The sequence below is a fragment of the Malus domestica genome, chromosome 04, assembly GCF_042453785.1.
Source record: "Malus domestica chromosome 04, GDT2T_hap1".
Classification (NCBI taxonomy): Eukaryota; Viridiplantae; Streptophyta; class Magnoliopsida; order Rosales; family Rosaceae; genus Malus; species Malus domestica.
The window spans coordinates 25,546,724-25,618,812 of record NC_091664.1 but is presented as its reverse complement, the minus strand read 5'-3'; the positions used below and the strand labels follow the sequence as shown (position 1 = coordinate 25,618,812).

General features: G+C 36.7%; 2 protein-coding genes and 1 long non-coding RNA gene across 4 annotated transcripts; 1 reads left to right on the top strand and 2 right to left on the bottom strand.

Annotated features, from left to right (window-relative positions):
• Positions 1 to 16,843: 16,843 nt before the first annotated feature.
• LOC103433738 (cationic peroxidase 1-like) lies at positions 16,844 to 19,638 on the bottom strand. The gene is made up of 4 exons (XM_008372018.4): positions 19,059 to 19,638; positions 17,810 to 18,001; positions 17,439 to 17,604; positions 16,844 to 17,343 (listed from the first exon to the last, which is right to left on the bottom strand). The coding sequence occupies exons 1-4, from the start codon at positions 19,287 to 19,289 to the stop codon at positions 16,958 to 16,960; spliced, it is 975 nt and encodes a 324-aa protein (XP_008370240.3). The 5' UTR covers positions 19,290 to 19,638; the 3' UTR covers positions 16,844 to 16,957.
• Positions 19,639 to 33,617: 13,979 nt separating this feature from the next.
• Positions 33,618 to 45,656, top strand: LOC103433737 (endoglucanase 25-like). Of its 2 annotated transcripts, XM_070820712.1 has the most exons (4): positions 33,618 to 34,227; positions 34,655 to 35,125; positions 42,561 to 43,286; positions 45,326 to 45,656. In XM_070820712.1, the coding sequence occupies exons 1-3, from the start codon at positions 33,736 to 33,738 to the stop codon at positions 43,278 to 43,280; spliced, it is 1,683 nt and encodes a 560-aa protein (XP_070676813.1). In that variant the 5' UTR covers positions 33,618 to 33,735; the 3' UTR covers positions 43,281 to 43,286; positions 45,326 to 45,656. The 2 variants fall into 2 exon arrangements, with proteins under 2 accessions (XP_070676813.1, XP_008370239.3); XM_008372017.4 differs by lacking the exon at positions 45,326 to 45,656 and having other exon boundaries at positions 42,561 to 43,334.
• LOC139195337 (uncharacterized) lies at positions 35,278 to 38,706 on the bottom strand. The gene is made up of 2 exons (XR_011580168.1): positions 37,347 to 38,706; positions 35,278 to 35,894 (listed from the first exon to the last, which is right to left on the bottom strand). It is a non-coding gene; the product is annotated as an uncharacterized lncRNA (long non-coding RNA).
• Positions 45,657 to 72,089: the final 26,433 nt, after the last annotated feature.

Below are 72,089 nucleotides of genomic sequence, written 5' to 3'. Positions count from 1 at the left end.
ATTTCAAACCCCAAATTCCAAATTTATAATCTCAATTTCAAACCCCAAATTCCAAGCTTTATGAAAACCCCAATTTCTAATCTCAATTTCACCTAAATATCAAAACCCTAAAATTTGTTCAACTGTAGAATCAAATAAAGCTCAAACCCAAAACAAATCCGCCCAAATCGACGAAAAAAATCGAACAATCGAAGCTTACCAGACAACTGGAGGCAGATGAGGGCGAGTAGATCTGTTACGTGAAGACGAGGGAGCGGACGACGAGAGGAACAGATGAGGAGCAGGATGCAGATGAGGGCGACCAGGATGCAGCTGACGGCGAGCAGGACGCAGAGATGAGGATGAGGAGGACAACGTGAGGGAGGAGGACGTCGACGACACTCTCTCCTAGGATGACCGAGGTTCTTTCTCGCAAGAGCGCAATCGGATGAGGAGGACGACGTGAGGGAGGAGGTCTTACAAATCCGGACGTTTTTGGGGTGGTTCGCTAAGAACTCCTAGCGAGGGGTTTAATCCGTGCGAGTCGGATCTAATCCCATTAAACCTAATCCTTGCCCCTACCAAACATCAGACTACAATACCAATTAGTGTAGTCCAGTCCAGTCCCCCCTAAGAAGGTCAAACAAACACGCCCTAAATGTAAACTAAACATTCTTAATCACTTAATAAGTGCCTTTACTAATCACAAAAAAAGTGCGATTACTGTACCTTGGTCTCAAAGTTGGAAACTTAAGTACAAAGTTATTAAATGCTCCTAATCACTTAAGCTATATCTCTTTTGCAGCCCCCTTATTATATATTTCTTACATTAATCAGCATCAATCAAACAGGCCTATGGATCATGATGCCAATCTGCGGAAGCTGCCTGTATGGTAACAATTTCCTCGACATACTTAGATTTTAAAGTCAACAGTTGAGTTTCACGAGTTCACTAAATTATTTTTTTTTGGTATAAGGACTTAATTGAACTATATACAAACGTATCTTATTTGTTTGACTTCATTGTGTTGTGGATTTATTTACTCCCAAAAAGCAGAACAAAGGCCAAAGCGCGCTCCTCTACTTTCACATTCTCTTCCAAATTAACCCCCACTTCAAGTTCAAGCACTTTCAACTCATACAAAAGCAAGCCAAACAACACCATCATCGATCAAACCAAAATCATGTTCAGTGGCAACGCAGACCCTCCCCAAAAGTCCCTCACAACTAAACAAGCTGATGAGAACAAGTTCTTCTCTAACTCTAAGCATTTGTCCAAGGAAAGCTCCATAGCAAATCCATCTTTGAGAGTCTATTATGGAGGATTGCCTGCTAATGTCCCATTCATGTGGGAATCTCAGCCAGGTACCCCAAAATACACATTCAGTGAGGACACAGTACTTCCTCCTCTCACTCCTCCTCCTTCATACTTTTCCAATTCCTACAAAAAACCAACCAAAAAGCATTCAAGATCCAATCTTTTGCACACCCTTTTCCTGAAAATAAGTCTCAAGAAAACCCATGTGCCATCTTCACCATCTTCGCCTTCATCGCCGTCATCTTCGTTGTTCTCGTCATCATCAGATTCATCAGTGAACACAAGGAAGTACCATGGAAGGAGCCGGTTTTCGAGCACAAGCTCCTCGTTTGATTCTATGGGAGATTATGAACAAGAGGATGTTGGCTCGCCTACTTCAATATTGTGTTTTCGATTTAGCACGGTGAGCACTGGAGGCAACCGAGGCTGCCATGGATTTTAATTTGATGAAGAAGGCATGATGGTCTTGTTGTGTTAATATATGGCCATGGATCTGGCCAATGCAAGGTTACTCTTAGTTAGTAATGCTTTGTAATTTATCTTAAGTTTTATTTGTTTAATGCTAAAAATGTATTGTGGTAGTAACCTCAACTACTGCCTAAAAGTGTACATCTTGTGGTTGTGCTTCTTAGATGCATCTAAACCATGTTCTAATTCAGTCATGAATACTCCTTTTGCTTCTCTTTCGTTTTCTTATTTATACAGGTTTAAAGAACATCAACTACATAATTATAGCTCAAGTAGTTAAAAGTGTTTATTCTTGTATTTGAGGTTCTGTGTTTGAATTCCTCTCCCTAATACCCATTCTAAAAGGGGAAACAAACATAAATCTAAGTAAAATGTGGCTGTTACTGTCAATATCCAAAATGTATGCTTTATATATTGAATGTGCACCAAAGATAGAGATTGATTAACTTAAGGTAGTACCATATTACAATATATGTCAAGTACAAATCTTTTATTGATAATACTGATAACCATAAGGAAAAGAAAAAAAACACTTGAAGAGTTTAATTGGAAAACAAAAATTAACCCTCAACTAGCAACTTTTCATGTTCTAGCTTATTTTCAGTAGGTCTTCTTGATCCTGTTGAACTCATCATCATTGTTTTCTTTGTAACGTATGGAGCTTGAAGTGTTTTATCTCGAAGAGTAATGTTATTCAGGAGAAAAGCCTTATGTTTTTTTCTAGGTGCAATATCAAGGGATGGTTTTGTTGTTGAGGGGAGGGTGGAAGGAGGAATCCATATTAATTGGAGTTATTGATTGAGCAGCTCTTGTTTGTTCTTAATACATCTACCATAGGCAGCATTTTATTTTGATTTGGGTTTTGGGAGATGGATTGCATCTGGTGGTTGGTTGTTGGGAACATTGTGTTTGATATTTTCCCCCTCTAGTTCTGGAAGCTAAATATTTAAAGCAATGGGGAAAGATCGGTACAGGTTCCTGTCCATGTATTCAATATAGCAGCAGCGTGATTTGTTGTGTATCTTTTGGCTCTGCCTTGTCCTCATCACATGTTAACGACATTTTCGAACAGTAAAGGCTCTGTGTTTGCACATATAGTCCCTTCTTCTCCATTCGATCTTGCTACACCATTAGTGAGTGCTTGAATAAATTATTATTGCCACAAGGACCAATATTTCGTGAAGTTAATGTACTAAAAATATGTCACATAAAGCTATCCATAAAGTTGTTTGCCTTTCTGTGATCCATTTAGAGACTTTAGCACATAAAAATAAAAGAAGTTTGTCACGCAGATTATTAACTCTTTAACTGTCGGTGCATCGAGTTTCGCTTTTAAAAAGAGAACTGCTTGGTTCTTTATTTTTAAAGAGAAATATTTTTTTAGTACTTGTGGATCGATTACAATTGACACATATATTGAAAAGGCTTGTTAAAACCCTAAATAAAAGTTTGAAGAGGAGCCAGAAAGAATCATCTAATCATATCCGTTCATCGTATATCGTACACTCAGTTTTCGTCAGTTACTGTTTATATTTCATTTTAAATAAAAAGATTTACAATAATTTCTGATCGTACGATATACGATGAACATATGTGATTGGAGGATCCCCGAGATCCTTACAAAGAGGATCCGAAAGGATCCTCATTCTTTTTCATGTGAAGATGTGATCAAGGACAAATGACTGAACTGAAAGAATAACTCGATAGAGTAATGTTATACGTACCATCTATTTGTACAATCATTTATATCATCTCTTTAATAGAGGTAAGGTCTACCATCGCATGTGGGTCCCATCTCTATTAAAGATAATACAAATATATGGTAAGATTAACATTTTTGAACTAGATAAGGTTGTCATCTTATTATTATTCATTCAATAAATTGTGAAATTATTATCAGTTCTTGGTGGGTTCCAAATTACTAAAGGATACTGATTAGGGCTGGTTCGGGTCGGGATCCCGAACCGAAACCCTCAATCCGAATTCCAAACCGAAACATTTCGGGATGGGATTTTATATCCCAACATCGAACCGAAAATATGCAATTCCCAAAATTCGGGATACCCGAAACTGTTTCGGGATTTCGGGTCGGGATTGGGTGGGAGCTACCACAGAGTTCTCAATCTCTTATGCAAACCAAAACCATGGAAAAACCTGCAGGTGGAGACTGAGGCAGCAGTGTTAAAGTTCAAGAGAGTTCTCTCTCTCCTCAGCCATGGAAGAGGAAAAGTGAGAAAGTTGAATAAAAACCTAAATTATATACATATACATACACTTACAGCACGCATGCAATAATCAAATATGAAACAAAAGGAATCCTTGCTACTCATGATGCAGCTGCCATGCCCATGATGTGCATCCACCACGCAGAATCGGAAACCCAGTTCGGGATGCTAATCTCAAGCTTCCCCTCTAAATTCCCAAAACAAAAACTTTGCGGCAGCACTAGGAAGAGAGAGAAAAGTTGCAGTTTCACAGTGACTCAGATGGAGGAGCAGCGTGACTCGATGGAGGAGCGGCATGACTTGAATCAATGGAGGAGCGGCGAAAGCAGCATTTGGGAGAGTGGGAGTGAGCGACTGAGAGTCTGAGGAAGTGAGGAATACAACAAAAGACCTAACTCCCAATGTCTTAACAAAGAAGATCAGAACCACAGAAGAAAGAAGCAAGAAGGAATATAGAGAATGTAGAAGAAGACTTGGAAATAAAACTAGAAAGAATATGAAAAGTTTTGTATTGATAGAATGGTTATTTCTTACAAACATTAGACTGCAATCGGCCTTTTATATCCCTCTAGTAGTCTAACTACCTTGCTTACTGTGTAAGCTACACATAACCCTCCTAACTAACTTTTAACAGAAATATTGATGACATGGCGGATTATGTGGCATTCACTTGAGTCAATATCAGTCAACATCCCCCCTCAATCTCAACTAGGGAAACCAAGTTTAAGATTGAAACAATGACGAGTGAACGGCGGACTATGTAATCCTTTAGTAAGAATATCAGCGGTCTGTTCATCAGTGGGTAGATATTCAACCAACAAATCACCATGATGCACCCTTTCACGGACAAAATGATAATCCGTATCAAGGTGTTTGATTCTCGAATGATACACTGGATTAGCACTGAGTGCTATTGCAGATTTATTATCACAGAATATAGTTGGTTGAAAAGGTAATGCAACGCCCAAATCTTTCAAAATGAGCCGAATCCAAGCCACATCTGCTGCAGTATGAGCAAGTGCCTTGTACTCCGCCTCGGTAGAACTTCGAGAGACGGAGGATTGCTTCTTTGACTGCCACGAGATTGGATTCCCACCAAGATAAACCACATAACCAGTCACAGATCGTCTTGTGTTCAAATCAGCAGCCCAATCAACATCAGAAAATGCTGTCAAATGTATGTCAGTATCAGCTGCATATGTAATGCCACACTTTGCCGTGCCTTGAAGATATCGAAGAATTCATTTGACAGAAATGAGATGTAAATCTGTCGGAGCAGTCATAAATTGACACACTGAATTCACAGCATACGCTATATCAGGACGTGTAAATGTGAGATATTGCAGGGAACCAACCAAACTTCTGTACAATGTAAAGTCCTGCAATGGTATTCCCTCATGCAAGAGCATTTAATTGTGAGGTTTGCATGGTGTATTGGAAGGTTTACAAGATTCCATTCCAGCTTTATGAATAAGATCTTTAACATACTTTGATTGATTGACAAATATGTCTCCATTCTCCTTGTAGTGAATCTGAAGTCCCAGGAAGTAAGTAAGTCTGCCCATATCCTTTAAGTCAAAAACACCTGCCAAATCATCAATAACTTGCTGAACTTTGCTAGGATTGGATCCTGTCAAAATGATGTCATCTACATATAGTAAAAGAATCACCACATCCTTGTCATCATTCTTCACAAATAAACTGGTGTCCGATGAAGATGGTACAAATCCCAAAGCTGGTAAATAGGTCGTGAACTTTGAATTCCATGCCCGAGGGGCTTGCTTCAACCCATACAACGATTTAATCAACTTACAGACATAATGGGGTTTAGTTTGATCAACAAACCCTTGAGGCTATTTCATATACACCTCTTCTTGCAAGTCACCATGCAGAAATGCATTTTTGATATCTAACTGCCTCAATTCCCATTTATTGATAGCTGCTAAGGACAAAATGAGTCTTACAGTAGTGTGTCGGACTACGGGACTAAAAGTTTCTGAGTAGTCAATGCCTGATTCTTAGGAAAAACCTTGAGCCACGAGTCTGGCTTTATACCTCGATACACTTCCATCAGGATTCTTCTTAACCTTATATACCCACTTACTGCCAATAATGGTTCTATTTGGTGGAGAAGGAACCAATTGCCAAGTTCCTTGAGCTTTGAGTGCATTAAACTCTTCTTGCATTGCACTTTGCCAATGTGGACATGTAGAAGCTTTTCGGAATGTTGATGGGTCCTCCAAATCCTGTATTGCAGCAATAAATGAAAACCCCCCAGTAAAGTCACACTCATTATCCATCTGGAGAGTTTGTAATTCTGGAAATGAACCAATATAACCTGTGTAAGATCTTCGGGAAATGGCACCTGACTTCAACCTGGTGACCATATTGTGAGCTGATTCTTCATTAGTTTCAACCACATGAGAAGAGATTGGTAGTATTACCTCTAACTGGGAAGGACTATGGACAGGCAACAATGATATTGTACTTGGAGTTGATGTTGAGAGAGTATGAGAGCTATGAGTATGAGCATTGAGATCCTGAGAAACTTGACTTGATGAGCTTGGAACCTGTAAGCTATCCATTGGTTGATCTTCCATAATATCTGGATTGGCAGATGACCCGGCAAGGGTTGGGGAAGATATGGGATCAGGAGCAAAACATGGTATTTGAACCATGATTGGAAACATTGTTGTACTCTGGACCTTATTGAACTTCCCAGAAGACAACTGCAGTCTTGGTTTAAATGGAAATGTAGTCTCATCATGCACCACATGTCTTGACAATACTAGTTTAGTACTACTCAAATCATAACAGACTACACTTTTATATCCAGCCACAAAACCAAGAAAAACACATTGCTTCGACCTAGGTTGCAATTTATGTTTAGTATACGGTCTTAAGAAAAGATAAACTGCAGATCCAAATATCTTCAATGTATGCAACACAAGGTCTTGTTTAAACAGGAGCTGATATGGAAACTTCATCCCCAAAACCTTACACGGCATTCTGTTGATCAGAAATGCAGCATGAGTACAAGCATAATTCCAGAACTGTAATGGAACTTCAGCCTCGGTTAAAAGTGTGATGGCAGTCTCTACGATGTGCCTATGTTTCCTCTCAGCAAGACCATTCTGCTGAGGTGTGTAAGGACATGATATGGAATGTGCAGTTCCTTTGAGTGCCAAAAAAGACTGAAATCTGTTACTCATATATTCAGAACCACCATCTGTCTGTAAGCACTTAATAACAAAATTGAACTGAGTTGTAACAAATGCAAAAAACTTAACAAATACTTGGAAAACCTCAGATTTATTGATAATAGGGAAGATCCATACAAATCTTGAGAACTCATCCACAAAACTTACATAGTATCTAAACCCTTCTAGAGACTTAACTGGAGCAGGCCCCCAAATATCAGAATGTACTTTTTCAAACATAGAACTAGCCCTAGTTTCTTTGACAGGAAAGGGTTGTCTACACATTTTTCCAGAAAGACATGAAGAACAAACAGAAGGTGATGAATCTACACTAACAGGTTGTCCAACATTTCGAAGCATAACATCAAGCACTTCGGCAGAAGGATGCCCAAGCCTCTTATGCCAAACAGAAGTCTTTACAGCTTTCCCAAGTAATGCAACAGCTTTATTTTGACCAGCAACCAATCTTCTTGAAAACACAGTCACAGGGATCTCATATAGCTCTCCCCTACTCTTGCCGTGGTACAACATCATTCATGTTGCCTTGTCCTGTATAAAAAAGACACTCTCATCACATATAAACCAGCAATGATTATCTTCACATAATTTCTTAACAGATAAGAGATTAACAGTAATGGTTGGAACATGTAAGACATTCTTGAGAAACAGTAAATGTTGTGGAGTTGAAAGGATTGTAGAACCAATATGATTAACAGCCAAACCTTCCCCATTACCAATAATGATTTTCTCATCACCATTATACTGCACAGGTTGATTGAGATTCCCAAGATTAGATGTCATATGGTGTGAAGCACCAGTGTCCAACACCCATGTATCAGCTGCAGAGAAATGTTGAACATTCTGACCATATTCTGCAGCAGTCATGTGAGATGGAGCTTGAGCAGAAAATGCAGTAAGAGAAGGAGGTGGAGGTGCCCCCTGATAGGAATAGTTATTCCTATGTCTACAATCCAGAGCATGATGACCTTTCTTTCCACAAATTTGGCAGATTAGAACCTGATAACCATCACTCCTATTCGAACAAGTTGCAGCAGTATGACCTCTGCGAGAACAAATCTGACATTCAACTATCGGACCTGTTTTGAAGGTAGTATTACCAATCCAAGAAGACCTATTCCCAGTAGAAGAATTATTATAGTTGTTTCCCCATCTCTGTCTATTCCCATTGTAATAAGGCCTTGAATTATTGAAAGACCCATAACCACTTCTGTTATAGTTCTGAGAAGTATTAGACCCCTGAGAATTATTAAACCCATTTATGTTTTGAAACCTGTTGTTCCCTTGATAGCCTTGAGTATCACCAGTTCGTGAACCAGCATTTGAACTCTCTCCTTGTGAATACCCGGAATTCTAATGACCACCTGTAACTCTATCTCCTTGAACATACATTGCAGCCATGCCACTGGCCAGAGTAGTGACTCTTGCTTCCATAGCAGATTCAACACCAATCAACTGCGCCCTGAAATCTTTCAGTGGAATAGAAGTCTCCCTTGCTAAAACTACAGTCTTTACAATATCAAACTCCGATGGTAATCCAGATAAAGCAGTAATAACAACATCATTATCAGTAATCCTCTCCCCTGCAGACACAAGCTGATCACGAATGGCTTTCAACCGAAACAAATACTTGTCAATAGAATCACTGCCTTTTTGAATTGTATGAAACTCAATTTTGAGTTGATTAATCCTAGCCCTTGACACGGACGCATATCGGTCTTGTAAGTTTACCCAAGCTTCATGAGACGTTTTACACCCTATGACATATTCCATAGCATCATCCGACAAAGTAGCAATTAACAGACTCAATAGTGCCATATCCTTCTGAACCCAAGATTTATAAGCTGCTGTGATTTCTGTAGTCACTCCACTCTCAGTGTTAATCACAAACTTTGGTGGACAAGGACACTCACCAGTAAAAAATTCAAAGAAATCATACCCTCGTAAAACAGACTGAAACTGATAATTCCACTTAACAAAATTGTCATCTTGCAACTTCACAGTTAACATACCAAGCAAACTTTCAATGCGTACTGATTTATCAGACATCTTTATCACGTATTACTGACAAGCAAACAATCTCAATCACAAATTTGTTTAACTCCAAACTGCAACAATGATCACCACTTCAAGATATTTGCACTACTTCTTGGCATCGGCCTTCTATATGTATATACTTCAAAAGCTAAAATTTCAGCAATGTCACAAATGAACAACTTCAACCATATCACACCACAAATATAAATCTGCTATTGTCTGGCATCAGCCTTAATCGAATCCAACAAAGAACCCATATATGAAAAACCACAAGAAACAGCCCAAATCGCCATATATCTTCACTGAAGCAAAAACGCAAACACTTGATGTGCAAAGAATAAAGAAAGAAACCAACAACCTGATTGAAAGACCCTCGACCCAAAATTCAGCAAGCCAGCACCAATCCTCCAAGAACTCCAACAACGCCTTCAACGATCAATCTCCAAGACTTACTCAGCGGAAGAAAATCCCAAAAAAAAATCAACCTTGGCTCGATACCATCTTAACAAAGAAGATCAGAACCACAGAAGAAAGAAGCAAGAAGGAATATAGAGAATGTAGAAGAAGACTTGGAAATAAAACTAGAAAGAATATGAAAAGTTTTGTATTGATAGAATGGTTATTTCTTACAAACATTAGACTGCAATCGGCCTTTTATATCCCTCTAGTAGTCTAACTACCTTGCTTACTGTGTAAGCTACACATAACCCTCCTAACTAACTTTTAACAGAAATATTGATGACATGGCGGATTATGTGGCATTCACTTGAGTCAATATCAGTCAACACAATGGACGGTTGGATTAGATCTTAACCAATCAAACGGTCCAAGTGATTTCTAATTATAAATTAAAAAAAATTATATATATAATATTCGGTTCGGTTCGGGATTACCGAACACTTTCAAAGATGTGGCCGAATCCCAAACCGAAACTTTCGGGATCGGTTCGGTTTCGGGTACCGAATTTTTCGGGAAATTCGGTTCGGGCATTTTTCGGGCAAATTTCGGGACGGGTTTGGGACGGTTCGAGATTTTCGGGAAAAAATTCCACCCCTAATATTGACGTAGGATTTTTATTCAATTTCTCCATTTACCATACGATTATACGGAAAAACACACATTTTTTTTAAACCATGAGATAAATATCATAAGACGTGACACTGTGTCACAATTCTAGAATTTTGACCGTTTCAAATTATAAAATTTGTACGATCAAATGATGCTAGGTTAGTGAAGGTTGATGACTTTCCTCTTACTAGAAGTATGGGAGGTATATTATACCTTATTTATACCCTAAAAACAAAAGTTTCAAGTACCCTGCATTTTCTTGTGAAAATGCATTCTTTAAATTAAGGCATGAAATAATCATTCATCAGCACACGATGTGGGACTCTGACACAGTTCCAAGCATGGGCTATAAATATAAGAGTATGATTCTCTTTCTTTCTAATCTCTTTCCTTTCATCTCTTCTTATTTAAACAGTTGTGATTATACCACGTCTACATCTTGTTTTGAAAATTTTATATAGAGAATAAGACAAAAAAAAGAGTGTGAGATGAAGGAATGGAAGAAGATGATAATAGGAGGGGAGAAAATCCTACTCCATAAATACAAGCGTCCTTTCCTTTTTATTATATACCAGAAGATCAAACAACAAAGAAATAGTGAGTGCTGGGTACACCTACTAATTGTGTACACACAGATTTTATTCTTGGCATATTATTCAATGAAGAGGATGGTACTGAAAGAACCTAAACAGAAAGCAAAAGGTTAAGAATTTGAAACCACCAACCAGACGTATCGACTACAACTTGATCAATATATTAATATCGTTCTTTGTTTTTCTAATTTGTCGGCAGCTCTTGTGCTGAAGAAATTGGCGACTAACTGCAGGTCCACTGGTGCTCCATGTGCGCACGGGCCATTCGTTGCATGGAATATTTTGGACACAAATGACTCCATCTGCATCCCGACGTACGACACATGCACAAAGCCTCACCAATCTTCCCGAAACTTTTGACAAACAATATATATCCAATTAAGGGCAGAAACATGAATTTATAGTCTTTTACAATATGAACATCGAAGTAAAATTACTTCATTTCTTCTTAAGAAGCAGGGAACTCCAATGTGTTTAACTAAGAGAGTTGTTTTTCATTAATAAGAAGAAAAAAAATGCTATGACTGGGTTCCATTTTAAGAGCCACTAGAGCTGGGTGAGCTAATTTTGGTTTGGTAGGCTTGGCTTATATGAAAAATGGGGTGGGGGGTCTAAAAATGATTAGATCTTTATCTTTCCCAAATTGATTTAGCAGCACCACAAATTTGGCGGATAACTCTGCTTGGCATTGGCCTCCTTTGTATTTAAGCTGTTCGGAAAAATTGTAGTTAATATTGGTGTCCAACTGATTTGTTTTATTTTACATATGTCAACATATGAAATTTGGTGTGAATTGTAATATTTCATTAATGATTTACAGAATGGTACAAATGGTCCTTATAAGGTGGACTCACTGATGAGTAATATACAACATCACGATCCTAGAAATCTACTATTAACCAAATGATGCCACTGCTCAACAACATCATTCTTAACTCTAACTGTAAACGGGTCGGGTTTATTGGGTTTGGGTCAGGTTCAACCCAATCCGTTAAGTTAACGGGTCATCCGAATTCAATCCGTTAAGCTAACGGGTCACCTGTTTCACCCGTTAACAATTATTATTATTATTTTTTTTTGTATAGAGTTTATTTTTTGTTGTTAAGACTTTATTGAAATTACTACAGCATCCTCAACTAACGGGTCTAACAGGTTGACCCAAAGTGATCCGTTATTTAACGGGTTGTTAACGGATTCATCCGTTAACGACCTGACCCGTTAAGTATCCATCAAAATACTAATATTAACTGGTCGGATTAACGAATTGGGTCCAAAATACCAGGTCTACCCCCAAGCCCATAAATGCTTGGCTTTTCTCTCAAGGAAACCTCCATACTAATTTTTGATTCTGGTGTACCTTTTAACTGTATCCTCCAAAACCTCATCGTCGAGAAAATCGTTTTTTGTCGAGACACGAATAGCAGCATCGCTGTTTTTCACGATTGTTTCGTGGAAGAAAAGTATACAAGCCTGGTTTTTCTCTTAGTAATTAATGTATTTTGTATTGTCCGGTCCTCCTTTTCTATTCCTTGGGGAGCGGAGAGGCGACTTATCTACGCTTTTGACTGATAGAAAGCATTCCGAGGCGGTATCTACTCATCTACATTTGACTGATAGAAAGCTTTCCTCTTTCCAAAAATAACAATTGAAACCTGAGGGGGAGGTTTCGTGGTCCGGCTCCTCATAAATGATGTTAGGATGGGTCGGTTCATTTTCGGAATCTGAAAATATAATAGAGACAGAACGAATTTTCATGAATGCTAATGTACCGCTTTGTGTATTGTAGGATTGCGACGCCTCTGTTTTACTTCAAAAATGAAAGGAAAGAAGAGGGCTTCGCCAAACTTGCTCTATGTCGTGCATAGACATCCTTGCGATAACCGTTAGAAATTTTATGGTTGCGGTAAGAAGTGCTTAGTATTTTTTATAAATAGTTATTAATATATACAAGAGTTTTCTTAATAATAGTACAGATAACTATGTGTATTAAGACAAAACAATGGTTGAAGATGTGAAATGTGACATATGACAAGTGTAAAAGTACAAGTTAAATATTTATGCGTCGAGGCAAGTTAAATATTACACACACATATTAGGTCAACAAGGCATGAGCTAAACGGATTAAAAGTCCTTACAGAAGGAAAAGCATCTGCCGTGATTTCAATCGTTTATCGTATATCATGCGATCAGTTTTCGTTAAATACTATTCATATTTAATTTTAAATTTTAAAATGATTTTTGATCGCACGGTGCACGATGAACGGATGAGATCACGGAGATCTCTAGAAAAAGAATCTAGCGAGGATCCTTTTCCCTTATAGAAACTTCAAATTTCTATGACACGTCTCAAAACTGTAGGTTCGAAATTTAGTACAAACTTTAGGTTGATCCACTGCAATCCCAAATGCACCATGTACAATCGAATTGAAAAAGGCATATTAATTTGAGCAATTAAAGTAAAGGTTGGGCGGCATCAGGGCCCATTTGTGAGTAATCTAGGAGACTAGGGGAGTTGCGGCCTAATGAAAAAAAAAGGAACAGACAAAGGGCTGATTTGGAGTGGGAGGTCCCCAAAAAAAAAAAAAAAAAAAATGGAGCTACTGGCCCAAATAAAAAGAGGAGAGTTTCTTTTTATTTCGTTGCTAGACTGAAGTTCAATTGAAGAAGCAACGGGCTGTAAGGCTCAAAAGAGACCAAGCCTTACGGGCTGTCTTGTTTAAGCTTTGTTAAACATATGTTATTCTTGATATATCTCTATAATTAATATAAAAGCATATTTTAAAATATAATATGTTATTATTGATATCGTGGATATCATAATAGTATCGATTATATCTATATGCATATATCATTACATATTGGAGTGGATGGATACTAGTAAATTCGAGATTGGGTTATGAGAATGAAATTATCGTTTATGTGGTTGAGTTCGACTCTTGTAGGGACCAGCCAGAGTGACAAAAGTGAAATTATAAGAATGATATGAAGTAGTGGGAAATCTGGCGAACAAGAGAAGAACAAGATCACTAACAAAAGGAGAATTTGGGATGACTAAACCACCGGCAGTGGTAAAATGCAGGTATAGGACATGCCAGTCTGCTTGTTTTATTACATGAATGGGTTTGGTAAAATGAAGCGAAGTTGCATTCATATTTTATCAGTTAAATATTTATTATTGATAATATGCTATAATTGAATTATGTGACCATGTCACTTGGTTTAGCGTTATATAAGACTAAAGTACCGACCAAGCTGTGGTTTTACTCACTTTGTATATTTTAGACCTAATAGATTCGGAACAAGATTAACGAATGAGATAAGATTGTACTAAAAGATGAAGAAATGAGTTTTTATTTGTATTGGTACTGCAAAGATTTCTAAGTTTTTCAACTCCAGTATCACAAATACCTCCATATGTGACAACCCGTCCCAAATTATATATATATATATATATATATTTATTCCTGAGTATGTGAAGTGACGATAATGCCCTAGAGGCTTAGTGACGTGGATGTACGTATATAGTTTTAAATTATTTTTCCCGTTGGCATGATTAAATTGTATGCGTTGTCACAAGCGTGTTGATGCAAATTAGGGCCGAATCAGGTTTGTAACGAAAAAGTTACGAATGTTAGAATATAATTGGGTCAAAATAGGAAAATAAAACCTAAACCAATCACAAGTATTTCTATATTCCCTAGCCCAATCAAATTTGGGGTTGAAATTATATTGTTAGGCCACTTGGACTCTCTCTTTCTCTTTTCCCTTACAAGGCTGCCAAATGGGGAGCCCTTAATATTTTTCTTTTGGCCAACCCGTGGCCATACACACGTGCAACCTTCACCCTCTCCTTCCTTCTTGAACTCTCTTTCTCATCCGTACGACCCGAGCCCTCCAATCTTCAAACACCATCAGAAGCTCACAGATCAACTTCTAAGGACCACCCTTGAGTTCCTTGCAAGCCCTCGAGCCTAACTATACCCTTTGTTTGAAGAAAGGACGTCGGAATTGTGAAGAACCATAGGCTCCGTCAAGGTACTCTGTTACTTCGACATGATCGTGGACATTTCATGAGATTATAAGGCTAAAAAAGGGTCCTAATCGACTCTGTAAGGATCCTAGGCTAGTTTTGGAGTGGTTCGAACGTCAGTATACTCAGGTTTGTCGAGTTCCAATTTTGGCTGGTTGTGTTGAGCTAGTTTCCGACTAGTTCCTGAAGGTTTTAGGTCTCCAAATAGAATCCGGCGTTGCAAATGGCAGACAGCGGCGTCTCCGGCCAAGACCACCGGAGAAGATAAAGAATATTCCGTCAACTTTGACGGAATATATTAACGGCTTCAGGTGAGATGTTTCTGGAGGACGAGCGTAACTAGGCAAGACTCGGGGGTTACAACCCTGTTACATACTAGTGAGTGGGCTTTTGGTTTTATATATATATACGTATATATGTTTTCCATTTTCCCAGAAATGGTTTTAAATGGATTTACGTTTTTAAATGTCATGTCAATTGCATTACATTTTAGTATGTGCATTAGTATAGATATGCATATTATTGCATGACGCTGTGGACACCCAGGTAAGCTTCAAGTGAGTGCATATTGATGATAGTGATTGCAGTATGTATGGTTATGTTTAGATGCATTTAGTGTTCATTATCCTGCACCCGGTGTTAGTGTTCTGTCCGAGGCCATAGCCTAGCCTTAATGTGATCGTTCACCTCTCGCACCACATGCTCTCCTTGGATCTAAGGTAGGTGTCAGCCTATCGTATAGACCACATTAGGTGGTTCCGACTTGTAGATGACTTGCAATACTTCGCATAGCCTTCACGTGATTGTAACACTTGAGCGTATCTATTTACACCTAGCCTGTCATACAAACCACATTAGGTGGTTCTGACTCATGTGCAAGAATTGGTGGATGAGCTATAGGCTCAGTCGTACAGGTCACGTTAAGTGACTCCAACTTACATATCATTTTACATTGATTTATTTCACCTGGCTTACTTATTTCATTGCTGAGATACTTGATATGGCATGTACTTCATTTTCACTACTCTCTAGCATGATTTCTACATATGTATGTATTACTATTTTTTGGGAAATTATATGGGTTTTACGATGAGGGGTTATTATTTTTGGAAAGAGAAATGGTTTTAAAAAGCTTTGTTTTTTCCCACTCATGTTTTCTGTTTTGCACCCTCCAGGTTCTAGTTAGACGTTCGTATTGGTGGCTTACGAGGACTCTACGACGGTTCTGACAGACTTCAAATAATGTAGGAATTTGTTTCATGTCATGTATAATTAATATTTAGCTGGATGGACTGCATCTAGGTTACCTATTCTCTGAATATGTGTATCTACACCTTAAAGTACCTCCATGTGCACTTAATTATTTATCTAGTGTAAGTTAGCTAGTTGGTTTTTATTTACTCACATTTTCATATCACTGTCACTTCTGCACTGCGCTCATGGCTACGTCACCCTCACGTGACGGCCAGCACGCCTCGATTCTGGTCGGGGTGTGTCACCATATCGAAAAAGTAACCAATCCAAAACAACAAGAAAAAAGCTTTTATTAATGGGAATAATCTCTCCATTGGTATTCTTTGATTATTTCCTATACCCACTTCACAGGTATTGACGAGATGAATCGATCACCGGGAATATGAAGAGAGAGGAAAGGAAAGAAATCTTAGCCAATTGTGAGAAGCAGTGATGATGGCAATGGGGTGGTGTCACTAGTGTGGTTGCAGTGGTTGGCGGCGATGGGGTTGTGTGGTTGTGGTGGTCAGCGGCGGCGATGGGTTGTGTAGTTGCAGTCGGTGGTTATCCAGTAATGGTTTTTATTTTTTTAATTAATTTATGAAAAGTTAACCGTGTTAAGTTTGGTGTTAAGTTAATAGACAAGTGTCAAATAATTAAGAAAGAGACACAAATGAGACATCGAATTGGGGACAGCAGACCCCTGACCTAGGTGTATCGCCAAAAAAGTAACCAATCCGAAATGAACATTTGGAAATAACACATGCCGACTCTCTAGTTCTACGAACTTAGTTAACTTTTCTACAGTTGGTCCTAATCTGACCATTGGTGCCGGTGAGAGGGCTAAGGTTTCCCATCTTTATCATAGCATTGGCAAAGTCGGTTCTGAAGGTTGCTGGATTGCTCACGTAAGCATTCACCTGAGAGTCGGTAGACCCACCGCTAAAGAGCTGTTGGTCAGAGTGCAATAGGCCCTTTTGGCTCACCAAATTGCTGAAATAAGCATTGTCAAAAGATGTTGGACTTGTGACATCCAGTGGGGAGAGATTGTTATTGCCTCCACTAGTTGGACAACTTGATTTCAGTGATGTTGCAAATGAAGCGTTTATGTTTGCTTCATTGTAAAGACGCGTCCGGAATGTTGTGCACCTAGCTTGCCCAATTGTATGCGATCCTAATTAAATAACAACAACCAAAGTAATTAGATATTGCACTTGATCAATAATGCATGTTAAATAATTAATTAGGAATGATTTGAATTGAGCAAACCTGAGAGGGCCACTAGTTCCTTGGCAGTGAAGCCTTTGTTTGAGAAAGCAGTAATAAGCGCAGAAAGGTTCAATGTGGGAGCGGGTATGTTGGAATTGGCAGCACTTAGGCTTGCTGTGGTGGAGTCTCTTCTGCCCAATGGCACTGTATAGGTAAGTCCACCCAACTGCGTAAACAATTTAAATTGTTATACATAGCACAAATTGAGATTTAATGATGACAAACATAGGGAAATCGCTATTAGCATTTTAAACAAATCATGATTCAACCTTTTCTTATAATAGTTTAAGGGAAAAATTACACTTGAAGGAATGCATGATAATTCTTTTTGGAGCATATCAGTTGATTAATTAGTAGGGTTTCTGACTTACTGCAACAATAGAGTCCCTAGCAGCAACAGTTAAGATGTCAGCACAAGAGACTACTTTGGGGCAGAGACTCTCCAATTGAGATTTAATTGTATCGATTACATCAAATCCCCTCAAAGAATTAGCATTAGCACCTGCTGTTTTCTCTCCTGTGAAATTGGCTGTGTCATCCAGCAGAACCGAAGCATCACATCCCTGCATGCACAATTCATATTTGTTATGCGAACTTGTCACCTTTTCTTTGGGAAACATGACTCTTTTTTTGTCCTAGTCCGTACATGCATATTCACTATGTTTTGGTACTACGACAAAAAACTCAGTATGAGAAAACAAGAAGTCAAATCAAATTATCGTATGGAACTTAAAAATAAAACAGAAATAGAAAAGAAAATAATTTGTTAACAACAAAACAAAAGGTCCAATCTTTTGGCTGTCGATCTGTGTTAAAAAATATTGTATATCTCTTGCATTTAGAGAAGACTTGCCCTAAGATTCAAATTGGTACCTACTTCATCTTCCACTTCAAAATTGTGGATGACAAAGAAAGCAAATGAAAAATGAGCTTGTTTCATTACAAAACTCTTTTCCGACATAGAGTACTGTCCATTTGTCCTTTTGAAAAATATGTCCTAGTCAGGAAAACAAAATCACGAAGTTTCCTCAAATAAATATAAATAAATAAAAGAAAGTAGAGTGATTGAGAATTCGTTTATAACTATCTTCTTTTTTTTGTATCTTCAACTAGGTGTGAAAGAACTAACGGAATTCTATTTGAAGAATATATTAACTTCTTTTTTGGTCGGAAAAACCTCTAAACAAATTCCATGATCGAAATATGGTTTCAGAAATATATGGATAACCAAAATGCTTTTACCAATATATTCCATAGAGTAACAAACATGTCAGCTGAGCTAAATTTTCAATTGGTTGGATTGAATATGTGAAGTCACAACAAAACCTAGGCATATACGAAACTATCCTTGACACAATACCTCTAAACAATTATAAATATAGTTGTTAATAGGACTCTAAAAAGGTCTCAGCACTCTAACCATGCACAAATCTGAGGAAAAACATTGAAAAGGAGTGCAGAATGATTATACAACATGACTTTTTAGAGAGCCCCATTGACATCCTATATATACTCACATGAGCATGCATGCATGTAGGTGAAAGATAAGAATTATATATGAAAGAAAATCATGATTAGGCGGGAATTTAAAGAGATGAGTATGTAAAAACCATCACTTGCATTAACAAAGCAATCATGGAAATGAAGACGAAGCAAGGAAGCTCCCATGCGAGCTTCCTTCGACACCGCTGAGTCCACTGCCGATTTTATGGTGGACAGGGCATTAGGACACGATGTTCCATAGAAAGTAGAGGACAATTGAGCAGAAGCTACTCCAACAAGAAGGAATAATAATGACAATGAGATTTTAGTGTTTGTGGGAGTGCATGAACCAGTAATATATGAACCCATGACTAATATCTAACAAGGTTTCTGATAACCAATATAACGAAGAAGCAAAGAGAGAAGAAGAAGCTTGCGACTAGTTTCTTGATTTAGTGCAGCATCATGTCCTATGTTTTTATAGCCCCCCGTGGTATAACTGGACTCTTGCGTTTTGATAATGCTTCTAGACTTCGAGCCAACTCAGAAATACAAGAATAATATGTGAAAAAGTAATCATGAAATAGAGAAGGGGAAGGGAAGGTGAGGTAAAGGTGGTTTCATCTAGGACTGTGATTAGAACCTTCAGATTTGTCACAATTTAATAAGATCTTATTAATTAAATTGGTTTAACAAGATCTTAGGGCGTGGAAGAAAGATGTTACTTTTAGGTTAAGAAGTCCACGTTTCATAGCCAATGGGCAATGCTGTATGATCCACTTTGTTATTTCTAATTTTATTTTGGAAAAGGAGAGGATGGTAGCTGCTATAACTGATTGTAATTTCTTCCAACCTTTTCATTTATTTTCTCTTAATAATTCTGATTTAATATTCATTTTCTTTTTGCTATTGACAATATTTTTTTACAAGGATAATCATTTTTATAGTTAGTTGGGATTAATGCTAATTACATTTGTGCTGTTGACTAAGCAAAATCATGTCGGCCCTCAAGAGAAAATCTAATGCTGTAGTGGTTTTTGTATACGTGTGGTTTTGCCGCGTTTTATCTTGTTTCTTTTTTATTCAAAGGTTTATGAGTGAGTCATGAGACTCATGACCAGGCCGTATGTAAACCAATGTCAATCATTTACGGACAAGAGCAGTAGCACATGGTTCTCTGGATATTGAATTGCGACGATGTGATATAAAGATTCGACTTCTGGTTAACTTGGACATTAGACAGCTAAAAAATCTTAGTCCGTTGGATTTGGCGAGGTGAAAATAATATGGTGATATATGAGTTTATACAGCTAAGGCAAGAAGAGATATTTTTAAATTGTGTTTGAATTAATGAAAATTGTTAATGATTTAGCTTAATTTGATATTATTATAAGGAGAAATTAGGTTTTGGCCTCGAGTCACCAATAGTTATTTGACTAAAACCTTACTGATTTCCAATTTGTGGTCAAAGTCCCTTAATTTTTTTCACGTCAGACTTTAATAATAATTTTTTTATATGTCATCAATTTTTATTTGTTATTTGAAAAATAGAAAACTTCATTTTAATCCCTAAAAAGGATGAATTTTAGATTATAACCATATGTAAGATTAAAATCCAATTTTAGTCCCTAGCACATTTAATCATATCATTTATTAGTTGTATTTTGATGTTTTATTTATCTTTTTATTTTTATTTTAATGTATTAATTACATTTAAATTTAATTTTTATTTCATTCATCATAATATATTTTAATGTCTATATTTAGGCAACTAAATTTTTTATAATATATATTCCGATAACAATTTTGTATGTTCTTCATTTAGGTACATTAATACATTTGAATATTTTGGTATATCTATCGGTACAAACATGTAGTTACATTGATTCAATATAATGCATTTCGTTACGTACACTTTGATACACACATTTGAGTATTGACTTTTAGGTACATTAATTCAATTATTATTTCGGTAAATACATTTAGGTACATACATTTTGGTATTGATATTTAGGTACATACATTTTCGGTATTGTTTTCGGTATTGACATTTAGGTTCGTACATTTTGGTACATACATTTTGGTATTGACATTTAGGTACATTAATTCAATATAATACATTTCAGTACATACATTTAGGTTCATTATAATATATTTCGGTACAATCATGTAGGTACAAATATTTTGGTACAAAAAAGTCAATTTTATATATTTTGGCACAATCATTTATGTACACTTATGTATCTATATATTTTTGTATCACAAATTTTTTTTTAATATTTTCTCATTTACGTTCATTGCTAATTAAAAAAAATTAAATATGTGCATATTAATAAAATTAAAAATTTAATATGGAGAGATTAAATAAAAATAAACATTAAATAAGAAAAATTGAATGTAAATTTTGATAAAAGTACATTCAAGCGATTAAATTGAATATTTAATCTAGCATCAGGTTTTTTTTTTTTAATTTTAATCTTTTGCAAGGACTAATGTTCAAAAACCCCTTTGAAAAATAGTATTTTTCTTCATGACCTAATTTATAGCCTTGTTATAAAGTTGTTTATCGTAAGTTTTTTTAAAATTTGGGACGACTTATTTGTAACTAATCAACAAAATTATCTAATTTTAATTTAAGAAAAAAAAAAGAGATTACCTTCATCTTCGCACGCTACTCACATATGCTCTGGAGTTTACTGTGTCACAAAACTTTATGATCAAGGCCATCCATTATAGGCAAGTTTCGTCTCTCTTTCAAGCTCACTTTTGTATTAGACAATACGCATCCAAAACAAAAGTTTTCTAACGCGTATGCTAATCTTGTAAGACACAAAAACTATCAAAATATCTAATTTCAGTGACTTGCCGAATATTTTTCCAAATGAAGAACACAGAACATCCACGTTGCATCACAACTTTTTTGTTTGGTGTTCGATTGTTCACATATATATGACATCGATCAAACACTATTCCTTCATGACCCTAACATCATTTCTCTAAAGACCCTTTGAGTAAAAGAAAAAGGAATACAGGCAACACCCTTTGGTGCCCTAGCTTCGCCACTCATCACCTACCCTAGTACTACGCTAATTTGAAGAGTTATCTCAATCTCTTTAATTAATTAGTTTTAAAAAGTCTCATGCATTGTTTAATCACCTCTCCTAGATCCAGTCAAGTTGCATGCATGTTTCGTTTTCTAAAGGTATTATTCTGCTTATTTTTGCTTTTTAATTCTTCTTTCATTTCTCTTGGGAAAAAAATCTTCTTTCTTTTCGTAGAAAAAGTGTGTTCATAGCTTTTTTTAAGTGCCCATTTGACATTTGCTGCAATTTTATACCAAACGAAGTGAGGAAAGAATAAACATGAGCTTGTGTCCATGCATCGTTTTGAAATTTCGCACCATGGACGGCCCCACACGCCAATTGCTGTCTATTTAGAATTTTGAACAACATGCATACTAATTATATATATGCCCCAATAATTAAGCACTCGATTTTGATTAAGCATGAAGTTACAACTTTTTTCTGTATTAGTCAACAATCAAAGATTTTCTACATGGTTTTTTTATTATGTTGCATGCATGCACGGTAATGGAGATCATATACGTGTTAAGCTTGCCTAATCCATAATTGTTAATTTTAATATGGTTTTGGTAATTAAGATCTCTTGAGCATTTTTAAAAGTTAGAGTATACAAACGCAATTTGAATTGTCCCATGTGAAACCTAGCATATATGGGGGTTTTAGCTAGTTAACTTTGGTTTTCAAGTCTTGTTAGGCGCCAACTCTTTGTCGGTTCATGGACACATATTGGACAATAATCATATTTCGTTGTCAAAGAGGAATTCGACGGTGCACTTTTCAAAATTGTCGTATAGTTACATAATTACATTTGTCTCTTGGCTAGTATTTGGTGTATACGATATTATTTCAACCAAAAAAAAAAGAAAATAATACGATAGTATAGATGGATAAAAGGGATGAAGCCAGAAATTTAACTAAGAGAGGGTACCTTAAAAAATTTGAGTTCCTTTTTTGGACAAATAAAGCTATTCTTTCACAAATGCTGAAAAAATTAATTTCAAAATGCCTAATTTTATTACTCTATTGTCTAATTTTGTTTTTAATTGTTGACAATCTAATGCTCATTTGTACTAATTAACCAAATACATGCAACTCAACAAGGTTTAGACATTAGTACGTGAGAAAAATATACAAGAGCGAGGCGCATTTAAAAATTAAAAGAGGATTTTCACTATTTTAATATGATTAATTGAATAATCTGCAAAGCAAAAAAAAATGAAAATGATTAGTTGAATAATTTGTAATGCAGAAAAAATGGGATGAGAGGGGGCATGTGCCCCCACTGGGCCTTACCTCCCACCGCCATGGACAAAACATCATTGTACGTAGTTGTATTTATAAAATTGTTCACACGAATTTGGTGTGTGAAAGTCTTACTTTTAATCGGAAATTTTTGAAAACGTCTGTTTTTCAGACTTTAAACATCCTAATCCATTTTGATGGGATGGAGATTGCTATGAGTCCCAATCAACGCGGTATTCCAAAACAAATAGATGAATATGTGATTTATGTTAGTCTTAATTAACTCTCATCTACCGCCTAAATAAATAAAAAATTACACACGGTGAATATGTGATTTATGTTAGTCTTAATCACCAATTAGCCTAAGATAAGGGTAATATTGTTTGAATCTCTACGTATAAGCTAGAAGTCATTATTTATTAAATCACAATTAACACATATAACAAGACATCTTATTTAAATCAATGAAACTTTTCCCTACACCGGTATAAAAAAAAAGTTCCCAGCGGCTAGAGAAAAAAAACACTAGTCGTCGACCCTGCTCTTGGGATTGGGGTCAACGGCAATCCTTCTTGATTTCTTCCTTTTTTACTCTCATTGTTTTTAGTAGTAGTCGCTCTCTTGTTTTGTCAAGGAGAGCCTTCAGTTCATGGTTGTGGTTGCTCTCTCACTTTGTTGAGAGCTTTTGTAGTTGTGGTGGTCATGGTCGTGTTCAATCTCAAATTCTAGAGCGGCGATTGTTGTTCAGATCTGAGGTAGTGTTTGTGGGTTGTGCTCTCGAGAAAGGACTATGAAAAGGAAAATCAACATTTGTTGGAGGGGACTCATAGAGCAAGAGTAATTTGCCAACGAATGCAAAATCATTAGAAATTTTTGCGGTCTTTTCCTCATGGAACCTATACGATAGTTCTTGGGTTTGCGATGTTTTAGTCATCGTGACAAGCATTTAGTTAGGGTTTAGGATTTAGGTTCCTTCATGATTGAAGAGATGTATTGTGTTTTTGATGTGTTTGTAATTGTAGAGTTACGATGTTCATTTGACATTTGTAGTCTCATGAGTTCTTAAAAAAGAACGTTTAATATGTATGTCGTATGACGTCTTTGATCATTTTTAATTATAAAACAAGAAGTCTCATAATCTAATTGGTATCCAAGAAAATAGTAACTTCTTATATTTACATGATTGGCATTTCGAAGATTTGGACTTTGCTTCGTTGGGCATGAGCCCGATATTTACCAAGTAAAAGAAGGAAGGGAAATGAAAGAAAATGCATGATATAATAATATATATTTGGACTTTAATGGGTTATGCATGTGTTAAACCCTAGTGTCCATGGAGGAGTAAGTTCCAAGCAGTGTCCTATCATGGACTCTACATACAGAATTTGAAGGACTAAGTTCTACATCAATGAATCGGTGAAGGACTAAATTTTGTAGAAGTTTATAAAACTTTGAGCTACACTTTCTATTAACAATTAATTTTATAATAAAACCTCAATTTTCTTCAAACCTTATAAATTCAAGTCCAATATAGAATTACAAATGTGATCACAATCTTCGCAGTTCAAAAATGATAATCGAAGGAGATGAAGTCTTTCATTAAGGAGTTGACACATGTTATGCAATTAAATTATTAAAATTTCAACCAAGTCCACAAAATGCATATACCAAATCCTAAAACTATTGAAAAACAAGTAGGGGTGGTTTTCAAACGGATGGGAGTGGAAATTATTGTAGCCTATTTTACTGAACAATTATAGACGCAAGGAGAAAGAGAGAAGAGAAGAGAAGAGAGAGAGATTTAATTGTGAGGTGTGGTATTCCATCCTATTGTGCCTTTATTTATACTAGTAGGAAAGGTTAGTCACTTACCCTAATATGATTACAACTCTAATAGGATAATATCTAACCCTAGAGATATAGTAAAATATTCTAAAGATATTCCAAATACTTTAGGATTTACACAATTACATTCATATATTAAATATGACTGCAACATTCCCCCTTGAGTGTGTAAATATTCAAACAAAACATCACATCAGGTCTTCAGTAGATGAAGTAGATCAGTTGATGAAGTCGTTGGTACAACGGGCGAATGCGAGTCTAAATTAAAGAAAGTATGCATTGGTAGTAACTCACAAAACCTCGCTATGGTAAAATCTAAGACAGGTACAAAACCCATGGACTAAGGAGAAAAGAGTACAAACATTATAGGGATGAAAGTAATGAACCTCAAAGAGTACAATCATCCCAGGATGGGTGCCTCATCAAAACCTAGTTAGGTAGCAAAAACCCAGTGGGAAAAATGTTCCTAATTGTAGGGAAAAAGAGTACATTAAGATTAAGTGAGTATACTTTGGGATACTCCCCATGAGTTAGACATAACTTCCAAATAAGAAAACTACAAGCAATTAAACTCAGACAGTTTACGCATACCGATTCTGACATGCTTTGAGCAATGCTCTAAAGATCTAGAACACGATGTACTTTAGTTTCAAACTAGACAGTGCGGGGATCTAAATGTGACATAGTGAGAGCATACCACGACAATTCACGGCTTTATAAAGGAACGTTAGCGTTCTTATCTCCCCTTAATGACGGGAAGTCTGTCTCATCAAAGTGACAATCTGCAAAACGTGTAGTAAAGAGATCTTCTGTTAAGGATTCTGAGTAGTGAATAATTATTGGCTCATCATAACTGACATAGATTCTCATGTTTCTCTGAGAACCCATTTTGGTACGTAGTGGCGGCGTTATTGGCACATAAATTGCGCATCTAAACACATGTAAATGCGAGACATCAGACTCGTATGCAGTGACCAACTGTAATGGTGAATAAGGTTGGGTAGTGATGGGCCTCAGGCGGACCAACATAGGCCCATGCAATATTGCATGGGCCTAGGCAGATACCGGCAATTTGGTTCGCATAACCAAAGTCCGAGCTATAGATTGAATCTGCTTTATGTAAGCTTTTGCCATGCCATTTTAGGTATGAACATGAGGTACATGTTGTTCAACTTAAATCTCAATTGACATGCAATAATCGTTAAAAGACTGCGATGTAAATTCTCTAGCATTATCTAGTTGAATCAACTTAATTGGGTAATCAGGGTGGTGAGCCCTAAACTTAATGATTTGAGCTAGGAGTTTCACAAAAGCAGCATTGCGTGTGGACAATAAGCAGACATGTGACCAACATGTCGATGCATCAACCAACACCATGAAGTATTTAAATGGCCTGCATGTTGGTTGGATAGGTCCACAAATATCCCCTTGAATCATCTGAAGAAACTTGGGAGGGTTTTGATTAATCTTTGTAGATGAGGGTTGAGTGTTGAACTTCCCAAATGACATGCTTTGTAACTCGGGATTCTAATATAAGAGGTTATATGATGCCCATGTGAAAATTTGAGGATACGACGCATTATATCTCGTCCATGATGTCCTATACGATCATGCCAAAACAGCAAAATGTTCTGGAACCCAGGCTTAAGGCTAGTCACGTGGTAGGTCTCTATGGCTTGAATGGTTGTGATGTACAACGCACTTGAGAGACGTTCCAGCTTCTCGTGAATATGCTTCTGGCTATATTCTTAAAAAAGGGATGCAAAGAAATTTAGAACCATTATCTTCAGTGGTTTCAATATGATATTTATTATCTCAAATATCTCTCAAGCTCAATAACGTTCTTCCAGGAGGGGGATAATAGAGGGCCTCTTTAATGATTAATTCAGTATCATTGAAAAGCATTATAGGGGTCTTTTTGTATCCTTTAATCAGGTTGGATGAACCTAAGAAGGTTGTCAGAGGTGCATTTTTAGGTACGAAGTTAGTAAAATAGTATTGCTTACACAAGATGGTGTGCGTGGTAACACTATCTGCTAGACAACTAACTTCATCACTAGTCATATGTATAAATAAATTAATTGAATTGGTCACATACATAAATAAAATTCCATTCATTCAATTAATCAATTGAGAAATAATATCCATACTTCAAAAAAAAAAAAAAAAAAAACCAAACCAACTAATCATTCAAAAAACTTGGAAAATTTGTTTGAAAATTAAACCATAAGCCTAAAAATTAAGGGCGGTTCAGCCACTCCTAGTGAGTTCGGCCACTAGGGGTAAAAACCACCTAAACATGTCTTAGAAAAATAAATTTTATTCCCCCATAGGAGTGGATGCCTCCTAAAATTTTGAAACCTCCATAGTTGTGGTAGTATCTCCAAGATGTTCCACATGTCCAAAGGTAGACTCACGACGAGAATGATACTTAGCTATAGCCTTAAGAGTAGCTCAACATACGCGTGACCAATGATCCCTTAATCCACAGCGGTAGCACATGTCCAATTTAGTGGAATCTGATTGCATGGTAGCTTTTTCCTTGTTCTTGAAGTTAGTGGCTTTATAAGCAAGAAAATTGCGCTTATGGGTCAAATTTTCTCCCTTGGTAGGGCCTTTGCCTTGTTGACCCTTGGGCACGTGGCTGGGCCACAGCCACGATGGTTCGGGTGTCGTTTGTGGTTGCTAGAATGAATTGCATGCATTTTATGCGTAGTATTCGATCCAATGGGTTGGGCTTGATGATTCTTCATCGAAAACTGGTTCTGTTTTTAGGGAGAAGTAAAACAGAGATTAAATCCAAAAATTTGGTGAACTTTTATGCCTTATATTGTTGCTGCAGAACAATATTGGTGGCATTGAAGGTTGAATAGGTATTCTCCAACAGATCATGTTCGGTCAAGTCCTCGTTACAGAACTTGAACAGTGATCGGATACAACTTCAAAGTTGTATTCATTCACGTACTTAAAGTCTTAGAAGCATAGATGCTGCTAGTTGTGTCTTGCTTCAGACAAGTAATGTTTTTCTGATGATCGGCCAGGGCAAGCCAGAGGGCACATGGTTCCTCTTCCTCTTCAGTAAGGTATTGGGTCTGCAGTGCATCATGAATATGTCTTCGGATGAAGATCATGCCGGTAGCTTTGTTAGCTTTGTTAACTGGGACGTCAGTAGCCTCTTTGATGGTGGCTCGTAGACTTTTATCGGTGAGATGGAGGTTCACATCTTGAACCACTTCAAGTAGTTTCTTCCAGATTCTTCCAAAGCGGTAAAATCGAGCTTGTTTAAGCTCAACATATCCCTAAAATAGAGGGTGAAAAAGAGTGGTTAGTCATATGGGAAGCCATAGACATACAGTTTAGAACATTCGGGTTCTATAGGCTTGTATAGTTTTAATTTAAACATGAAAGCTTCGGGTTTCAGGTGTAAATTTTGAATGAAAACTTCGGGTTCGAATGTCACTAAATTTGAAATACAGGTTCGATTTAGATATGAACATCTAGTTCATAAAAAAGAAGTACCTGCAAGAACACAGAATACAAGGTACAATCTTAAGTGCAATGGATTTGTGTTGCTTCAGGAACTCAAATGTGAATGTTTCAGGACTTCGAAAGAAAGTCAACCGTTCAAAGAATAAAAATAAATTATTGAATCGTTAATGGATAAAAGTGGGCTTCATGGCGATAATTTTGGATGTCTTGTCAGATTAATGGATTGTTGGTCACTTTTAATTAATTTAATGGATCGAGACCATTCGGGGTTGATCGTGGAAGAAAAATAATGATGTTGGGGTCATATTGGCTTTGATTGGCTGGGGGATCAACGATAAGTAAATCATAGCCTAATTATCGTTAACCAAAATGTCACAAAAAGTATATGGGTATGGTTAAGAAGTGAGGATGCCAAAATATGGGATCAGGTCGAAAAAATAACGCAGCCCAGCGTGGTTGGGCTGGCTACAGTACAAGAGACAAGGCTCTGCAGCATGGCTGCAGGTTTGTTAGGCAACGGGAAGGTTGCACAGCAGGCCAGTGGGTCGTGGGTCTGCGATAAGCCCAACAACGCAAGGTTTTTGGAGGTGGGCCAAAAGGCGTAAGGGCAACAAGCCTAGCTTGCGATGGCTTGGACTGGCCCGCGATGAAGCCTAACATCCATTAGTTTCAGGTTTTGGGCCATGGAAGAGCCAACCCAGCAGTGCAGGGTTGCTGCAGGCGGGCCGATACGCAAGGACAAACTTAGCAAGCAACATGCTTGTTGGTTTAGGCCAGGGGCATGGGAGTCCAGCAAAGGCTACAGACATGCTGGAATGGCTGTAGGCTTCAGGCCCGTGGAAAACCCAACCCAAGTCGAAGGCCTGGTTGTCGATGCATGCGCAGCAAGCCCAGAGGGCTATTGCAGGTTGTCTAGACGTCAAAATGACGTCGTCCTTGAACGGCTTGGCTGCAGGCCAGTTGACGTTCGTCGGTGCTGTGGTAGCGCGGCTTGGAGTCCCAACTCAGCTGCAAAAAATCTCATAAATTTTTATTTTATTTTATTTTTCCGAATTCTAAGGTTTGAAAAGTCCTAATCGTTTCTAATTTCTTTCTATTGTTTGACTCACAAATTCCACATAGCAAAAAATTGCATAATGCATGAATGTGTGTGTATTGAGAAATATATGAACACACACATTATATATCGGAAGGTAAATGTAAATATAGAGGTTCATGCATCATGGAGAATGTTTTCATGCTTCATGGTCCTTTCAAATATCTTCTTTTATTTTAAGCATACTTAATTGACATAAAACAACAAAAGCCTTTGAATTTGTAGAAGAGCCTCATCCACTTACCTTCAGTTCCTTAACTTTTAGCAAGAACGTGCTGATAACGTCTTGTGGACCTAATTTACTAAACAATTATAAAGGACGGAGAAGGGGGCCGGCGGCACAGAGAGAGAAGAGATGTGTAATTGTGAGGTATGTGTTATTCCACCCCATTGTGCCTTTATTTATAGTAGTATGGAAGGTAAATTCCTTATCCCAATAGGATTAACTCTAATAGGATAATAGATAGTATAAGATATATGATAGAATCTACTAAAGACATCCTAGATATGATAGGATTTACATAATCATATTCTTATAATAAATAGGACTGCAACAAAAATATAATTATCAAAACTAAAAATGCCAATCACCTTCTTCAACTTTGCATAAATACTCGATGACCCTCTAGGGTCTTTATTGACAAAATTGCAAAGATTTTAGGTTTGGTTGTACGAAGAGCAATAAAATCCCAACAGTCGGATGACTACATGGAAATGATATGTTACTTAACAAGAACTTTGGTCGTGGTGATAAAAGAAATCTAGAATCGCCCTAATTAGACTTGGCATTCGTGTTGTGTTTTTTGTGTTCGTATCGTTTTCGTGTCATACCCGATATCTTAACGGGTCGTATCGTGTAACACCCGTTAAAATAAACGGATAAAATGACCCGACCCGAAATCGACCCGATAATATTAACAGGTAATATGACCAGACCAGTTACCCGTTAAGGAAAATATATTTTAAACCAATAAATAATCTAATGAAAAACATAATACTAAATAAGTATATAAATACCCTATTGTCACATCCAAAACATAAAAATGCATTTTTTTTTAAAGTATATTTGCTCTTACCTAAATTAATCAAATGGTAAAATTGGAAAATATTGGAATAGAGAAGGGGTTTTTTTGTCCAAAAAAGTTCTAATAATATAAGTGAAATAGAATCCAACTGTACATATTTACTCTCATTTATCTTACGGTTGTCATTTAAGTAAAGTCTTTAATAGTTTTTTAATTAATGTAGAATTGTAAAAAATATAGAAACAAAATATATAAACGCTCGTAATGACAAGTTTTACAACTTTCATGAAGAGCTTAACTTTGAAATTCGCCACTATAATCATATAAATCATAGATCAAAATTTAACCGTTGATTGTTGTTTACATTTACACTTCATTGTTCTCATCAATTTATTTATTTATTTTTTTCAGATTTTGTTTTTTGAAAACATGATCTATTAGAGGATGCATGAAGATGAATGGTCTGAATCGTTGATATTATATTTAGAGTTTTATGGTTGATGAAAATATTACTTGATGTTTATAAGGTTTCTACAAACTATATGACATCGACTCATATTTTAGTTAATCGTAAATATTGAAACGTGATATCAAGTATCTAAACCGTTCATCTTCTTACATCTGCCAGATGATCATATTTTCAAAAAAGAAAATTTTAAAAATGAAATTCAGTAAGAAGAATAAAGCGTAAATGACAATCGACGGTTAAATATAAATTTAAGGTTTATGGATTATAGTGTTGGATTTTGAAGCTGACCCCTTCATGAAAGTTGTAAAGCTTGTCACTATGAATGATTGTATATTTTTTTTTACATTTTTTACACTTCTACAATAATTATTATTAATTTTTCCCTCAAATAAAAAACATTATTCATGAGGGTTTGGAGGATTTTCAAAATCTAAACGATATTGTAAGTATAACTATTATCTACTCGTGGAGGAATAATGATGAATCACAAGTGTTTATATATTCTTTCACATTTTTCATATTTGTATGTATGTCTTCTTAGTTCTTGCCTATACAAATACTATACTAGTTTATTTTAATTTTGGACAACAACATGTTAAGTAAAATTTATCCTAGTAATGATAATAAGGAACTCTTATAATAAAAATAAATAATGACTAAAACTTTTTTTTTTTGAAAACTTATATAGAATAATAATACAAAACTTTATATTTAATATAGAATATAGTGTATATATTAATATGGCTATTGTATTTTATAATAAATATTTTAGTAATTAAACTTTAAAATTATCAAAATAATTTTTTTCTTAATGGGTCGAAACGGGTCACCCACGTATTACCCGCGTGTATACCGTTAATAACCCGTTATTAATGAGTTCTTAACGGGTCACCCGATAATGACCCAATTAGTTATCGTGTTAACCCGAAACCCGTTATTTTCGTGTCGTTTTTGTGTTGTGTTACTGTGTCGTGTCAGAAATTGCTGGGTCTAGCCTTAATCAATTGACGGTGTGTGGGGGTAGCGCTGGGAGTCGAGAACGAGGATGTTGGGAATCGAGAAAAGTTGATGGTTGCTAGAAAGGGAGGGGGATATTATTTTCTTTTTGTTTTTCTTAACATAGTTTCTTAATTTGTCTTAAAAAAAAGATTAGCTGGTAGCTTCATTATGGCAGTTTAGCATTTGAGGGCCGGGAAGACTTACAGAGGCATTTCAGCTTTTTTCGACCAACCCAGGACTTATCGTGTGCAATAGGGCCTGGAATTCATCCCAACCACTGGACCACCCCGTGGTGGTTGTTTTCAAACATATTTCATTGCTTTAATTTTGGATTTTTGAGGTGCCACTTAGTACTACGGTTTAGTAGTATTCCTCTTTATTTGTAATTGAGAGGTTTTGAATTTTTGAGGCGCCACTTAGTACTACGGTCTAGTAGATAATATCGTTTGTTCAAAAAACAAAAAATTGGATTTTTGAGTAATTTTGTCAATGGATATATTTGTCTTTAGAAATTTAAATTTTGTTTGTGTTGATACACTTTTTTTTGGTGTAAACAAAAAGATGGAGAATAAGCAAGTGACCCTTTACCACAATGATGGAGATGAGTGATGCCCTTGCACCACGACGTGAGTTCGAACCCGCCGACTTCCTAATTTAACACCTAATCTAACAAATCTATTATTTGACAAAATAAAAAGATGAATAATAAATTAGTTGTAATCTCGTCATATTCGAGATTTAAATTTAAAACATCTCCATATAAATAAATAGAAATAATTCTAGATCGTCAAATCAAGTGACGAAAAACTACATATAAATGAAGTTGACTCCAGATTGCTTGCTCCCTACATAAAGATCCGATCCTAGAATTAGGGGATTAATGAGCTGGAATATCAGATTCGATTATCACAATAGAGTTTTCATTTGGGTCCTTCCCGGCGCGCATCAAGGGCTGCCCAAGGGGGATGGGCATGATCCTGCTTAGTGTGTCGATGGGTATAAAACAGTTTTATTTTATTTTATTATTATTTTATATTAAAAAAAATCAAATCACAGCCGCAGGGAGGAGGAAGTTAACTTTAAGAGAAAGATTTGGTTTCTCAACGACTGAAAAGGAATTTCTTCTTAAAACACTTCGAAGTCTATTAGTAGAATTTCATGCTTATGATTAAAATATTTTATATTATAAATTACTCTGTAAAAATCATTACTACAAAAAAAAAATCAGTTAAAAGTAAGATCGTTTAGTAATCAAATTGTATAAAACAGATGAATGGATTTGATAAAGGTATTACGAATCATCTATCTATTTGTTACAATTGAATGACTAAACGATTTTAGTTTTCACTGACTGTTTTACTAAGATGATAGTTACATAATAATTTATGATTTAATCTATAAACTTGTTCCTATCATAATCAAGAAGTTATGTAATAAGCCGATAAGGATTTAGTTTTGTTCTTTAGTGATTTCTCTCTCATGGTCAAACTTTTTATATATTTAGTTTCTCCAAAACAATTGAGGTGACATCTCTTACACCTCTTTTAGCTAAGACAAGTGAGAAATTATGATGCATCATAATCCCTCGGGAAGCCTCATGGTCAGTCGTAAAGCATTGATGTGGATGGCGGGAACGCTCATGGTCGCCACCTTCCTCACCGCCTCCAACGTCCATGCTTACCCTCTGACCCCTTCCAAAGACAACTACAAGCTGGCGCTCCACAAGGCTCTAATGTTTTTCAATGCGCAGCGATCCGGAAGACTACCAAGGCATAACAATGTGTCTTGGAGGAGTGACTCGTGCTTGAGAGATGGAAAATTCACCGATACTCTTAATGATCTGGTGGGTGGATATTACGATGCTGGAAATGCCATCAAGTTCAACTTCCCTGCATCCTTCGCCATGACTATGCTCAGCTGGAGTGTCATCGAGTATAGTGCTAAATACAAAGCTGCTGGTGAGCTCGCCCACGTTAAGGACATTATCAAATGGGGCACGGATTACCTTCTCAAGACCTTCAACAACTCTGCTGATTCCATTGATAGAGTCATTGACCAGGTTAGATGTCTTCTAGTTTTGTTGGTAGGTTTAGAACTGTTTTTGTAAGAAGTATTTTTGTTCGTTCATAAGTACCTGTTCTTCTTATAAAGCGCCAAAAAACCTTTCTTGCCTCTTCTAGTGTCGCTCTATTTACATTTCCTCAGAAAAGATCAAGTCGAGTAAGTGTTTGCGTTAGAAACTTTTTCATCAGAAGCGTGTTAAAACACGAATGTTTTTCTTTCTATATATGTACTTAAAACTTCCCGAGTATGCATGCCAAAATCACCAAAATTGATTTTATGTTGCATAAGCTATGTAAGAAATGTTTATACCTATTTCAGAAACAGTCCCTAATCATTTCCTCTCTTTTACAATTTTTCTTTCATCTACCGATTTTAATTCTCAATTTGACTGTTTCTTATTAATTTGCTATATATTTTGATAGGTTGGTTTGGGGAATAATGATGGAGATAGTGAAAATCCAATTACTACAGATGGTGATATTTTTTGTTGGATGCGTCCTGAAGATATTGATTACATACGTCCTGTGACTGCATGCCACGCTTGCTCCGATCTAGCTGCGGAAATGGCCGCATCTCTAGCCGCTGCATCCATTGTTTTTAAAGACCAGAAAGCCTACTCAAAAAAACTCGTCCATGGTGCCAAAACGCTCTTCAAGTTTTCAAGGAATGAGAGAGGCAGATACAGTTTCCCTGGTACAGATGCGGAACTCTTCTATAATTCTACCAGTTACTGGGATGAATTCATATGGGGTGCAGCTTGGTTGTACTACGCAACAGGCAACAACTCTTATCTTCAGCTTGCAACAACTTCTGGTCTTGTCAAACACGCTGCCTTCTCAAAGGGGCCTATTCATGGAGCGTTGAGCTGGGACAACAAACTTCTTGGTGCTCAGGTATGTTAAAGGAGTTTGTAGTGTCCATGTTTAATATATCTTCATTTATCTTGTCAGGTGTATTCATTTGAGATTTTAAAGGATTTTAAAAGAGTTCAAAAATTTAAGGGTATTTAATAAGGATTTTAAACAAATTCATGAATGTCCAAGAATCCTTAACAAATCCAGCATCCTCTCTAAGATTTTGAGAGCACATTAACACGAAGTCTATGAAAGCCTATACATTAAAACTCCATCAAACTCTACGCATTTATAACTCTTTTAAAAACCCTTCAATATCTCAATTGAATACATCCCATGATTCTTTTTTTCTTTTGAGAAAGAAAATAAAATTAAGAGAGGAAAAAACCCCGGGAACACACAAGGCCCCTAGAGTCAAACAAGAAGGCACTAGTAGTTGTAGAAGGAACACAACCAATCCAAACATGAAAGTTATTTAGCACATGCCCACACGAGGTGACAGCATCCACTACAAAATTTGCTTCCAACTTATAAAATCAAATGAAGAGGCCAAACATTTGATATCTTCAACAATTGTACGAATATGCCAAGGAATGCAACATTTTCCCAAAATCGCATCAATGACAATTTTCGAGTCTCCTTTCAATCAAAACCTTCTTGATATCCTGCGATCTAGCCACCAAAAGAGCATCCCTAGCAGCCAAAGCCTCTGGAACTGTGATCGTGTTTTGTCCCAGTCTTCTCTAACCCGCCAAATAAGGTTGACCCATATGGTTTCTAATGACAAATCCTACTGCAGCAGAATTACCTAACATAGAACCATCAAAGTTTATTTTATGGTAGTCGAACTCCGGGTGAAGCCAAATGATCTTACTACTACTTTTATGATGGGCTGCCGCCCTCACCTTAGAATTAGCAAGCAAGAAGCTTTTAGCTAAAGAGATTGCAGCTCTGAAGCTGCGGAAGGGGTTTGGTTTGATATGTTTGAAGACAAAATCATTTCTTTCATTCTACATTTGCCACCAAACAGTAAGGACCTTACTAAGATCAGAGAGGTTGACTTTATCTATATAATCAAGGCTATCAAGCTAGTCATTGATACTCGGAACAAGGGATATAGTTGGCAACTTATTATCAATCTTCCACACTTTCTGAGCAAAAGGACAGGTTTTAAATCTATGACCAAGATCCTTCTTAGCACTATTGCATAACGGACATAAGGTAGAACTGTTATTGTTAAAACTATTTAACTTAACATTGGCGGTTAATTTATTTCTAACTAATAGCCAACCAAAAAACTTAACTTTGTGAGGAATATTTAGTTTCCAAATCCTACTAAAGAAGCCTCATAAACGGGTGACACTGACTGTCATCAAGTTGAATTCTATGAGATGACTTAACTGAGAAAACACCATTGGAGGTTGGACCCCAAATAAACTTATCTTCTACATCAACTGGCAAAAGTTGGTTAAGAAGGTCAACATTCCAATTTTTATCCACCATCACATTGCTAACTTTAAGGTTCCAGTCAATAAGATGTTGAGACTAATTAGCAATGATATTGGATAAGGGGAAAGGAAAAACCCAATTACGGGACCAAAACGCAATGTTTTGACCATTTCCCATAATCCATCTCACACCCATCTCCACAATATGTCTTGCTGCTATTATACCCTTCCAGGTAGCAAAATGATTTTGCTTACATTTCATATTCGAGATAGATTAGTGTCTCAATATTTAGCTTTAACAATTTTCACCCACTAGTTGTCATTATCGTTAATAATCTTTCAGACAAAGCTTGGACAAGAAGGCAAGATTGAATTTTTCAGCTTTTCTAATACCAAGTCTACCTTTAGAAAGTGGGGTACAAACATCGTCGCAGGCCACAAGGGAGAAGTTAGACTTCTTATTCCAAAGAAATTTCCTATTCTTTCTGTTGATGGCTTGGGAAAATTTAGAAGGGCATTTGAAACAAGCCATGATATGATTAGGCATACCGGCAAGGCTAGACTTAATTAGGGTAAGTCTACCAGCACTAGACAAAGAATTAGGTTTCCAGCCAGCAAGTTTGTTCTGAATTCTAAGAATGAGTTCTTTAGCGTTAACCAGGTCTTTCCAGAAAATAATATTATGAATACCAAGATATTTATCAATTTAGTTTTATGCTGGATTTGAAGGATATTAACTATATCATTTCTTAGACTAGCAGGGGTATTATTAAAGAAATAAATAGAGGATTTATGGAAGTTAATTTTCTGACCTGAAGCCTCAGCGAACCGAAGTAAAAGGGATGCAATCCTTCTAGCAACATTCGAGGAGGCTCTGCTGAATATGAGATAGTCATCAACAAACATTAAGTTAGCAATTTGATAACCAAAAAGAGATGAGAGAATGCCAATATGATTGCTCGGGGTATTTGCTAACTTTTTAAAATGTCGTATCAGTGGTTCCATGCAAATGATGAAAATATACGGGGAGAGAGGGTCACCTTGCCTAATACCTCTACTTGGATAAAAGTAGCCTTGTGGCATCCTATTGATCAAAATAGAAAAGGAGCACGAAGAGATACATTCCATAACTCTATTGATCCAATCATGACTAAAACCAAATTTCCTAAGGGTCATTTTAATGTAGTTCCAATCTAAAAAATCATAAGCTTTTTCAAGATCAAGCTTAACAGCCATTTACCCCATTCTGCCTTTTCTATTCTTAAACTGCAAAAGAGTTCATGGGCAATAAGGATATTATCATGAATAGACCTACCAGGAGCAAAAGCACCTTGATTATGATAAATAAGTTGTTCAAGAATAGGTTTTAGCCTATTAGCTATAATTTTTGTGGTTACTTTGTGGACCACATTGCAAAGGCTAATTGGCCTAAAATTATCTGCTGAATCAGGATGATAAATCTTGGGAATAAGGGCAATATTAGTGTGATTTATAAGCCATAAGTTAGAACCATTATCAAAGAAATCCTTAACCAAGTTAATAATAGAGTTTTTCACAATATTCCAACACTTCTGGAAAAAGATAGAATTAAGCTCATCAGGGCCAGGGGCTTTAAGGCTGCCAATGTTATTAACCATCGAGTAAATTTTATGTTCAAACATAGCATCATTAGGGAAAGATTCTGATCATCAATAACTAATGGTTGAATAACATCGAGAAACTCCTCCACAATGTTGTCATTAATTTGGTTATTACTAGAAAATCTCTGTTTAAATTTTTTAATGAAAACCTCTTCAATCCCTTTACCCTTTTCCCACCAAATGCCATGATCATCTTTGATTTTGAGAATTTCATTTCTTTTTTTTTTCCTCATGGGGGTCTTAGTGTGAAAGTATTTTGTATTATGATCACTGAGCTGAAGCCAGTTTGCCTTGGCTCTTTGAGCCCAAAGAATCTCTTCATCATTATAGAGCTTTAGTAAGTTATCCTTCAACTGTTGTTCCTTATCCAGAATTCTCATATTATCAGGATGATTCATGCAAAGTTCTTGAATATGTTGAAGTTCATTTTGAGAATCCTTTATTTGTTTTAAAATATTTCCAAAATTCCTTCTACTTCAATCTTTAACTTTGTGCTTAAAAGTGTTAGCACACATTTTATAGAAATCATTTGGTTACTGTTAAAATAACAGACCCAACTATCCTCAACAATTTTCATAAATTTATGGTGATTAAGCTAAATAGCTTCAAACAAGAACTTATTATGGTATTGAACTAAAATACTTTGGAATGAGAGCTTAATAGGGCAGTGGTCGGAGCTAAAAATTGGAAAATTGTGAATGCTAGAGTCAGGAAATAAATTTAGCCATTGAGAATTAGAAACTACTTTATCAAGCTTTCCAAAGATTAAGGTATTATCCTTGTGACCATTGGTCCAAGTATAAGGAATGTCGGAGGCAGGGATGGTGGTTAAACCCCCGGTATTAAGGAATTCTACAAATTGAATTACATAGTTAGGAACATGATTTTGCCCACCCACTTTTTCACTTAAGTTTGTAGTGGCATTAAAATCTCCTACTAGAACCCAGGGATTATTCCCAGGATTATGGCTAAAATATTCTCCCAATCAATCTTCTGATTTTCTTTTGAGGAGATGCATAAACAAATGTAGTAAACCAGGTTAAATTAGTTCTTATGTTAGTAACAAGGCAATGGATAAATCTAGGAGAAGCAAATAGAATATTCAAATGGATTGCAGAGGAATTCCACAAAAGGCATACATCACCAGCTTGCCCCACCATCGGAGAAGCAAAGTTCATATAAAAAAACTGATTAAAAAAGTTCAAGCCATACTTAGACAACCTCTGCCTAGGTCATACTAAACAGAATAAATCTAACTTATTTATGTTACTAAGATGCTTAAACTGGCTTTTGAATCCTGGTATACCAAGACCTCTGTAATTCCAGAACAACCACTCAATTAATCAATATCTTCTAAGTTTGAAATGGCCCCAACTATCTTGTTACTTTCATCTCTCATCCTCTTCCTTAGGCTAAGCATCCCCACAGAAGGCCTCACAACTTCATTGCCTTTCATATCAGCTTGTGTATCCTTCTCCAAAGCAAACTTCGAGGGGCCAGACATACTCCCTGCAGATTCAATTAGCATGACATCCTGCTTATCAATCATATCATTATCTAAATCATTAGTTGCAATCCAGTTCCTAAAAGAAGAGTTAAGGAGTAGACTATCAACCCAGAGGTTGGCCTCCTCATAAGCAAGGTGACTAAGTCTATCTTATAGACTAAACATCTCATGCTGAGTACAACATTTATTAATTTGCCAAGAATTATTTAAAGGATAGCTTACCCCATGCTGGTTTTCATCCAGGTCTGCAAGGAGTAGGATTCTCTCCCCTTTTTTTTTTCCCTCCCCTTCCCTCCCCTTCTATTTGAACGGTCACGGTTAGGCCACGTCAACATCTTATATTAATTTTTTATAGAAAGAGAAAGACAAAATAGAGAATGTGATAGGAAGGGATGGAAAGAGGAGGGGAGAGAATCCTAGTCTGGTCTGCAATCACCTCCCAATGATAACCTTGATAATCTTTTACTCATCTCTCTAGGCCAGCTCCACGAGTAACCTCTTTGAAAGTTTGATTGTCCCTCAAAGACCTGCCACCTGTCCCTTTAGTAACACTACTTCTCTTTTTGAAAGGCATTTGTGTCCAACCCTCCTGATCAGGCTCACCCCCGTCAGCGAACCCATAAATTAGATCTGAGGGGTCATCCTCAAAAAATGCAGCATGAGGGAAGCAGATCATGATATCCTCATGAACCTTATCTTTCCTAGCTGACACCTTTGGGACATTAGTAGGGAACACTCTAGGTTATTCTTTGAAGAGTCTATCAATGAGGAATAAAGGTCTAGGGTCTTTAAACTTTTGAGGACATTTATAGAACTCTAACCTCATCCGCCCACAATAGAAATAGACTTCGAAAAGCTTCTCATAGCTAACATAAATGGGATCATTGTCCCTATCATTAAGCAAAAATACTATCAGGAGAGGGAACTAGATATCAACCTCCATCAATGTTCTCACAAGCAGTCCATTTAAGCCATGCAAAGTAACTTCATCCACTTTAATCACTTTCCTAATCACTTGGACCAGATTCTCCACAATATCAGCCTCACGAAATTGGATAGCCAGCCTCGGAACCCTAACCCAAACTTTAATGGTATGGATCCCATCTAGGTCACATAAATCTAGGGTCTATTTTTCAATATGAAAATTTTTCCCCTTAACATACCATGGTCTTCCCTCCAAAACCACATCAACATCCTCTTTATTCATAAACTCAATCATGTACCAGTTCTTTCCATAATGATCTAGGAAGAAGTTACCCTGAATTAGACCCTTCCAGCTTATAACAAGCTTTCCTTTGATGAGTTTCGCATCCACCACTTGCCCAAACATCTTCCCAACCAAGCATCGACGCTCCATATGTTCAACATTTGTAGTAGAATACAAAGAAGTGGACACTCTGGTGAAACCTCTCTCAAGAGTGACAACATTCCTAGGTCTCTCAACAACAATGGGTTGTTGCTTAGGTTGAGTATGGGATAAGGATTAATCTAAGGGGTATCTCTAGGGTTGGGGGAGTTCCTAAGGGACTTTGAAGATGAAGCGAGAAGTTAAGCCATGGGTGTAAATAGTGAGTAAGCTAAGTAACAAAAGGCAGAAATTAAAGTGAGGGGTTTAATGCAGTAGCAACCTTTTATAAACAGGTTCCGCCCAGAGTTAAATGAGAGACTAAGTCTATAAGAAAGCCTAGAGACTAGGTGAAACACAAAGCATGTAAACCATTTAAGAAACCAAAATGCACGCATGCAAGAAAAAGGTGAGTAGAAACACCTATTGAGCTTCACCACAAAACAAAAAAAGCTTCCTTGTAAACTCAAATGACGTAACACAACAAGCAACACAAATTAGAAGAAACAACACTTAGCCTATTAAAAGCAGACCATTTCCATAAGCTAAAAGTTAGCCCCTCATCATCAAAATGCATTAAGCAATCACACACATCGAAACACTGACGGTTCAAAAAGGAATCATCATTAAGCTTAATCCAGTTATCTATTAACCAAATTTGCAAACAATAATAATTACTTTCCTTTAGCATGGAAATTTGCCATATCTGCATTCTTGTCTCATGAACCATGCTTCCGCCGGCTCTCCAATTCACTAGATTGGTTGAAGGATTGATGGTCGTTTTCACGCAGGGCTTGAACTTTGGATTGCTTCACTTTAAACCTTTTCCCTTCCATAAACCGTCAGAGTTGCCTTGTTCAAATTCTCCTCTAAATCTTTCCCATAATTGTTCCCAATTTAAAAATAGGCTTATAATTACTCTACAAGAACTAGAATCAACACGAAATTGGATTAATTCGATGAACAGCAGGAGAAGCCAAGGGAGCACAAAACCTAGGCCCCAAATCACCTCCCCCCTCCCGACTGGAGGAGAGAAAGGGAACATTTTGCGTGTATTGTCAGTCTTCTTTTAGAAAATGATTCTTCTTCTTATAATGTCCAAAATATGAAAATCATTTCCTTTAATTTTTAAATATTAATTTTTTGCTAGGAATAGAGAGAAAATATATGTAGAAAATGAGGGATAAAGAAGGGTGTGAGAAAGTGATGGAAATGAATACGAAATGTATTGTAATGCATATGAAAACAATAATTAAAAGTGAAAATGCCCAACAAAAATATTGCTTTGCTTTTTTGTTTGTAGTTTTCATATTGCTTATCATTTCCATATATACTAACTTTTTCCACATCCTTCCGGCAATCCTTTCTATTTTTCATCTCTAATTATCCCTTCTGTATTTTCTATCTTTACATCTAATAAGAAAATCAAACTTAAAAAATGAAATGCCTATTATACAGGCCATCATAAAATTTTGAGTTTTTCTTTTAACTTTTATTGCTAATTGATCATGATGTTGAGACTCTTTTTGAATAGGTACTTCTAACCCGTTTGAGGTTATTCATAAATCCTGGGTACCCATATAGAGAAACTTTGAGAAGATTTCACAATGAGGCTAACACAATCATGTGCTCATACCTCCCATATTTCACAACCTTTAAAAGGACAAAAGGAGGCTTAATCCAACTGAATCATGGAAAGCCAAAACCTCTTCAATATGTAGTCAACGCAGCTTTCTTAGCTACTCTCTACAGTGACTATCTTGAAGCAGCAGATAATACCAAGTCAGCTGGGATGTTTTGTGGACCAAGCTTCTATTCTATTGATGTCCTACGTGAATTTGCTAAAACCCAAATTAATTACATACTGGGAAAAAATCCCAAAAAATTGAGCTATGTTGTAGGGTTTGGTAATCGTTTCCCAACACATGTCCACCACAGAGGTGCATCCATTCCGAACAACAAGATCAAGTACAGTTGCGATGGGGGTTGGAAATGGAGGGACACTTCAAAGCCAAACCCTAACACAATTGATGGTGCTATGGTTGCTGGCCCAGACAAAGATGATGGCTTCCATGATGTTCGTACTAATAACAATTACACTGAGGCTACTCTGGCAGGAAATGCAGGTTTAGTGGCAGCACTTGTTGCTTTGTCAGGAGACAAAGCTACTGGGATTGACAAAAATACCATTTTCAACGCCATTCCGCCGATGTTTCCAACTCCTCCACCACCACCGGCGTCACGAAAGCCATGAGATGTAGTAAGACGGTCATATATGTTCTTCTGAATTTTAAAGCTTACATTTAAACTTCGTGCATTTACCTGCATATTGCTAAATCTTTTAATAATATTATGCTATATGCAGGGCCGTCTCTGAGATTTTGGGGGCCGTGTACAAAATTTATAAAAGCGCCTCTCCTTAAGATAAGTCTTAAAAAATGTAGGACAATGTATTGACACTAGAAAACAATCACTTAAATCAAAACAAAGCTTAGCACACACTGATTGCAAGTTTAAAAATGTCATTAATAATAAGTAAAAAGAGCTACAAACATAACGTTTACTAAATAATAAAAAACAATTCAATCTTAAACAACCAAACAAGAAAACAAACTTCCAAAACTCTAACTTTAAAGTTTCACTTGAATATGTAACATTATTATGTAATAATATTGAAAAAAAAATACTGTCTTTTATGGTGTATTATTGGCACTTAAAATATCTTATTGTACTCTAAATTTTTGTATTTAGAAAGAAATCAAATTACGCTTAATAGAAGTGTAAGACGAGATTTTAAAGTGCTAACAAAATCAAATTTTGAAAATAAAACATTATTTCATAACAAAAGTAATTTTAAATATAGAATATTATTACATATAAATATAAGGTGACAAATTTTTTGAGAGCCTCTTCAAATTTGGGGCCTTGTACGATTGCACCTTTCACACCCCTCAACGCCCCCTCTGGCTATATGAGCTAGCATGTAGTATGCAAACGGCAGATATTTCCTTCTTTTTTATTTTTTAAAGAAAGCACTTCAAATTGAATATATTTGTTAATTAAATATGTGAATATATGAACTAGCTTAATTTGATATTATAATGTACATTTTACCTTGACCACTTTTTTGGTACATGCATGCTAATCTTGCACGACACAAAAAGTATCAAGAGAATGAATTTCAATGACTTTTCGAGTATTTTCCCAAAAGAACAAAGGAAAACATTTCATGTCGCGAATTAAAGAAAGGTCCTTTTTGATTTCAGACCCACTCAACACCCCGTATTTTAGAAAAAAAAAGAAAACTCGAATTAAATGTTTTGATAATTAATCTTATATTGTTGTAGGCCTATTTGACTGAACTGTATTTAGGAATAGAGAGGGAGAGAGGCCGGCTGCAAGAGAGAGAGAATAGAGAGATTTAAATGTGAGGTGTGTGTTATATAATTTATCCGACACTATGTAAATGATGTGTTGGATATCTTTTATCCGACATTATGGCTTATTAACCGACACCATAATCCGACACTTAAAGCTAATATTGTAGTAGTGTCACATTGTGCCCTTATTTATAGTAGTATGATAGGTTAAACCTTACAACTCCAATAGGATAATAACTACTAAAGGGAATATTCCAAGATAATTCTTAGATACACTAGGATTTATACGATCACATTCTTATTCTAAATATGACTGCAACACTCTCCCTTAAGTGTGTAAATACTCAAACAAAACATCGCATCAACTCTTCAGCAGATAAGGTAGTACAGTTGATGATGTCAGCGGTACAATGAGCGAATACGAGTCTCAAATATAAAGAAAGTATGCATAGGTAGTAAAACTGACAAAACCTTGCTATGGTAAAACCTAGAGCAAGTGAAAACCCATAGACTAAGGAGAAAAGTTAGAAGTATGCATAATGTCTAAAACAAACGTCAAACAAGACGAAAGTAGTGACCTCAACGGAGTATGATCATCCTAGGATGGGTGCCTCTTTAAAACCTCGTTAGGTAGCAAAAACCTAGTGGAAAAAATGCTCCTAATCGTAGGAAAAAAAATACATAAAGATCAAGTGAGTATGCTTCAGGATACTCCCCCTGAATGAGAATAACAGAACTTCGACGCTATGTGTTTGACATTGTCTCCCTTAATGTATCCATTCTTTAACTGCTTGGTACATACTGCATTGTCTTCAAAGATCATTGTAGGAAGGTCAACGACGGTAGTAAGACCACTAGTGCTTCGAATATGTTCCATGACTACTCTCAACCAAAAGCACTCACATAATGCTTCATGCAGGGCGAGAATCTCAACATGGTTTGAAGATGTCGCAACTAGCGTTTGCTTGGTAGACCTTCAAGATATAACGGTGTCTTCAACGGTAAAGACATAGCCCGTTTGAGAACGTGCCCTATGTGGGTCAGACAGATAACCAACATTCGCGTAACCAATAAGGCAAGAATCAACCCAAGGACCGAGGAGGTGGCAACTCATCTCGAGGATTCGTGGGTGTAGAGCAAGCCCAAATCCGTCATATCTTTGAGGTAGCGAAAAATGTCTTTAACACAATTCCAGTGTCTGCATGTAGAAGCATTACTGTATCTTGCTAAAAGATTAATAGCGAAGGAGATGTCAGGTCTAGTGCATTATGCCAAGTATAATAAAGCACCAATTGCACTTAGGTATTGAACTTTAGGCTCCAAAATCTCTTCATCATCCTCCATGGGCCAGAAGGGATCTCATTTAGTGTCTAGAGTCCGAATGACCACATGAGTACTCGAAGGCTTCGCTTTATCCTTATTAAAACGTCGCAACACCTTTTGGGTGTAGTTCGATTGATGTACTAAGATTTCATCCGAATAATGTTTGATCTCCAAGCCGAGAAAATATCGAATTTTCCCAAGATCTTTCATAGATCTTTCATCTCAAATTCTGATTTCAAGTGAACGACAATTTCCTCAAGCTCTGCAAGATGAGGTTCATGTCGTCGACAATTTCCCCAAGATCTTTCATCTCAAATCCGGAATGTGACTTTTTTATGAACACGTATGGGCATAGTTCGTTGTTTACATAACCCTGACTTGTCAAATATTCACTCAGACGGTTATACCATATCCGCTCTGATTGTTTCAATCTGTAGAGTTATCTCCTCAATCTAATAGAGAGAGTGTTTCATGGTTTAAAACTATTTGAACCAGTCAATGGAAGTTCTTCTGGAACTTTCATGTAGATTTCCGTATCTAGATCCCCATAGAGATACACGGTCACCACGTCCATAAGCTGCATATTCAGTATTTTAGAAACTACCAAATTGATAAGGTAGCGGAACCTTATGATGTCCATTATGGGAGAATGTGTTTCCTCGTAATCAATCCTAAGGCGTTGAGAGTAGCCTTGCGCTATGAGGCGTGCTTTGTATTGCAGTATTTCATTCTTTTCATTACGCTTCCTAGCGAAAACCCATTTGTAGCCCATGGGCTTCACATGTAGTAGAGTATGAGCTACAAGCCCAAACACCTTACATTTCGCAAGCGAATCGAGTTCGACTTGGATTGCTTGTTTCTAGTTTGACCAATCCGTTCTATGTCGGCATTCATAGATGGAATGTGGTTCAATGTCATCGGTAAGCATGATGTCTGTTTATACCATATTTAGGGCCTCGTATTTAGATCTCGTACAAATACTCGGGGGACTTAAATGTAAGAGCCCTTATTCTATAAACGGACTCCTCACCCTCACAATTAGGGGAGGCCAATTCCTAAGGCTCCTCACCCCTCCTCACCCCTCCTCATGCTTTCACTCTCAGAGCTATCTCTCTCCCTCAGATAAATACATAAATCAGTGTGGACGTAGCCCAAACCTTGAGGTGAACCACGATACATCTTATGTCTTTTACTTTCTTGCAGATTCACGGTCGGATTTACGTTGTTCCAAGACCTCCAGTTTTGTGCATCAACAATGTCAGTAGCTATTATGTACACAAATGCATCGTCGATGATCATCTTATTCCGATTCCAAACCTCATCCAATACTGCGTAGTGGACCAAAATCTTGAGATTCTCAGGAAGCTTGGTTCTCTCATATAAGATATCATCGTAATCTAGAATAACCTTATACATTGGAACATATGAGTGAGCGATGGGCGGATTCAGACTAGGGACACTAGTTTATGCCGTTTTCCTCTTTTGGGGTTGTGAATCTTTAGAACCAGGAGGTCTGCCATGCTTCAGGGTAGGAGGAGCAGATGATTAGTTAGTCGCCAATGTACGGGCCGCGTGGAAGGTGTGGTCGCCCCACCCTCGGAGATAGTTTGACCTTCCTATACGGTATTACGACGTACTCAAGGTACGTCGATCCTTGCAGGTGCATTTGCAGTGGGTATATGTGATCTTATCACTTTTGCTAGATTAGTAAAAGCATATGGCATGCTTTAAGCAATGCTCTGAAGATTTAGAATACGTTGCACTTTAGTTTCAAATTGGGCAGTGCAAGAATCTAAATAAGACATACTGGGAGCATACAATGACAATTTGCGGCGTTCTTATCTCCCGCCTAACGACGGGAAGACTGTCTCATCAAAGTGATAATCCGCAAAACGTGCGACAAAGAGATCTCCTTTCAAGGGCTCTAAATAGTGAATAATTGATGGCGAATCATAACTGACATAGATTCTTATTCTTCTCTGATGACCTATTTTGGTACATAGTGGCAGCGCTATTGGCATATAGACTGCGCACCCAAACACACGTAAATGTGAGACGTAATGCTCGTATCCAGTAATCAACTATAATGGTTAATGAGGTTGGATAACGGTGGGCCTCAGACGGACCAACATAGTTGCGTGCAATATTGCATACCCCTAGGCAGATACTGGCAGTTTGGTTAGCATGACCAAAGTTCGAGCTATCAATTGTAGGCGCTTTACGAAAGCTTCTGCCAGGCCGTTTTAGATGTGAACATGGGGTACAGGATTTTCAACTTCAATCCCAGTTGACATGAAATAGTAGTCAAAAGTTTGTGATGTAAACTCTCCAGCATTATCCAGTCGAATCGACTTGATCGGATAATTAGGATGGTGAGCCCTAAGCTTAATAATTTGTGCTAAGGAGTTTCGCAAATGCAGCATTACGTGTGGACAATAAGGAAACATGTGACCAACGTGTCGATGCATCAACCAACATCATAAAGTATCTAAATGGTCCGCATGTTGGTTAGATAGGTCCACAAATATCCCTTTGAATCCTCTGAAGAAACTTAGGAGGGTTGTGAATAATCTTTGTTATTTAGGGTTGAGTATTCAACTTTCCCAAAGAATAAGCTTTGCATGGAGGGAATACAACGTATGGAGGTAAATGATGCCTATGTGATGATTTGAGGATACGACACACCATGTGACATTCGGGATGTCCCATATGATCATGCCAAAGCAGTAAAATGCTCTGGAACCTGGGCTAAGGGTCGAACACATGGTGGGTTTCTATGCCGCGAATGGTTGTGATGTACAACCCACTCGGGAGACATTCCAGCTTCTCGTGAATATGCTTCTGGCCATACTCGTAAGAAGTGATACAAAGAAATTCAGACCCATTCTTTTTAGTGGTTTCAATATGATATTGATTATCTCGAATGTCTTTAAAACTCAGCAACGTTCTTGTAAAACGTGGAGAACAGAGGGCCTTTTTAATGGTTAAGACAGTGCCATTAGACAACATTATACGGGAATTTCCGTATCCTTCAATCAGGTTTGATGAACCTATGAGGGTTTGTCAGAAGTGCTTTCTTAGGTACAAAGTTAGTAAAATAGTGTTGCTCACGCAATATGATATGCATAGTAACACTATTAGCTAGATAACTAACTTCCCCACTAGTCATACTTAGAAATAAATTAATTGAATTGGTCACATGCATAAGTATAATTTCATTCATTCAATTAATCAATCGAGAAATAATATCCTTAAAATAATTACCTATAATTCAAAACAAACCAAAATCAAACAAATTATTCCAAATACTTAGAAAATTTGTCAAAAAATTAAACCATAAATCTAAAAAATAGGGGGTTCGGCCACTCCTAGTGGCCGTAAAAACATGTCTAGAAGAATAAAACTGATTTTTCCATAGGAGTTGATGCCTCTTGAAAATGTAATATCTTCATGGATGTAGTAGCATCTTCGGGATATTCCACATTGGCAAAGTTAGACTCATGACATGAATGATACTTGGCAATAGCCTCAGGGGTAGCTCTTCATATGCATGACCAATGATCTTTTGATCCACAGCGATATCACATATCCATTTCAATGGAAGCCGATTGAACATTAGTTTTTCTCTTGTTCTTGAAGTTTGGGGCCTTAGGTGCAAGAGGTTGGCGCTTCTGGGTTAGATTTCCTCCCTTGGGTGGGCTTTGGCTCTGTTGACCTTGGGCCCATGGGTAAGCTTGTCGCCCATTACCATAGCCACGATGATTTTTTCATCGTTTATGGCTGCTAGAATTGGTCATGTGCTTCAGGCACAGCGTTCAAGCTAGTGGGTCGAGCTTGATGAATGCTCATCAAAAGCTGGTTCTACTTTTCAGCAAGAAGTAAAACAGAGATCAAATCCAAAAATTCGATGAACTTATGTGCCCTATATTATTGCTATAAGACAATATTGGTGGCATGGAAGGTCAAATAGGTTTTCTCCAAGAGATCTGCATTTGTTAAGTACACTTTATAGAACTTAAGCAGTGATCGGATTCTACAAACTTCATAATTGTATTCATTCACGGACTTAAGGTCTTGGAAGCGTAGATGTTGCCAATCGTTTCTTGCTTCAGGTAAGTAAATGTTTTTTTGGTGATCAAAATGATTGGCCATAACAAGCTAGAGGGTGCTTAGGTCCTCCTTAGCAACGTCTGCAGTGCATCATGGATGTGTCTTCAAATGAAGATCATTGCAGTAGCTTTTTGAGCTTCATCGACGGGAGTAGCGTCGGTAGGTGCCTCGATGGTGGCCCTAATACCCTTTGCAGTAAGATGGAGCTTCACGTCTTGAACCCACTTCAGGTAGTTTCTTCCAGATACTTCCAGAGCGGTGAAATCGAGCTTGTTCAAGTTTGACATGTCCCTAAAACAGAAGGCATAACAAAACATGGTTAGTCATATGGTAATCCATAGACATACATCGTAGAACATTCGGGTTCTATAAACATACATTGGTTTAATTTAAACATGAAAGCTACATGTTTCATGTGGTAATTTTGAATGAAAACTTCGGGTTTTAAAGGCACTAAATATGAAACTACAGGTTCAATTTTGGTTTTATCAATGATTAGTTCATAAAGAAGAGGTTCTTGCAAGAACACAGAATGCAATATGCTGATTTAAGTGTAGTGGATTTAAGTTGCTTCAGGAACTCAAGTGTGAGAGTTTGGGGACTACAAAATGATGTCAACGGTTCAAAGGAAGAAAATAAATTTTGAATAGTTAATTTCCAAAAGTGATCTTCAGGTCAATAACTTTGGATTAATTATCAGATTAATGGATAGGTTACTTTTAATTAACGGGGTCGATTGTGCAAGAAAAATAATGATACACGGGTTATATTAGCTTCAGTTGGCGATAAACCAAATGATAATTAAATTAGAATTAATTGGTGTAAATCAAAAGTACCCAAAAAAATATATATTTGGGCATGATTTATAAAGCGAGGATGCCAAAAATTGGCATTAGGACAAAAAAATAACGCGACCTAACCAAAAATAGGATGGTTGTGATGTGGGGATGGGCCCTGCAGCATGGCTGCATGCCATTGGGCCACAAGGAGGACCATTGGGCCACAAGGAGGACTACAAGCCTCTGCGCTGTGTGATTTGGGTAAGCCCAACAACAGGTGTTGCTAGTTTGGGCCTAGAAACCAAGGCACGGGGCAAGCCTAGCCCAAGACTAGCTTGCGGGTTAGTGTGAGGAAGCCTAGTCGAGGCTGGGTTTTGGGTTTTTGGGTCGGGGAAGGTTAAGCCCAACAATAAAATCTGCGGGCAAGTGGGCCGAGGGGTGGCGAAACCCAGCAAGCAACACGGGTTTGCTGCAAGTGAGCTAAGGATGCAGAACCAAGCCCAACAACACACAGGTTGCTAGTGATGGGCCATGGGTGGGAGGGTAGAGCCCAGCAAATGGCTACAGGCCTTGCTGGTAGGTAGGCTAGGGTTGCAGGCCTAATCCAAACCAATCTCAGGCCAAGAAGGCTAGGTTGTTTTCGCTCGCAACAAACCTTAAGGGCTGGTTAGTCAGACGTCAAAACAACTTTGTCCTGGGGTGTGCTCGGTGATGGTGCCAGCCGAGGCCATGCCGCATTAAATTCCCAAATTTTTTTTTCTGACTTTTCTAGGGTTTTAAGAACCCTAAATTGCTTCTAATTTATTTATATGCTTTGACTCACAAATTCCACATAGCAAAATAATTGCGTACTTCATGAAGCGTGTGCGTGTATATATATATATATATATATATATATATATATATATTGACAAATATATGAATCATATACAATATATATATTGGATGGAAAATATAAATATAGGGGGTTCATGCATCATGGGGAATATTTTCATGTTTCATAGACGTTTCAAATATCTTACTTTATTTTAAGCGTACCTAATTGACAGAAAACAAATAAAAGCCTTTGAATTTTGTAGAAGAAAACCTCCTCCTACGATCCTTTAGTTCCTTATCTTCTGGCAATAGCGTGCTGATAATGTGTTGTAGGCTTATTTGACTGAACTGTATTTAGGACTAGAGAGGGAGAGAGGCCGGCGACAAGAGAGAAGAGAGATTTAATTGTGAGGTGTGTGTTGTATCACCCCATTGTGCTTTTATTTATAGTTGTAGGATAGGTTAAATTCTTACCCTAGTAGGGTTACAACTCTAATAGGATAATAACTACTAAATGGAATATTCCAAGATATCTCTAGATACACTAGGATTTACACAATTACATTCCTATTCTAAATATGACCGCAACATATATCAAATTATTATGTCAGGATTGAATTTTTTTTAATGACGAATTTGCTCTTTTAAATAAATAATAAACAAATATAAAAATCTTGAATAAATGCATTATTTGATCAAATTATACATTTTGGATTTTGAAAGCTTGCAAATGCCACCATAAAAATTTGAATCCCTAATAATCAACTTGTTAGTCATAAAACCTATTGTTGAGGAAGAATAACATGTCTCTTAACAAAACAAAAACAAAACCCGAAAAAGCATCAACACATGGACACTCAGGACTGGTCAATTGAATCCTTATCAATATGCAAGGAAATCATTTCCACATCACGCTGTGATAGATATCAAAACCTATATATCCGCATTATCTATAGATTTGTTATCAAACTCATCCACATAATTACCGACACGTTCAGTATCAAATCCAACCACATTACCCACACATTCGGCATCGAACTCATCCACTAGCCATATATAAGAGTCAAATATAATAATTTTTAAGCTAAAAACCAATTTGTTCCACATAAATAACATTAAAGGTTTATTAATTGAAATACCTCCTAGAACTGCCATTTAATTTTAATGTACCCCTGAAATTGGTTTTGTCTCACTTTACCCCCTGAAATCGACATTTTCAACTCTTATGCTAATTCCGTTAAAGAATTGTTAGATTTAAGGGTATTTTAGACTTTTTACACATCTACTTACCTCTAGCTCACACACTAAATCAATCTCAATTCCATTTTTGACAACTCTAATTCAAACTTGATGAGTTAGGGCTTCATAAAAATAAGTTATTCAATCAATAGAAAAATTCTAAGCAACGATATCAACCTTTAGGTTGAAATTGTGCACATTTGCTCAGATGATTTTTTTTTTGGGAAGTATTTTGGACATGATAGCTTAATTGTAATACCCTAAAAATTTAAATATATGAATATGTGGAGAAAAATAAAAAATAAATCGATTTATGGTTATGAAAAATTGAATTGATAACTTTTAAAGTTTTGTTTCCAAAAATTATTATAATTTATGTTGTAAAATTTATCAATCAGTGAAAAAGATGAAAATGCCTTAGTTGGCTTAACGTAATTATACAAGGACGTATTTTATCCTCATATATTTTATCGGATTTCTTGATATAATTAAATAGAGAACAACCCTATGAGCGCGTAAGCGAAAACCGTTCGTGAAACAGAGTTATAACGAAGAAGTTATTAACGATTGAAGTTGAGGGCAAAATAGTCATTTTACCATTAATTTGGAAGGCTCCAAAAATCTGGAGCAATGGGAGTGCCACGTGTGTGGCTGTGATGAAGAGGGATGGAGAGAAATGAGAGAGGGGGATTGGGAATTGACCAATCAGGAAGAGGAAAAATGAGGGGATGAGAGACAAGGAAAAAAAGGGGAAACAGGGTTAACCCGAATAACCCATCGGACCCGACCCGCTCCGCCACCTTCCCGACGATTTTTTATCGATTTTACTGCAATACAAACCTCGCCACCACCCTTAAATCAATTAGCCGCTTCCCCGTTTCCATTTCCACCCAAACTTTATTGGGTTTGAGCTTAAATTAGGGTAGAATGGAACCCGTGGGTTCCGAGGGTGCCATGGCGGAAATCTGAAGATCATGACAGTAATGTCAACCACCACCACCATCAAATCAATTTTCATGAGGCCATGAACAAAGCCCAAACAATTTTAGGGGCGTTGGTGTTGCGGATTAGTAGAATTGATAAACACCCAAATTCTAGGGTTCCGGCGGGTTCGAGGGAAATTGGAGCTTTTCCCAGCCAAATTGAACTTGGTCACAGGTATAAAAATTTCTCCCCTAACTGAGATCTACTTGCCTGTAAACTTTGGTAATTTTTGGAAATAGTTGAATTTTCCAGTGAGTCGGGGCAGCCAACTGCCACCTATGACGGCGTGTGGCTAATGGGCTGCCGATGCTATTTTACACTAAATTGATATCTTGATCTCAGATTTGATGCCCGTAGTATGTGATTTGATTATTGTGAACCTAGTTTCATTAAGGTGCATTACTTGATTATTATTTGAATTGACGATTCAACCGTTGGATCGTCACCAAACTCTAATGTATTATAGAATGTAATATTTAAGGATATTAGGAACTGATGGATCAGAAATTCGACTGATGGATCTTTCTGAATTGGATTTCTAATTTTGTAAAATAAATTGTTGACCTCCACCTAAACCTAGTAATTGGCAGAGATCCGACATTTGGATCGCGATGAGAATTTAGTATATCGTTCTATAAGCATAATGCGGACCTTAGGAAGTTACAAATCCGAAATCCAATGGGCGGATCTTCCGGATCAAATTACGTAAGGTTGTGGACCCTACTGTTGATCGAGAGTTGACTTTTGGTCAACATGGCTTGTAACATTCTAAATATTAAATTTAGTACTATAGGATGCTAAGTGAAGTCTTGTGGGCCTACATTGGTTATAGAGTGACTCGAATTTATGTGATACGGTTATTACCTTGATTTCTTAAATTAATATCGTTTGTGAATGTGAAATGGTTATATAAATGTGATTTCCATTTAAATGTTATTTTTTATATATATTTAGCCATGAAATGATTGAATTTGATTTATGGTGGTTAATAGAATATTAATTAACCATGATTTTATTCTGGGCCTAGCACCGTGAATAGTTTTCGTACATAAGTTTCTGTGGCATTATTCGATTGTGAAAGCTGATGTTGAATTTTTCCGTTACCAGAATATTTTTGGAAATGGATAAAAGAATGAATGGTGAACTACGAAGGGCTTGATCCCGCTCAAGGGTACGTAGGCAGTCTAACAGGGGTTAGATGCAACCCTAAATAATCGAGAATTAATCTTTTGTTGAGAAGTTGTTTTAATAGAAGAAATTTGGGGATTAAATTGATAATTTAATCTATGTTTTCATAGTTAAAATATGGATATAGTTTTGTGAGAAATTAAGGAATTGAAGTAGAGAATCGTGATTAATGGTAGTAAATTAAACAAGAGTTTAAATTGGGCCTATCATCGGAATTATTTCCCGAAAATAAGTATTTCGGGGGCGGGGCATTACAAATGGTATCATCGCAAATGATCCTATCTTACAGTGTGAGATATTATTATTGAGTTTGTGGATGTGAATTATGAATTTCATTGATATTGCATTATTTATAAATTTTATGAATGTGAAGGAATTTAAGTGAAATGCCTATATTGTGAATCACTATGAAGTGTTTGATTTAAGTTTCAAATTAACCTTGAATTGGATTGATATTATGTTATGCGTTATGAAATTTTTTAAATAAGATGATTGTGGAATTGTGACAAGTAGATGAAAAAATCGTATTATACCTATGCCATTGAGGAATGTTTGGTTGGGCGGAAAAGGCCCGTGGATATTGACTTGAGCGAAAAAGGTCAGTGGATGTCGATTTGGGCGTGATAGCCCGTGGAATGGGAGTAATGTTTGGTTGGGCAAAAAAGGCCCGTGGATGTCGATTTGGGTGTGATAGCCCGTGGAATGGGAGGAATGTTTGATTGGGCAAAAAGGTCTCATGGATGTTGATTTGAGCAAAAAGGCCCAAGGATGTGTGATTAGGAAAAGTGGCATGTGAACGATGAATTGGACAAAATGACCCATGAAATGTGAAGGAATGGTTGAATGGGCACAAAGACCCAATGTTTCCGGGGAGAAGCTCCATGTGTGGCCTGTGAGAATGAATTATTGAAGTGATAAAAAAGTGTGATGTGTATTGGCCAGGTATAATACAGTATTTTCCCGTCTACTAGTCACTGATTGGGATAAAAGAAAAAGGGGATGAAATCATTGTTTTGTCAATGATAATTATTATGGGAAATTCTAATATTTATGAAGGGTATGATGATTTATCGAACTGGAATGAAATCATAAACTGAGGTTATGATTTGTCCATTATAACTACAATGGTGGAAAGACCATGGAGATTCTTCATTTATTGAATTATTGATGGAGATGAATAAAATTATAGAGTGAGATTTTGAGTTCGTTTAATAAACGATTTTCCAGTTGTGTTATTTTTTACGTTTGATAAAAAGAATTGATGGGGAAAGATTGTAATTACAAATTTTATTGGTTTAGTTACCATAGTCACTAGTTGTCATTGTTGGATTTGATATTGCGACTAGAAATGATGAAGAGTATGTATTCTCATGGCTATGTGATTAATAAGGTTTAGTTTTGTTGGCCAATAGAGTTGTAATATATTTAAATTTCTCTTCTTTGGTTGTTGGAATGTGAATAATACTCTGGAAGTGCAAGTCACTAATTTATTTGATCGGTGGCTGCACTTTGAAGCGATTTTAAAAAGAAACAATTAAAAGAAAGATTTAAAAGGCTTTTAAATTTACTATGGGCAATTTAGTTTATTTGCGGATATGAAGGAAATCATAGAATGAGATTTTGATTTCGTTCAATGGTAACAGTATTGCAAATAATTGTTTTAATATATAGTGGTGAGTAATGGTGATTGGAATTCCAATGATTTTGGCCGGAGTTCATGATATTTGTTTTGCTAATGATGGATATGGAAAAAAATTTCTGATGGTTGATATCTATTTTGCCAATGTGTGTGGCTAGAAGTTTTGGTATAATTTTACCCACGAATGTGGTTGGAAGGCTGAGTATAAATGATTCCTTCATTAGAATATTTATTTTTGGAGTTTGAATAAAATCGTAGACTGAGACTATGATTTTATTCACTATAAAAGGAATGCGGGGGGGGGGGGGATAGTTCTAATTTCTTTTCGTAACTCGATGGTTGAAATCTCTGGGACGAGTTTTATTTTAATGAGGGGTGAATGTAATACCCTAAAAATTTAAATATATGAATATGTGGAGAAAAATCGAAAATAAATCGATTTATGGTTATGAAATTGAGAACTTTTAAAGTTTTGTTTCCGGAGATTATTATAATTTACGTTGTAAAAATTTATTGATAAGTGAAAAAGATGAAAATGCCTTAGTTGGCTTAACGTAATTATACGAGAACGTATTTTATTGGATTTCTTGATATAATTGAATAGAGAACGACCTTATGACCGCGTAGGAAAAAATCGTTCGTGAAACGGAGTTAAAACAAAGAAGTTATTAACAATTGAAGTTGAGGGCAAAATAGTCATTTTTCCATTAATTTGGAAGGGTCCGGAAAATCTGGAGCAATGGGAGTGCCACGTGTGTGGCTGTGATGAAGAGGGACGAAGAGAAAAGAGAGAGGGGGATTGGGAATTGACCAATCAGGAAGAGAGAAATGAGGGGAAGGGAGAGAAGATGAAAGGGGGAAACGGGTGGACCTGAATAACCCATCAGACCCGACCCGTTCTGCCACCTTCTTGACGATTTTTTGTCATTTTCCCGGCAATACAAACCTCGCCACCACCCTCAAATCTATCAGCCTCTTCGCCTCTTCCATTTCGACCCAAATTTTATTGGGTTTGAGCTTGAATTCAGGCAGAATGAAACTAGTGGGTTCCGAGGGTGCCATAGCTGAAATCCTACGGTCCTGAAAGTAATGTCAACCACCACCACCACCATCAAACTACTTCTCATGAGGCTAGGAACAAAGCCCAAACAATTTTAGGGGCGGTGGTGTTGCGGATTGGTCAAATTGAATAACACCCAAATTCTAGGGTTCCGGCGGATTCGAGGAAAATTGGAGCTTATCCTAACCAAATTGGGCTTATTCACAAGTTTGAAAATTTCTCCCCTCACTGAGATCTACTTGCCTGTAAAATTTGGTAATTTTTGGAAATAGTTGAATTTTCCGATAAGTCGAGGCGGCTGACCGCCACCTGCGACGGCGCTTGGCCAGTGGGTCGCTGATGTTATTTTGCGCTAAATTGATATTTTGATCTCAGATTTGACGCCCGTAGTATGTGATTTGATTATTGTGAACCTAGTTTCATTAGGGTGCATTACTTGATTATTATTTGAATTGACGATCTGACCGTTGGATTATCACCAAACTCTAATGTTTTATAGAACGTAATATTTGAGGATATTAGGAACGGATGGATTGAAAATCTGATGTACGGATCTTTCCGACTTGGATTTCTAAGTTTGTAAAATAAATTGTTAACCACCACCTAATCCTAGTAATTCCGACCGTTGGATTGCGATGAGAGTTTATTATATCATTCTATAAGCATAATGCAGACCTTAGGAAGTTACAGATCCGAAATCCGATGGGCGGATCTTTCGGATTGAATTACATAAGGTTGTGGAACCTACCGTTGATCGAGAGTTGACTTTTGGTCAACATGGCTCGTAACGTTTTGAATATTAAATTTAGTACTACGGGATACTAAGTGAAGTCTTGTGGGCCTACATTGGTTAGAGAGTGAGTTAAATTTATGTGATATGGTTAATACCTTGATTTCTTACATTAATATCGTTTGTGAATATGAAATGGTTATATAAATGTGATTATATATATAGCCATGAAATGATCAAATTTGATTTATGGTGGTTATTAGAATATTAATTAACCATGATTTTATTTTGGGCCTATCATCGTGATTAATAGTAGTAAATTAAACAAGAGTTTAAATTAGGCCTATCATCGGAATTATTTCCCAAAAATAATTATTTTTGGGGCAGGGCGTTACAATAATGGGTTTTTTTAGATTATATATAATGCAATTGATCTGAGTTTAGTTTTTGAGGGGTGGTTATGTTTTCTTGAAATATGGTGTTGGTCATGTTTTCTTTCTGTTGACATGAGTATTCTTTAAGTCAAGGTTCTAACAGACGCTAAGCACTACTCGGGTGGCGGGCTAGGGCCTAGCGCCTAGGCGGGGTCTAGGCGGGTGCATATAATGTGTGTTCATTTAAGTATTCAACAAGTCTCTTACAATTTATTGAAAAAAAAAATTAAAATACAAAATGAAAGTTATCTATTTTCTGTCTAAGTGAGTCGCAACCTAGGCGGGTCTTGGCGGGCTAGGCAGGTGCCTAGGCGGGCTAGGCAGGTGCCTAGGCGGGCCCCTTAGTAGGTCTAGGTGCCATTTCTTAATTTTCAAATGCCTAGTCATTAATTGGGGCCTTGACCAACTGCCTAATGCTTAGGTGAGGATTTTTAGAATAGTGCTTTAAGTGCAAAGTTTCAAACAAGTACATGGATGTCTAGCAACTAAAATGACTCTAAGAACAAAAATGTAATCTTTATTTTGGTTGCTATAATAATTTTGTTGCTCGGAATTTTTCTATTGATTGAATAAAACTCATAGGTTTGAATTAGATTTGTCAAAAATGAAATTGAGATTTGTCTAGTGCATAGGTTAGTGGTAAATAGATGTGTATAAAATAAAATGTTTGAAATACCCATGAATTTAACAGTTCTTTAACAAATGGGGTGAAATGTGACCAAAAGAGTTGAAACTGTTAATTTCAGAGGGCAAAAAGAGACAAAACTAGTTTCAGGGGGTAAATTGAAATTAAATGACAGTTTCAAACGATATTTCAACTAATAAATCTAACATTAAATTAGGAAAATGATTTTTTTTTAAAATAAAATTATAAAGAATAAAATGGGCATGAAACAAAATGACAAATGAGAAGCCATTAGTTGACCGTGCCATCTTACTATGCACTGTAAGTTTTTTAACATGGAAAGATAGTCAAATGATGTGTGAGAGTTTTTTTAACATCTAAATAAATAAATACTTTGCAAATTACAACTTTTTTGTTTGTTACCAGGGTAGGAGAGATTTTCTAGAAGAAAGGTTAAACGTGGCCTATACTATTTCTTAAAAACCCCAGTAATGGAAAGGCACGCAATAATACTATTTAGATTAAAGGTTAAGCGAGAAAGAATAAACACGAGATTGTGTCCATGCATTGTTTTGAAATTTCCTTACCACATGGACAACCCCACACGCTAATTGCTTTATGTTGAGAAGTTTTGAACGCCATGATATGCATGCTAATTATATATGCCCCACCAGTTAAGAGCTTGATTTTGTTTACGCGTTAAGTTTGACTAATCCATATGTAAATGTTAATATAATATAGTTTTGGAAATTAAGATCACGAAAGAACTCTTGAGAGTAGGAAAATATACAACCGCAACACGTTTGATATCTAAAACCGGGGGCGTGAATGGAAGATGCCAGCGGAATGATGGGCCAGACAGAGGCTGGGGCTGTTTCCTAATTTATAATGTAAAGCCTGCATATTATGGAATATTGTCGTACTCTTACTACTTCGGGTAATTGACTTGCTTTTCAACTTTCAACTCTTAGAATGTTGATCATAATGTGTTATTTTTAGTGATGCATGGATTTGTCCTTGTTATATATGGCTAGGTGTTGTAGATTTTGTATTGCCTTTTTATTACGTTCTTTCGTATATAATTTTTGTCCTCTTGAGTAGTATTTTTCTATTTGGTTAGATGTGATTAGGTTGGGTAAATTTGGTATTGTCTTCTATTACGATCATGGAAGTATATTCCTGACCAATGATGTTCCTCCTTCTATTTGATTAATGAATTTTTTTACTACCTTAATAAAAGTTTTCTTAGGATATTAATCATAATGTGTTGTAGTCCAATCGAAAGGTGATTAGGGTGGTCTAATGGTAGAGGTTTGACGATTAAATTTTATTTAAAATGTAGCAAATTAGACCACTTAATACTACGGTCGGGTGATATTCATCTTCACTTATAAATGAGAGATCTTAAGTTCAATTATCGCCAAAGACGAATTTGAACCACATTATTAATGTACTCATTGTGAATCTTAACCTACTTATCACCTCCTTAATGTAAATAATATCGTTTACTTTAAAAAATGAGCAAATTAGCAATCATACTTTGTAAAAAGTTGGCAAAATTTGAACCAGAATGACTAGGGGTGATACGCACGCACACAATATAAAACTTCAGTCCTAAAAAGAACACCATTATATGTAGTTGAATTTGGACTAGTGTTTACTTTCATGATTTACATCTCTTGGCTAGTATTTGGCAATTACTTACGTGATAAATCAATTGGCTAGTATTTGGACTAATATTAGATTATATGACAGAACACCATTATCCGTAGTGTTTTTTTTTAATACATCGATATTTTACATTAAGAGGAGGGGGAGTTCGGTAAAGCCATACAATAGGTAGCCTAAGTTGGCATCGAATTCGTTATCCATGAAATTTGAACCTAAGAACTTTCATATATATATATATATGTGTGTGTGTATGTATGTGTGTCTATATATATATATAACTGTTCAAACGGATTTGAAGTGTGAAAGTCTTACTGTTGCTCGGAAATCAGCGTGGTATTCTAAAATAAATAGAGTTGAAGTCATTTAAAACTAGGGAAAACTAACCAAAAGCCCCTAATAAGTTTTCAAAAATATCGAGGCTACCCTTCAAACATCTGTACAAAATTGGCCAAATATTCAGTAAAGTTCACGTGGTCTTCACCAAATGATACATCCAAAAGAAGAAAAATGAGGACTGACACTTTCAAAAAACATTTGAATGCAAAAGTTAAGGTGGCAAACATTGCAGCAGCTAAGACAACATGGATTCACATGACCTTCATTGAAGCAAAGACAAGTCAGCCAGCTTTCAAAAACAGTGCTTACAGCTTTTAAAAACAATGTGTTGTCACTATTCAAAAAGTTGTAAATAGATGAAAAGTTATTTTGTTGTTTAGGAATTAGGTTTTGTATATAAGGGAGCTTTTTCTCCCATGCAGAACACACGAAACAACATAGTAAAGACACACCATACTCACACCATCCTTCAATCCTCATACACTCAAGCATCCAAAACCTTCCTAGCATCCTTTGTAAACACTTCTGTGTAAACATTTCTCTTTGTAAAAATTCTATATATCAATAAAAGTTCAAGTGTACATATTCAAGTAATCGCCAAGTCTTAAGTAAGTTTTCCTTTCTTTCCTTAGTGTGTTTATTTAATTAGACTTCTAGTCCAAAACAGGGAAATACTATTGTAGTTATATTATTAACTTGCTAAACTAACCATCATACTTTGTTCGAGCACTCTGTTATAGTTGAATGCTTGCCATATAAATAACTAGACATTAACCAGGGTACTTCTGAGTTCTTCGTACCTCTGAGTTCAGCCCTTAAGACCTTATACTTGCACTGTGAGTGGCTGTCATGCTGAAACATGTCGAGTTCCATGTGCAACGTTTTATGTCTAATTGTTATAATGGCCATCCAACTATTTAACAAACTTGCCTTACGAATTTGGTATCAGAGCCTAGTTTAGCATTTTAATAGTAAAATACCTTAAGGACGGAAGTCATTGATACAACTAATATCACACTTGTTTATTTTGTATGAACAACAGATATTATTGTCCTTCTAGACCTTGTCAACCATAACCACCAGGTTTTTATTGTCCCAGACACCCAACTATAATTAGCATAAAGAGAAGATTAGCATATATATCCAAAAGAATTAGCAGGACCTTGAAGAAGCAGAAGTTTTATCTTGGTTATCTTGAACATCCTTCATTTATTCGTAAATATAATAACACAGAAGTGCAGCATAAAGTTTTAGAAGCAAAAAGAGCAACATATCAAGTTTTAGAGACCTTGAGAGAAGAAAGAGAGTTTCTAAGAAACCAGTTAGCCGTAACTCTAAAGAAAGGTAAACTGTAGTTTATGATAAATTATCTTAATTTAGAAATTAGTGAACCTCAAAAAAGAAAATTAACCATAGACCAAAATAGTTTAGTTTGGAGTAAATCTCAGTTTACTACCCTCAAGTTTCGTGGTTTTCAACATTTGGTACATGAAGTTTTTTTCGTCCTAGAGTCATACCTAAAGTGTTAATTTTAAGACAGTTTCATATATTTGTTAGTTTGGTTGTTAAGTCTCCAGTTAAATGATGACGTGGTGCCCATGTGGACAATGACTGAGCGCCACATGTCATTAAGAGGTCCACGTGGAAATTAAAAATTCAAAAAAATAATTATTTATAGAAAAGTCAACAAAAAAAAAAAAAAACTTAAATCCCCCTCTCTTCCCCAATCCCCACCCTTCGTCTTCCCCAATCCTCACATGTGCCCACCCTCAGACCCCCCATCACCCACCCCTTTTCCCACCCCAACACTCTTTCCCTCGCACCACTTCTACCTGGACTCCAGCGACTCCTCCCTTCGGTCCCATGAAATCGACTACAACACCCCCTCATTAGACGACCAACCCTTATTCACAACCTTCACCTACAAAGTCAAGTTCATGTGTAGCTACGACGGCAAAATCCAGCCCCGCCCCCATGACCTCCAGCTCGCCTATATCAGTTGTGACACCAAAATCCTCGCCGTCAATCGCAATATCAAGCTCTCCGCTTTCATTTCCAAGCTCTCCCCCTTCTACAACACCCCTAACAATGCCGTTTGCTTCAAGTACCAGCTTCCCAGCGAAGATCTCGATGCTCTCATCTCTATCACCAATGACGAAGACCTCGACCACATGATGGTTGAGTACGAGCGCTAGTGGTTCGTCAACGCTTTGAATTCGGTTCAGATCTGGTCTTCTTATGGATCTTCTCCGACAGCTCCGATCATGGCCTCACCGACAAACCCCGATTTCCTGTTCGGATTCGATAAGGGATACATGGCTGTGCTGGTTTCAAAATTTCCTGACTCGGTCACTTCGCCGACTGTTCCTGATTTGCTTGTGAAAATCACTCTGGTTGGATCGAGATCGCCACATCGAAGAACCGGTGATGTCTCAGGCACAGTAGGCTGCAGCTTATAGTGAAGGGTTTGCTGAGATGCGGTGGGTGATGGGGAGGTCGGAAGGTGGGCACGGGCAGGGATTAGGAAGTTGAAGAGGATTTTGGGTGTTTTGTTTTTAATTATTTTTCTTTAAATAATTTTTTTTAATTTTTAATTTCCACTTGAACCGTAATGACACGTGGCACCCATTCATTGTCCATATAGGCACCACATCATCTGTTAACGGAAGACTTAACAATTTGACCAATGGATGTATGAGACTGTCCCAAAATTAACACTTTAGATATGACTCTGGGATGAAAGAAACTTCGTGTACCAAATGTTGAAAACCACGAAACTTGAGGGTATTAAACTGAGATTTACCCAAAAAAAAACGAATCTGGGCAGATTCGGAGGAAGAAGAAGAAGAAGAAGAAGAAGAAGAAGGAATAAGGAGGAAGGAGAAGGAAGCAGGAAAAAAAAAAGAATTCCCCAGATTCGGAGGAAGAAAAAGGAGAAGGAGAAGGAGAAGGAAGAAGAAGGAAGAAGGAGAAGAAGGGGAATGAAGAAGGAGGAAGGAAGAAGGAGAAGGAGGAAGAAAAAAAAAAGTTTGCAGTCGGGTGGAAGAAGAAGAAGAAGAAGAAAGAAGAAAGAAGAAGAAGAAAGAGAAAAAAAAAATCCCCAGATTCGAAGGAAGAAAAAGGAGAAGGAGAAGGAGAAGGAAGAAGGAGAAGAAGGGGAAGGAAGAAGGGGGAAGGAAGAAGGAAAAGGAGGAAGAAAAAAAAAAGTTTGCAGTTGGGTGGAAGAAGAAGAAGAAGAAAGAAGAAAGAAGAAGAAGAAAGAGAAAAAAAAAATTCCCTAGATTCGGAGGAAGAAAAAGGAGAAGGAGAAGGAGAAGGAAGAAGAAGGAAGAAGGAGAAGAAGGGGAAAGAAGAAGGAGGAAGGAAGAAGGATAAGGAGGAAGAAAAAAAAAAGTTTGCAATTGGGTGGAAGAAGAAGAAGAAGAAAGAAAGCAAAGAAAAAAAAAACAAAAAAATAACGTGTCACAAAAAAAAAACGTGGCTGACACGTGGCGCCACGTCATTGTCCACATGGGCATCACATCACAATTAACGGCAAATTTAACAGTTTGACTAACGGATGTATGAGATTGTCTCAAAATTTACACTATAGGTATGACTCTGAGACGAAAAAAACTTGATGTACTAAATGTTGAAAACCATGAAACATGAGGGTAGTAAACAGTCTTTTACCTTTTTTTTTTCCTTCTTTCTTCTTCTTCCTCCTTCTTCCTTCTTCCTTCTTCCTTCCCCTTCTTCTCCTTCTTCTTTTTCTTCTTTTTCTTCTTCTTCTTCTTCTTCTTCTTCCTCCGAATCTGGGGAAGTTTTTTTTTTTTAATTTTTTTTTTCTTCTTCTTCCTCCTTCTTCCTTCTCCTTCCTCCTTCCTCCTTCTTCCTTCTTCTTCTTCTTCTTCTTCTTCCTCCGAATCTGCCCAGATTCGGCTTTTTTTTTTCTTCTTTCTTCTTCTTCTTCCTCCGACTGCAACTTTTTTTCTTTTCTTTTTTTTTTCCTTCCTTCTTCTTCTTCCTCCTTCTTCCTTCTTCTTCTCCTTCCTCCTTCTTCCTTCCTCCTTCCTTCTTCTTCTTCTTCTTCTTCTTCTTCTTCTTCTTCTTCCTCCGAATCTGGGGAAGTTTTTTTTTGTTTTTTTTTTTTTCTTCTTCCTCCTTCTTCCTTCTCCTTCCTCCTTCCTCCTTCTTCCTTCTTCCTTCTTCTTCTTCTTCTTCTTCTTCCTCTGAATCTGCCCAGATTCGGCTTTTTTTTTTCTTCTTTCTTCTTCTTCTTCCTCCGACTGCAACTTTTTTTCTTTTCTTTTTTTTTCCTTCCTTCTTCTTCTTCCTCCTTCTTCCTTCTTCTTCTTCTTCCTCCTTCTTCCTTCTTCTTCTCCTTCCTCCTTCTTCCTTCCTCCTTCCTCCTTCTTCTTCTTCTTCTTCTTCTTCTTCTTCTTCCTCCGAATCTGGGGAAGTTTTTTTTTGTTTTTTTTTTCTTCTTCTTCCTCCTTCTTCCTTCTCCTTCCTCCTTCCTCCTTCTTCCTTCTTCCTTCTTCTTCTTCTTCTTCTTCTTCCTCCGAATCTGCCCAGATTCGGCTTTTTTTTTTCTTCTTTCTTCTTCTTCTTCCTCCGACTGCAACTTTTTTTCTTTTCTTTTTTTTTTCCTTCCTTCTTCTTCTTCCTCCTTCTTCCTTCTTCTTCTCCTTCCTCCTTCTTCTCCTTCCTCCTTCTTCCTTCTTCTTCATTTTCCTCAAAAAAAAAAAAAAAAAAAACCGAATCTAGGCAGATTCGGAGGAAGAAGAAGAAGAGGAAGGAAGAAGGAGGAAGAAGGAGGAAGAAAAAAAAAACTTCCCCAGATTCGGAGGAAGAGAAGGAAGAAGGAGAAGAAGGGGAAGGAAGGAGAAGGAGGAAGGAAAAAAAAATGTTGCAGTTGGGTGGAAGAAGAAGAAGAAGAAGAAGAAGAAAAGAAGAAAGAAAAAAATAAAAATAAAAAACGTGGCTGACACGTGGCGCTCAGTCATTGTCCACATGGGCGCCACATCACAATTAACGGCAAATTTAATAGTTTGACTAATGGATGTATGAGATTGTCCCAAAATTTACACTTTAAGTATGACTCTGAGACGAAAAAAACTTGATGTACTAAATGTTGAAAACCATGAAACATGAGGGTAGTAAACAATCTTTTACCCTTTAGATTATATTACATCTCAGTTAGAAGATAATAATAAAATATTCAAAGGTTTCCTAGCAAAAGAGAGACAAAAGAGCTTATTGACCTCATAGATAGTAAGCCTAACCAAGTAGAACTTAGATCACTAGAAATAGTTGAGTAGTTAAAATTAGAAGTTCAAAAAATTCAATTAGTGCAAAAGGAGTTGAGTGAAGAAGTAGATAAGCTATATAATAAAATAGATAAATTATTAGTTTAATGACCGATTCTAGAACTAGCAGAAAATATATCTAAGCTTTGAAAGAAATTAGTAAGCTACATAAAGAACCAATAGGTTAACAAATTTTTCAACACAAGTAGCCAGTAGTAATATTCCCATTAGGCAAAATAAAGAAGAAGCACAAGAATTTATAAGAAGAGGTTTTGAGAGAACATAAAAAAATAAATATAATTTGTATCAATTAGGTTTATTTGAAAATAGAAGCAGAATTGTAAGTAGCATCAGTCAACATGAAGTTAGTTGTATTGATAAAGAAGTTACACTTAATTTAATTAGTAAAGAAGCAGTTACTCATTTGAGAAAATCACATTTTAGTCAGATTCATATATGAACAATATTAATTGGAACAACAAGATTAACCAGAGCACAAGTAGGCACAAAAGCATTAGCATACATATATGATGATAGATGGGATAATCACCAACAAGCAGCAATAGCAACTGCTGAAGTAGATTTAAGTTCAAACTTAGCAGTCATAGGATGTATTCCAAATTATGTTATGACAATAAATGAATTTAGTAAATATATTAAAGTAAGCATAAGAACAAAAAATTATAATATGAAAGGAGAGTATAAAAATTTGTGTATTAGCTTAATGTATATTGGTAAAGTGTCTGATAGATATAATCATAAGTTTAATTTAGAATTTTAAAATTTAGTTCAAACATTTGGTAATTGTAAATATGATAGAAGCAAAACTCGTAGATAATAGCTTTTTAGAAGGAACTCAGTGGACATTACCTAATTTACAAATAGTAAGAAATAGACAACTAGATAAAGTACAAATATATGAACTAGTACAGGTCAAACAACAATTAGGTTTAGTGATTACAAGCAACTAGAAAAAATAGAAGAGGATGAAAGTGAGATCGAAAATGAGGGTATTCATATGACTTTTGATAATTTAGATATTAATTTAGTTAAGCAAAATTTTGATCATATTGTACATAAACTTATAGAAGATATTGATCATTTAAATAGAGAACAATATTTAGAAAAATATAAGACATATAATTTAGGACTACACATAATTTTAGATGAAGAGATGAAAATTTTAATTTTAGAAATAGGAGTAGAACATATTTTAGGATCAAAAGAATATAATAATTTATTAGAATTGAAAGCAGAATGTAATCTAGTAGAAGAAAGTATCACATCAAGAGTAGAAAATCCAAATTCAAGATACACAAGTAGAATTGACCAACAATTTTTGAGACCAACAATAGAACAATATAATGAAAAAGCAATAGTAGATTACATAGAATAAAGTATAATAAAACTATCGAGAAAAAATAGGATTCCATATTTGAGAGAGTTATAACAAATTAATATATCAAGAAACATATTAAACTTAGATAATGTAGATCCACAAGATTAGGAGAGAACAATTGAAAGATGGGAAAAAGGTTGTGTACATGCAGCATTAATGTTAGATTTCAGTAATCCATAAAATATGTTAGATTATTTTGAATATACTTTAGATGGTTTAGTTTTTTATTATTTCCTATCATGGAAATTTCAAAATTCAGAACAGCATCAGGCAGCCAAAAATATTAAAAAATTGATGGTTTTGTTACTTTGATTAAACAAGAATTTTTAGATCATAATAGGTTAGATGGCAGAAGCGAACAAGAACAAATAAGAGCAATTAGAAATTTAGAACAATAACAAAGTTATGATTTACAGTATATAGCTGAGTATACTACAGATTTCTTTAAATATTTAGGAAGAACATGTTAAATTAGTGATATTAATTTATTAGATACTTATATGACAAAAATAAAAGGACCAATAGGTGAAAAGATTTGGAATGAATGGCAAAAGAATCCAAAGAAAAATGATATTGCAATAGGACCGAGAATTCAACATGTATATGATATACTTAGATAAGAGTGTAGTCAAATAAAAGTTAAGAGACAAATTTGGAAGCAATTTTATATGAGTTGTAAAAATATAAATTTACCACAACAATATGGTTGTCATAAGAAAAATAAGCATACGAAAATATACAAAAATAAATATAAGTCATATAAACCCTATAAACAGCATAAGAATTTCAGCATAAGACTTTCAAGAACAAATAGTGTTGATGCACAAAATCAGTGAGGACTTTGGTACAACAGGAAATGTTAAGTTTGTGACCTTCGCTAGATTGCTCCGGTCACTAGTGTGGATGAGTATGTAAATGGATAGAGACAGGAAAGCAAACACAAGATGTACGTGGTTCACCCAGATTGGCTACGTTCACGGAGTAGAGGAGTTCTCATTAATTGTGAAGGGTTTACATACATAGGTTCAAGCTTTCTTTTAGTGAGTACTAGTGAATGATTTAGTACAAATGACATTAGGAAATATTGTGAGAGAATGATCTCTATTTATAGAAGAGAGTTTCTAGTATCGACACATGTCGCGCTATGATTGGCTGCTGATGTCGACACATGTCGCGCTGTGATTGGCCTCCTGGTTGGAGAGAAACTCTTCTAGGTCCTTGACGGTATAACATTGACCGGTGCTTAGTAGTTTGGGGATTGGTCAAGTACGGTACAAACAGTGCTCCCCTAAGTTCCCGAGTGAGGGAAGCTCCTCGGTTGGGGACTTGCAAGATCCAAGCTATTTAGTCATCACGAAACTTCTAAGTACCGAAGTGTGGTATCATTTTCACTTGCCTTATTTGTCTCATATGTATATGTGGCATTTTCTCTGGAAGTACTTTTCCTCCATCCATGGGTGGTATCTTTAATCGATGAAGATGCACAAGGTAATGTATCAGTTTCACTTGAAGCTTACTTGTACTTTCAGGCTTGGTCAAGTGCGATACAAACCCTATAGTAGGAGTCCCCCAAGTCGCCGAGCTAGGAGATTTGCCGAAGGAGGTAACAGACAAGGTAAGCAATCAGACTTCCAAGCAAGCAACCTAGATTGGAGGTTCGACTTTGGCTTCCAATTGATTATTCTCTTTCTCCTTATGTCGTAAACAGCAACAAGGATAAGGAGAAGCAAATGGAGAATAGATGATATGAGATACTTTTGCTTTTGAATAAGTAACTTTCCATAGGCTTATTCTTGAACTGGGTTGGAGGGTTTTCTAGTTTCCTCCTGAGTATAAAGCCGACTCAAGAATTTGAGGGTCAAAACAAGTCCATCAAATCTAGAGTAAGTTCGACCATGATGATATGGGATACTTTTGCTGTTGACAAAGTAGTGAATGTATCGACACGTGTTCTGTTACGCTTGTCTCCACATGCTTCCTTGTATCCTTCTCACTTGCCCTATCTGTTCCTCAGGCAGATGTGGTATCTTCTCTGGAAGCATAAGATGTTGAAGATGAGTACTCGAGAGCAATGTCAGGTAAGTAATTAGGCAAGGGGTTCCAGGCAGTCAGTTCCTGACTGGAAGCTTGATTCCAAGTGATGACTGATTGCTCTCTTTCTCCTTATCTTGCAGGTAAAAACAAGGCCAAAAGAAAAGACAGGGAAAAAGCATGATATGGGATACTCTTGCTTTTAACCCTGATGATATGAGATACTCTTACTCTGGTGTGGCTTGTTTGCAAAGGTATTATCGGGAGGAAAATAAGCTGAATATTTCGAGAAACTCTCCTAAGAGTGCCTTCTCGGATGTGAAGAAAAGTTGAGCATTTTTTTATTTGCAAGTCTGCCTGGCTGTGGAGGATGCAGGTCGACATATATAGGAGTCTCCCTAACAACAAGTAGTAGTGTTATTCCTTTACCCTTCTTGGTCATAGCAATGTAGTGGGAGCTGCAAGCTTCACGTTTTTTAACTTTGTCAGAGCACTTTGAAAAAGTGGTTTGTGGTATCTGGAAAGCTGATGTTGCGTGTGAAGATTGCAGACAAGCTTTATCCAAGGAAATCTGGCTCTCGAAGTTCGAAGAGCGGTGCCTCTTCGGTTTTCGAACAAGCAATCATGTCGGGGATCTGGCTCTTGAGATTCAGATAACGGTGTCTCTTCGATTTTTGAGAAACCAATCCTGTTGGGAGTCTGACTCTTGAGATTTGAAGAGCAATATCTCTTCGATTTTTGAGAAAGTAATCCTATTGGGAATCTGGCTCTCGAGATTCGGAGGGCGATGCCTTTTCGATTTTTGAGCACGTAATCCTGTTAGAAGTTTGGCTCTCAAAATTCAGAGAGTAGTGCCTCTTTGATTTTTAAGAAAGCAATCCTATTGGGAGTCTGACTCTTGAGATTCGGAAAGCAGTGTCTCTTCGATTTTTGAGAAAGTAATCCTGTTGGGAGTCTGGCTCTCGAGATTCGGAGAGTAGTGTCTATTCGATTTTTGATAAAGTAATCCTGTTGGGAGTCTGACTCTTGAGATTCGGATAGCAGTTTCTCTCGATTTTTGAGAAAGTAATCATGTTGAGAGTCTGGCTTTCGAGATTCGGAGAGCAGTGTCCCTTCGATTTTTGATAAATTAATCCTGTTGGGAGTCTGGCTCTCGAGATTCAGAGGGCGGTGCCTCTTTGATTTTTGAGCACGTAATCATGTTAGGAGTCTGGCTTTCGAGATTCGGAAAGCTGTGCCTCTTCGATTTTTGAGCAAGCAATCTTGTTGGGAGTGTTTTCTCGAATGTGAGTAAAGGTTGGACATTTTTTCCATTCTGCCTTGCCACGGAACACAAAGGTTGACACACATTGGGACTTTCTAGTTATCAAGCAGTGGTGCTGTTCCTTTACCCATGTGGGTAATAGTAGGGTAGCTGGACCTTCAAAATTTATGTGTCTAAACTTTGTCAGAGATCTTTGGCAAAGTTATCTGTGGTACCCGAGGAGCTGATGTTGTGTGTGGAAAGTGGTGCCTCCTCAGAATCCGGAGAGTGGTGCTTCTTCGATTTTTGAACCAACAGCCCTGTTGCCTTTTCTTTTATAAGGGCACCAATTGTGTGCAAGAAGTACATTCAGAGAGTTATTGCTTGTAGGAATTTTCCCCCTACTTCAGAGATTTATTGCACCTCATTTCTCCTTCATCATTTCTAAGAATGTCTGGCCCATCCGACCGTCGTTTTGACTTGAACTTTGGTAAAGAGGTAGCCATGCCTTCTCAAGACAACATATGGTGCCCATCATTCTTATCCCCTACTTGTCCTCTTACCGTTGAGGACTCTGTGATGAAGAATGATATAACCGATGCGGTGGTGGCCGGGAACCTTCTCACTCCCAAAGATAACTGACTACTTTCCAAATGGTCTGATGGGTTGGCTGTTAAGGATTATCTGGCTCTCAGTGTTCATTGTGCAGGTTCTGTGTCTAATATGGCCCAACGCCTATTTGCTCGAACCCGCCAAGTTGAAGTGATAAGTCTCAAACAAGAGAT

What these genes read in the sequence shown, in the direction of transcription:
- LOC103433738 (XM_008372018.4), bottom strand. Translation starts at nt 19,289, where the DNA reads ATGGGTTCATATATTACTGGTTCATGCACTCCCACAAACACTAAAATC. An exon ending in CTAGGGACTCTATTGTTGCA is followed by an intron (nt 17,605 to 17,809) that starts GTAAGTCAGAAA and finishes TTGTTTACGCAG; the next exon opens with TTGGGTGGACTTACCTATAC. An exon ending in GGAACTAGTGGCCCTCTCAG is followed by an intron (nt 17,344 to 17,438) that starts GTTTGCTCAATT and finishes TTATTTAATTAG; the next exon opens with GATCGCATACAATTGGGCAA.
- LOC103433737 (XM_070820712.1), top strand. Translation starts at nt 33,736, where the DNA reads ATGATGCATCATAATCCCTCGGGAAGCCTCATGGTCAGTCGTAAAGCA. An exon ending in TTGATAGAGTCATTGACCAG is followed by an intron (nt 34,228 to 34,654) that starts GTTAGATGTCTT and finishes ATATTTTGATAG; the next exon opens with GTTGGTTTGGGGAATAATGA. An exon ending in ACAAACTTCTTGGTGCTCAG is followed by an intron (nt 35,126 to 42,560) that starts GTATGTTAAAGG and finishes CTTTTTGAATAG; the next exon opens with GTACTTCTAACCCGTTTGAG.